This window comes from Crinia signifera, chromosome 1 (assembly GCF_055691185.1).
Source record: "Crinia signifera chromosome 1, ASM5569118v1, whole genome shotgun sequence".
In the NCBI taxonomy this organism is placed as follows: Eukaryota; Metazoa; Chordata; class Amphibia; order Anura; family Myobatrachidae; genus Crinia; species Crinia signifera.
This window is the reverse complement of record NC_139217.1, coordinates 369,741,137-369,813,225: the sequence shown is the minus strand read 5'-3', so window position 1 is coordinate 369,813,225 and position 72,089 is coordinate 369,741,137. Positions and strand designations below refer to the sequence as shown.

Genomic DNA, 72,089 nt, shown 5'->3' with positions numbered 1-72,089 from the left:
TTGCCCGCCAATATATTGCCGGGCGATATATATCGCCCCGTGTGTACACACCCTCAGAAAGCATACTGCAATTAGTTCAATACAAGATACTAGATTTCTTTTTATTGCTAACAAGCAGAATACGTAAACCAATACAATAAAACAATATTGCAAAGAAACTATCATTTATGATTGCACATATATTAATTTAATTTAATATGCTATACCATTTAATGACATATAATGTCATTTATTTAGGCCCCCAACCCCCCCACTATCCACGCCATCCCAAAGCGTTGCGTTGCCCGAAGTGTGGTGAGGGGACACGTATTACATGTAATATCATACGCGTCCCCTCACGGGGCTCGCTGAGCTTGCCACACTTCAGGCTATATAAACTCAACTCCACGCGTCCCGCCGCCCCTTGCGGGGCTCGCCGCGCTCACCACGCTTCGGAATGACGTCGATATTAGGGGGAATATTAATAAATGACACATGTCATTTAATGGTATACTACATTAAATGCCATTATAACAGTTAAAATTGCATTGCATCGCATGCCATACAATAATGGCATGCAATGCGATTTCACTACGTTTGAGTACATAGTAAAATCGGGCGCCGTGATAATACACAAGTACCCATTTTTTGGGATTATTATCAATATCATAAATTTTTTATCCCATTTTTACAATGCAACAACATTGGAATATTGGAGAAATAACGTAAATACCTATAAAAGTATATTACTATTGTTGGTACGTGTTGTGTTCTTTATATGCTATTCTATGTGTATGGATTTGGGTATTGTTTATTTTCTAAATACACAACTTTATGTAAATAAGTTTTGTGTTCATTTTTATGTATGTTATAACATTTTGATTCTTTTATTTTTCATTGTGTTAAACTACTGTAATATTTGAGAAATAAAATTTCTTGCCTCCCCGTCGGGGAATTGAACCCCGGTCTTCCGCGTGACAGGCGGGGATACTCACCACTATACTAACGAGGATCAGCTGTTTTACTTTGCTGCCACATCAGTGCAGGAGAGTGGGTCCACTATGTATATAGTAAGAGTTCTATTGATTTGCATGGGTAATATAAACAGTTGAAATCATTGCTAATTGCCTATAATTTCCACCTGTTGCCTATTCCTATTTTTAAATAGTATGCACAGAAAACTGTATCTTTTTTTTTCTAGAAGCAAGCTGTAATGTGCCCTGGGATCATCTTGGGTACTTGCCAAAGAAATGTAAGTTCAATTTCTAATAGCATTTTTTGGTACTTGTGTATTATCATGGGGGCATTTGTGTAGTGGGCTATTCAGGGTAGTGAAATCGCATCGCATGCCATTATTGTATGGCATGCAATGAGATATTGGTTATGGTTGCACATATATTAATTTAATTTAATATGCTATACCATTTAATGACATATAATGTCATTTATTTAGGCCCCCAACCCCCCCACTATCCACGCCATCCCAAAGCGTTGCGTTGCCCGAAGTGTGGTGAGGGGACACGTATTACATGTAATATCATACGCGTCCCCTCACGGGGCTCGCTGAGCTTGCCACACTTCAGGCTATATAAACTCAACTCCACGCGTCCCGCCGCCCCTTGCGGGGCTCGCCGCGCTCACCACGCTTCGGAATGACGTCGATATTAGGGGGAATATTAATAAATGACACATGTCATTTAATGGTATACTACATTAAATGCCATTATAACAGTTAAAATTGCATTGCATCGCATGCCATACAATAATGGCATGCAATGCGATTTCACTACGTTTGAGTACATAGTAAAATCGGGCGCCGTGATAATACACAAGTACCCATTTTTTGGGATTATTATCAATATCATAAATTTTTTATCCCATTTTTACAATGCAACAACATTGGAATATTGGAGAAATAACGTAAATACCTATAAAAGTATATTACTATTGTTGGTACGTGTTGTGTTCTTTATATGCTATTCTATGTGTATGGATTTGGGTATTGTTTATTTTCTAAATACACAACTTTATGTAAATAAGTTTTGTGTTCATTTTTATGTATGTTATAACATTTTGATTCTTTTATTTTTCATTGTGTTAAACTACTGTAATATTTGAGAAATAAAATTTCTTGCCTCCCCGTCGGGGAATTGAACCCCGGTCTTCCGCGTGACAGGCGGGGATACTCACCACTATACTAACGAGGATCAGCTGTTTTACTTTGCTGCCACATCAGTGCAGGAGAGTGGGTCCACTATGTATATAGTAAGAGTTCTATTGATTTGCATGGGTAATATAAACAGTTGAAATCATTGCTAATTGCCTATAATTTCCACCTGTTGCCTATTCCATTTGCACAACAGCATGCAAAGTTGATTGTCAATCAGTGTTGCTTCCTAAGTGGACTGTTTGATTTCACAAAAGTGTGATTGACTTGGAGTTACATTGTGTTGTTTAAGTGTTCCCTTTATTTTTCTGAGCAGTGTAGTATGCACAGAAAACTGTATCCTTTTTTTTCTAGAGGCAAGCCAATTTACAGTGGCCAATTTCAGTAAAATGGCACATTTTGTTACTTTTTCAAGGTTACCATCAATTTCCAAATTAGCTAATACATGTACCAGTCATTTCATAAAATTATATGGATTAGCAGGGAATTCTAACTTTGATAGTTGTACAAGTTATCTTCAAATCTTAAACCGTTTACACATGGCAGCGATAGGGGCTGATATCGTTGGGAATATGGTCGCTGGCAACCATATTGCCAGTGATGGGAGTGTGCCACGGCAATAAATCGCTGGGTGCGCGCTCCCGTTTTCAGCCCTGTTCTAATCGCTGGTCGCTGCGACCAGCTGATAACCTCTGTGGAACCAATGAAAAGGGGGCATTGAGCGATATTTTGCTCGCTGATATATTGCCCGCCAATATATTGCCGGGCGATATATATCGCCCCGTGTTTACACACCCTCAGAAAGCATACTGCAATTAGTTCAATACAAGATGCTAGATTTCTTTTTATTGCTAACAAGCAGAATACGTAAACCAATACAATAAAACAATATTGCAAAGAAACTATCATTGTAGGATAGATGTATTTTTAAATAGTATGCACAGAAAACTGTATCTTTTTTTTCTAGAAGCAAGCTGTAATGTGCCCTGGGATCATCTTGGGTACTTGCAAAAGAAATGTAAGTTCAATTTCTAATAGCATTTTTTGGTACTTGTGTATTATCACGGTGTCCACTTGGGCATTTGTGTAGTGGGCTATTCAGGGTAGTGAAATCGCATCGCATGCCATTATTGTATGGCATGCGATGAGATATCGGTTATGATTGCACATATATTAATTTCATTTAATATGCTATACCATTTAATGACATATAATGTAATTTACTTAGGCCCCCAACCCCCCCCCCCCACTATCCACGCCATCCCAAAGCGTTGCGTTGCCCGAAGTGTGATGAGGGGACACGTAATACATGTAATATCATACGCGTCCCCTCACGGGGCTCGCTGACCTTGCCACACTTCAGGCTATATAAACTCAACTCCACGCGTCCCGCCGCCCCTTGCGGGGCTCGACGCGCTCACCACGCTTCGGGATGACGTCGATATTAGGGGGAATATTAATAAATGACATATGTCATTTAATGGTATACTACATTAAATGCCATTATAACAGTTAAAATCGCATTGCATCGCATGCCATACAATAATGGCATGCATTGCGATTTCACTACGTTTGAGTACATAGTAAAATCGGGCGCCGTGATAATACACAAGTACCCATTTTTTTGGATTATTATCAATATCATACATTTTTTATCCCATTTTTACAATGCAACAACATTGGAATATTGGAGAAATAACGTAAATACCTATAAAAGTATATTACTATTGTTGGTACGTGTTGTGTTCTTTATATGCTATTCTATGTGTATGGATTTGGGTATTGTTTATTTTCTAAATACACAACTTTATGTAAATAAGTTTTGTGTTCATTTTTATGTATGTTATAACATTTTGATTCTTTTATTTTTCATTGTGTTAAACTACTGTAATATTGGAGAAATAAAATTTCTTGCCTCCCCGTCGGGGAATTGAACCCCGGTCTCCCACGTGACAGGCGGGGATACTCACCACTATACTAACGAGGATCAGCTGTTTCACTTTGCTGCCACATCAGTGCAGGAGAGTGGGTCTACTATGTATATAGTAAGAGTTCTATTGATTTGCATGGGTAATATAAACAGTTGAAATCATTGCTAATTGCCTATAATTTCCACCTGTTTTCTATTCCTTTTGCACAACAGCATGCAAAGTTGATTGTCAATCAGTGTTGCTTCCTAAGTGGACTGTTTGATTTCACAAAAGTGTGATTGACTTGGAGTTACATTGTGTTGTTTAAGTGTTCCCTTCATTAAACCTCACACAGTCAAATGCATTCATCCACGCTTCATCGCTTATCTAAAATAAAGACACGGACACCAAAGCTGGGCTTAAAAGGGACGGCTTATTTATTTAAAGCAGGGCGGCCTATTTTCAACTAACTAATTATTTACGTCCCTGCTCTAAACTAAGGTGGCGGGTAAGAACGGTGATTAGCAATTTATACTTCAAAACAACAAACTAAAGAAAATAATAAACGGTGAGGATAAGGGCCAACTGCCCCTTTCGCGAGGACCGGCCAACTGCCAGCGTCCCCGTCAGCTGTACTCCTCCACCTTCAAAATGCCACGGAGGGGGGCCACCCGGCCCTAAGGTCAGGGGTTGACCATCTGCCTTTGCCCCTGACCCTAATTCACATATCAAGGTGAAGCTAAACTCCACCCTTACACACCAAACATTGGGCCACCTGCCCTAACATACCAGCTTCACCTCCCAGCGGTCTGTCATTAACTGCAAGCTTACTGCTAAGGACAAAACGTGGACCCACCTGGATCGGTGATGTCCACGTCTTGCCATTCCCGCCAAGACACAGCTTAATACCGCTTCACCCAATTCACCGTTCTCCGGCCACCCCATAAGCCGCCATAACGCAAACTAGAAAACACCAACAATCTAACAACAGGGATGGGTGGGTGGGCAATTTCTTCAAGCAAAAGAGGCCGAAACTTCCAGAAGAATACCAGTTAACCTCTTCAGTCTCCTCCTAATCTCCAGTGACCAATGGCCTACTACCATGCAAATAGACCGCCCGCCCCTCTCAAGCAAGACCGTCACGCCCATCAGCCCCAGCTTGGCCAGCTAAGAATTCCTGCATCAACCTGGTGAGTTTATGCTGCATTTGGTCAGACCAAGCTTTCCTCTGCAGTCTTAAACCTCACACAGTCAAATGCATTCATCCACGCTTCATCGCTTATCTAAAATAAAGACACGGACACCAAAGCTGGGCTTAAAAGGGACGGCTTATTTATTTAAAGCAGGGCGGCCTATTTTCAACTAACTAATTATTTACGTCCCTGCTCTAAACTAAGGTGGCGGGTAAGAACGGTGATTAGCAATTTATACTTCAAAACAACAAACTAAAGAAAATAATAAACGGTGAGGATAAGGGCCAACTGCCCCTTTCGCGAGGACCGGCCAACTGCCAGCGTCCCCGTCAGCTGTACTCCTCCACCTTCAAAATGCCACGGAGGGGGGCCACCCGGCCCTAAGGTCAGGGGTTGACCATCTGCCTTTGCCCCTGACCCTAATTCACATATCAAGGTGAAGCTAAACTCCACCCTTACACACCAAACATTGGGCCACCTGCCCTAACATACCAGCTTCACCTCCCAGCGGTCTGTCATTAACTGCAAGCTTACTGCTAAGGACAAAACGTGGACCCACCTGGATCGGTGATGTCCACGTCTTGCCATTCCCGCCAAGACACAGCTTAATACCGCTTCACCCAATTCACCGTTCTCCGGCCACATCAGTTTGTCTACAAACTGACCCGCCACCATCCAACCTACACTACCCCTATCCTAACACTCCAACGCCCTCAAGGCATCAATGATGTCCTTAAAGAACAGGTCCATCCCCACTACCGAGAGATGAACTCCATCTGGTCGGTAAAGGGCTTCGCTCCTAAAAGAGATGGCTTCGTGTTTCACGACCACCCCCCCCTTGGAGACTATAGCCCGACCGACGACGGAGTTCACTCTCCTTCTGACTAGATCAATGGCACCGGGACTAACAGCATCCCTCCAAATCCGACGGGGAATTATCTCCGACCAAATAATCCTACAGAAACTCCACTCCTTCAACAGCGCCAATAACCCATTCTTTATCTGAAAGCGAATGTTCATCCCAGAGTCATGGGTCAGGTCATTCCCTCCCAGGTGCACCACTAAGAACAAGGGGTAACCGAAACTACCAACTGCCTCCTGCAATTTGCTGCGCAACGCAGCCCACCTCATCCCTCTGAAACCGAGCCACCGAATGAGTCGCGCCTCGGGGAAGCGCTCCACATCCGCGGCAACCTGCGAGATGGACAACCAATAAATATATGAGTGTCCAATAAACCAAATGCAATTGGGGTCCAACTTGCAGCCTGCAATCAAGATTTTAGAGACAAAGTTAGATATCTGGTCGTACATGGAAAATGGGAAATCCCGGGGGGAACCCTTAAGGTGACATTTTAGCCTAACCTTTAGAATTATCAAAATCAGGACTGGTGAAGAAGGGGGCCTATTTAAGCACTAATTTTATTATTGACAACCCGGCCCACTTTTTAAACTAACCTAACTCCGCAAGCGAGGGGGGTGCGGAGCCCTGGGGGGGGGGGGGGGGGGGTATTTGGGTCGCCCGGTTTGACTTGAGGCAAAAACGGCAAAACATCCACCGGCCGGCAGAAGCCGAGGTTACCACCGGTGGTAAAACAAAAATTCCTCAAGGCCCCCCAGACGCTAAGGCGCATCTGAGCGAGCGGCTACTCCTCAAAAGGGGCGCACTCGTCTATAGAGGCCTGATGTAACGTTTAAATGCACCAGACCTCCACCGACCAAGTGCCCGGATGCTACTGTGGGACAAGCCGTCCGCCGCGGCGACTGATGCCGCGCCGATGCGGAAGGAGTGCGTCCCAAAGTCGCCCGGAGAAAGACCCAGGTGCAGGATGCAACGCCGGAAGACCGACCGAAATTGAAACCTAGTAAGGGGCGAACCGTCAAAGTGCATCAACCATGCGCCCTGCGCAGCAGGTCTGGAGCCCAAATACGCCCTGGCAGCCGCCACCGGACAGGTCCGATGATCACTACCCTGACGGAGATGCACCCACTGGCCTCTGCCGGCTACGTCGGTCTTGGAACGTTGGATCCTGCACCAAATGCCGTCGCTGCGGACGTCGATGTGCCGAAACAGCATGGGTGAACTGGCCGTTCGGGAAGCCGACACCAGCTCCCCCACCCTGAAGGCACCGTGGAAAGCCATTGAAAAAGCCGTTCTGAACAGGAGAACCTCGTGGCCAGAGGAGCAAACCTCCCCTAATGACCCCAAAATTCGCCTCAACAGACTGCCGTCAATAGGCCTTCTCCTGTCTGGCAGAACTGGCCTTGTTCTGGCCCATCCCTTAAGCACCCTCGACAGGACAAAGGACTTGGTGATGTCCCTATGTCCATTGAGGCGCAGGAAGAATGAAATTCCGGAGAGGGTGCGACCGACGCAACTCCTAGACCTCCCCTCGGAATATAACTTCCAAACAAAGCTGAGGATCATTTTACGCCTGCTCTTACCTCCAGAGCCCTGCTCCAGCACGAAAGCGTTCCATCGCTCCCATGCCGACAGGTATGCTCTCAAGGTCCCTGGTGCAAGGGACCGCAGGGCCAGGTCCTCCACCCCTTCACAGGTACCTGCCACAGAAAAACCGGACATGGCTCACCCTCTAAGCAAGCTTCTGGCGCGAGCGTTCTGAATCTATGCCAGTCAAAACGGGACAGCGCGTCGGCTACTGAGTTGTCTACCCCGGGAACGTGCCTAGCAGTCAACTTAATATTGTTCTCCAGGCACGCTAACACTATCCGCGCCAGTATGCGCAAAACAGGCAGGGAGGTGGACTTCTGGCGATTAATCGCATGCACCACCCCCATGTTGTCACACCAAAAGTCCACCTCCCTATTCCGCAGTTCGCTGGACCATAGTTCTAAAGCCACCATTATTGGAAAAATCTCCAACAATAGTAAGTTCTTAACCAGCCCCGTAGAGGTCCATTGCTCCGGCCACGGCTCAGCGCACCATCGCCCATTAAAAAAGGCCCCAAAACCGCAGGCCCCCGCCGCGTCCGTGAACAATTCGAGAACCGAATTGGACACCGGTGGTGCTAACCAGATACAAATTCCATTAAAGCGATAAAGGAAAACGTCCCAGACCCGCAAGTCCTCCTTTAACTCCTCCGTCAAGCGTAAGAAGTGGTGAGGCCTGCGAATCCCGACCGTGGCCCTCTGAAGCTTCCTGCAAAAGGTTTTGCCCATGGGTATAACCCTGCACGCAAAGTTGAAGAGCCCCAAGAGTGACTGAGCCTGCCTCAAGGTTATTTTGACCGCCCCCAAAGCGCAAATAATTTCGCTATGCAACCGCTGAACCTTATCCGCGGGGAGCCTACACAGCCCCTCCTCTGAATCTATTTCAATCCCGAGGTAGGCTAACCTGGTTACGGGCCCCTCCGTTTTATCCGCCGCCACCGGAACCCCGAACTCCCTGAACAGGCGAAGCGCCGACTCCAGGAGCCCTGCGCACTCAGCGGAACCGGGGGGGCCCACAAACAGGAAATCATCGAGGTAGTGTGTTATGTACGGAGACCCAGTACACTCCCGCAGGCACCACTGCAGGAATGTACTAAAACGCTCAAAGTAGGCGCAGGATATGGAACAACCCATGGGCAAACATTTGTCGATATAAAATCCACCCTCCAGCCTAAAACCCATGTACTTAAAGGAAGATGGATCCAACGGCAACAGCCTAAAAGCGGACTCAACATCTAGCTTGCACATCAAGGCCCCTCTGCCAATCTCCATGACCATGGACAGCGCTTCCCCAAATAGGGCATATTGCACTGTACATAAATCCTCAGCGATTGCGTCATTCACCGAGGACCCTCGTGGGCAAGACAGATGCTGAATAAGCCTGAATTCTCCCGGGACTCTCTTAGGAACTACCCCCACGGGGGATAATATTAAGCCTGCCACAGGAGGATCACTGAAAGGACCTGCCATACGTCCCAGGGCCACCTCTGCGTTAATCTTACGCCTGATGACATCAGGGTGCTCCCTGGCTGACTTCAAATTACCCCTGGCACCAGCCGCCACTGTGCCTGAAACAGGTAAGGAAAAACCTTTTGTAAAACCTGACTGCAAAAATTCTGCCGATTGTCTATCGGGGTAACGAGCCAACCATGGGAGCATCCTGTCAAGCGTTACCGGCGTAGGGGCTTTACCCAACGGCAGGTGCCGCTGGACCGCGACTTTGCCTAGCCGAGTTGGGCCCCCCGGGGGTCCCCCCTGTTGGTGGTCTAGAACAGTCTTTGATGGGGTGCGTTCCCCCGCACCTAATGCACAAGTGTCGGAAACGACATTTCCCCCCCAACGTACACTGGCCATTGTTGAAGGAGAAACACTTACCGTGGCCAGGCTTAGTGGAGTTCCCTCTAACATTCCCGGGTCGACTACCCCCCTGTCTGAACCACCCCCTGTTCTCCGCTGCCCGCATTGGCGTTGCCGATTCGGTGACTTCGACGTATAATTCGACGTCCTTTTTCCCGAAATCGAACACCTCCTTGCCGTGCTGCTTACGACGAAATTCTTCGTCGTAAGTCCTCCAGGCAGTACCCATATAAGACGAGTAGAGTTTGTGAATTAAAAACTGATAACGCACCAAATTAACGTACTCGTCCGGATGGGTTTCCAGGTAACAGGCAGCGAATATCAGAATGCCCTTTACCCAGTTGCCGTAAGACCGAAGCGCCTCTTCGCTTGCTGTGCCTTTTTTACGTGCGGCCAGGAGCGCTCTCCTGTCTTTGCTAGTGAGCGCAAATATGTCGACGTAGCGGCCTTTTCTAATGCGGTCCCTAGCCCGGGGGCGTAGGCCCCTCTTAACCGCTGTGTTGGCACATTGCACCGTGTCGGATTCGACGGATACGTTGGACGAACCCGAACTAGGTGAACGATGTGGCCTACGTCTTCTCCGCTTAGCGTGACGCACCCCACCGTCCGAGGATGATTTTTCCTCGGACGATGTTGACGCCAAGGATGAATCAGAATCCCTATCCCTGCGCTTCCTCTTACGAGACTTCCTGGACTTACTATGCTTCCTGGACCTGGAACCAGAGGATGTGCTACCCGAACTATCCCCCTGAGTGCCAGTGTCTTCCCCACTGTCCCAATCAGGGTCACTTGTGGACTCACCTGAGCCGTGCTGCTGCGCTTCCACAGCTGCTCTCCCAGACCTCCGAGTCGATGTCCCTGCCGCATCCATGCCTGCAGTAGTCGCTGTTGAACCTGCTAACAGAGGTACATAAATATCTCCTTGTGACACAGATTCCTGCTCTGCCACCCTTACTCCGGGTAGGCTCTCCCTTGCATCCGTGGTCCCTCTTAAGGAGGGCCCAATGGCCCTGGCTATAGCGTCGGACACCGTTGCCAATGAGGCATCGACCGCTGAACCCCCATGCCCACCTGGACCGGTGGTTAACATGGGGGCGACCGCAGACACTACGGCAGCGCAGATTGACGACAGCGCCGAGGCATTAATGCTCACTGTGCCGTCTGCCGGCCTGATGCCCCTAACCACATCTGCGAAAGAACGATTGGGTTGCACTGCGGAGGAGAGCCTGGCCACCTCCCCTTCGATAGCTGCCCGCTCTCTGCTCAACCGCCTTAGTTCTCTCCGGCGGGCCCTTGCGTTAGCCATTCCACCCGCTCCCACTAACGGCGCCATGGACGTTAACTCCCCATTTACTGAGGAGGAGTCCGATCCACTGTCCTCAGTTACAATAGAGTCCCCTGAGGACACACTGCCCCCTAAAGATCCCTCACCTTGCTCTGCGAGGCCCAGCAAGGCTAGCTCCCTATCGGAGAGCCTCTGCCTTAATTGCCTCATAACCTGTGCATCATCTAGCTGGGCCCTGTGCTGGCCACCAGATGGCACTGCTGCCTGCTGTGCAGCATTATTGTGCCCCTGGTCTCCCCTGCAGGGGGCACTATGCTGCAATTCTCCCCTCCTACGGGCCTTATTGCGTCCGCCATTACCAGCCCTAGCTGGATTTCTATGGCGGCCGCTGACCCCCTTTTGGCCTATACTTTGATTTTTCGGCGGCCGACGGGGGCGGGATCCCATCCCCGCCGCCTCATCTGCGGCAACCGCCAACAACGTGGCTGCGGCCGTACCGGCCGCAGCAATCCTGTGCCCCCGCCGGGGAGCCGCGCAGCGAGCACGCGAGCTCACCCCGGCCGCCGCGTCACTACCCGCGCCCGTGTCATTGGCCGCAACGGGAGCATCCGTCGTGGCCGCTCGCGGCCTAGCCGCGCCAGCCGCCTGCGCACCGCCGGAGGATGGAGCTGCAGCTCTCGCCCTCCCCCGGCCTCCACGCGCTGCTGCGGCCGAGTCACCGCCCGGAGCGGAGGCGCCGGGCGGCGAGGCCACCGTACCCACAGATGCCGCCCGTGCCCTGGTCCTAGGGGCGCCCCCCGCTGCCCCACTCATGTGTTCTGGGCCACCCGCGGACCCCCTGATGCTCCGGCCCCCCGCTGAATGGCCTGCACCACGCTGGGCGGGCCCCCTCCTAGGTGAGGGGGACCCCCCACGTTGAACCCCCCGACTGGGGGCCCGTGCCCTGGTCCTAGGCTTGCTCTGCAGGCCCCCACCATCAGCATATCTGGCTGGGGTCCCTGCAGAGCGAGTGGGCCTATCCATAGCAAGTGTAGGACAAAGGGGGCTTAAAGTTAGAAAGAGACAGGGAAATATAGCTTAAAGAATGTGTAGAGGAAGAATAGGAAGAAATAGAGAGATAGGATAGAAATATTCCCTTTTTTATTTTAAATGAAATGATACAAATACCGCCTTTTCCTTGCAGATACCCAGAGTCTTCACTCTTCAATTTCTTCAAGCAAAAGAGGCCGAAACTTCCAGAAGAATACCAGTTAACCTCTTCAGTCTCCTCCTAATCTCCAGTGACCAATGGCCTACTACCATGCAAATAGACCGCCCGCCCCTCTCAAGCAAGACCGTCACGCCCATCAGCCCCAGCTTGGCCAGCTAAGAATTCCTGCATCAACCTGGTGAGTTTATGCTGCATTTGGTCAGACCAAGCTTTCCTCTGCAGTCTTTTTCTGAGCAGTGTAGTATGCACAGAAAACTGTATCCTTTTTTTCTAGAGGCAAGCTGCAATGTGCCCTGGGAACATCTTGGGTACTTGCCAAAGAAATGTAAATTCAATTTCTGATAGCATTTTTTTTGATTATTATCCAAATCATAACATTTTTATTCCATTTTTACAATGCAACAAAATTGGAATATTGGAGAAATAAAATAAATGCCTATAAAAGTTAAATACTATTGTTGGTACGTGTTGTGTTCCAAATATGTGCTTCCTACTATGTATATAGTAAGAGTTCTATTGATTTACATGAGTAATATAAACAATTTGTTGGTCTAAAGTTCACAAAATGTCAAATCCATGTCAATTCTTGTTCATCATGTACTACGTCAAAATCTTACAGAAATTGTTTAAACAATAATTTTCTCTGATGCACGGGCCGCTCATCTCTATCGCTATGGCCTCTATGCACAGAGCAATGTATAGTTATTTTCTAAGTGATCTAGTTAAATTTCTTAGAAAATGCCTTGAAATCGCCCCATGTGTAGGCCCCATTAGTTTACAGTGGCCAATTTCAGTAAAATGGCACATTTTGTTACTTTTTCAAGGTTACCATCAATTTCCAAATTAGCTAATACATGTACCAGTCATTTCATAAAATTATATGGATTAGCAGGGAATTCTAACTGTGATAGTTGTACAAGTTATCTTCAAATCTTAAGCCGTGTACACATGGCAGCGATAGGGGCTGATATCGCTGGGAATATGGTCGCTGGCAACCATATTGCCAATGATGGGAGTGTGCCCCGGCAAAAAATCGCTGGGTGCGCGCTCCCGTTTTCAGCCCTGTTCTAATCGCTGGTCGCTGCGACCAGCTGATTACCTCTGTGGAACCGATGAAAAGGGGGCATTGAGCGATATTTTGCTCGCTGATATATTGCCCGCCAATATATTGCCGGGCGATATATATCGCCCCGTGTGTACACACCCTCAGAAAGCATACTGCAATTAGTTCAATACAAGATGCTAGATTTCTTTTTATTGCTAACAAGCAGAATACGTAAACCAATACAATAAAACAATATTGCAAAGAAACTATCATTGTAGGATAGATGTATTTTTAAATAGTATGCACAGAAAACTGTATCTTTTTTTTTCTAGAAGCAAGCTGTAATGTGCCCTGGGATCATCTTGGGTACTTGCCAAAGAAATGTAAGTTCAATTTCTAATAGCATTTTTTGGTACTTGTGTATTATCATGGGGGCATTTGTGTAGTGGGCTATTCAGGGTAGTGAAATCGCATCGCATGCCATTATTGTATGGCATGCAATGAGATATTGGTTATGGTTGCACATATATTAATTTCATTTAATGTGCTATACCATTTAATGACATATAATGTCATTTATTTAGGCCCCAAACCCCCCCACTATCCACGCCATCCCAAAGCGTTGCGTTGCCCGAAGCGTGGTGAGGGGACACGTAATACATGTAACATAATACGCGTCCCCTCACGGGTCTCGCTGAGCTTGCCACGCTTCAGGCTATATAAACTCAACTCCACGCGTCCCGCCGCCCCTTGCGGGGCTCGCCGCGCTCACCACGCTTCGGGATGACGTCGATATTAGGGGGAATATTAATAAATGACATATGTCATTTAATGGTATACTACATTAAATGCCATTATAACAGTTAAAATCGCATTGCATCGCATGCCATACAATAATGGCATGCAATGCGATTTCACTACGTTTGAGAACATAGTAAAATCGGGCGCCGTGCTAATACACAAGTTCCCATTTTTTTGGATTATTATCAATATCATACATTTTTTATCCCATTTTTACAATGCAACAACATTGGAATATTGGAGAAATAACGTAAATACCTATAAAAGTATATTACTATTGTTGGTACGTGTTGTGTTCTTTATATGCTAATCTATGTGTATGGATTTGGGTATTGTTTATTTTCTAAATACACAACTTTATGTAAATAAGTTTTGTGTTCATTTTTATGTATGTTATAACATTTTGATTCTTTTATTTTTCATAGTGTTAAACTACTGTAATATTGGAGAAATAAAATTTCTTGCCTCCCCGTCGGGGAATTGAACCCCGGTCTCCCGCGTGACAGGCGGGGATACTCACCACTATACTAACGAGGATCAGCTGTTTCACTTTGCTGCCACATCAGTGCAGGAGAGTGGGTCTACTATGTATATAGTAAGAGTTCTATTGATTTGCATGGGTAATATAAACAGTTGAAATCATTGCTAATTGCCTATAATTTCCACCTGTTTTCTATTCCTTTTGCACAACAGCATGCAAAGTTGATTGTCAATCAGTGTTGCTTCCTAAGTGGACTGTTTGATTTCACAAAAGTGTGATTGACTTGGAGTTACATTGTGTTGTTTAAGTGTTCCCTTCATTTTTCTGAGCAGTGTAGTATGCACAGAAAACTGTATCCTTTTTTTCTAGAGGCAAGCTGCAATGTGCCCTGGGAACATCTTGGGTACTTGCCAAAGAAATGTAAATTCAATTTCTGATAGCATTTTTTTTGATTATTATCCAAATCATAACATTTTTATTCCATTTTTACAATGCAACAAAATTGGAATATTGGAGAAATAAAATAAATGCCTATAAAAGTTAAATACTATTGTTGGTACGTGTTGTGTTCCAAATATGTGCTTCCTACTATGTATATAGTAAGAGTTCTATTGATTTACATGAGTAATATAAACAATTTGTTGGTCTAAAGTTCACAAAATGTCAAATCCATGTCAATTCTTGTTCATCATGTACTACGTCAAAATCTTACAGAAATTGTTTAAACAATAATTTTCTCTGATGCACGGGCCGCTCATCTCTATCGCTATGGCCTCTATGCACAGAGCAATGTATAGTTATTTTCTAAGTGATCTAGTTAAATTTCTTAGAAAATGCCTTGAAATCGCCCCATGTGTAGGCCCCATTAGTTTACAGTGGCCAATTTCAGTAAAATGGCACATTTTGTTACTTTTTCAAGGTTACCATCAATTTCCAAATTAGCTAATACATGTACCAGTCATTTCATAAAATTATATGGATTAGCAGGGAATTCTAACTGTGATAGTTGTACAAGTTATCTTCAAATCTTAAGCCGTGTACACATGGCAGCGATAGGGGCTGATATCGCTGGGAATATGGTCGCTGGCAACCATATTGCCAATGATGGGAGTGTGCCCCGGCAAAAAATCGCTGGGTGCGCGCTCCCGTTTTCAGCCCTGTTCTAATCGCTGGTCGCTGCGACCAGCTGATTACCTCTGTGGAACCGATGAAAAGGGGGCATTGAGCGATATTTTGCTCGCTGATATATTGCCCGCCAATATATTGCCGGGCGATATATATCGCCCCGTGTGTACACACCCTCAGAAAGCATACTGCAATTAGTTCAATACAAGATGCTAGATTTCTTTTTATTGCTAACAAGCAGAATACGTAAACCAATACAATAAAACAATATTGCAAAGAAACTATCATTGTAGGATAGATGTATTTTTAAATAGTATGCACAGAAAACTGTATCTTTTTTTTTCTAGAAGCAAGCTGTAATGTGCCCTGGGATCATCTTGGGTACTTGCCAAAGAAATGTAAGTTCAATTTCTAATAGCATTTTTTGGTACTTGTGTATTATCATGGGGGCATTTGTGTAGTGGGCTATTCAGGGTAGTGAAATCGCATCGCATGCCATTATTGTATGGCATGCAATGAGATATTGGTTATGGTTGCACATATATTAATTTCATTTAATGTGCTATACCATTTAATGACATATAATGTCATTTATTTAGGCCCCAAACCCCCCCACTATCCACGCCATCCCAAAGCGTTGCGTTGCCCGAAGCGTGGTGAGGGGACACGTAATACATGTAACATAATACGCGTCCCCTCACGGGTCTCGCTGAGCTTGCCACGCTTCAGGCTATATAAACTCAACTCCACGCGTCCCGCCGCCCCTTGCGGGGCTCGCCGCGCTCACCACGCTTCGGGATGACGTCGATATTAGGGGGAATATTAATAAATGACATATGTCATTTAATGGTATACTACATTAAATGCCATTATAACAGTTAAAATCGCATTGCATCGCATGCCATACAATAATGGCATGCAATGCGATTTCACTACGTTTGAGTACATAGTAAAATCGGGCGCCGTGCTAATACACAAGTTCCCATTTTTTTGGATTATTATCAATATCATACATTTTTTATCCCATTTTTACAATGCAACAACATTGGAATATTGGAGAAATAACGTAAATACCTATAAAAGTATATTACTATTGTTGGTACGTGTTGTGTTCTTTATATGCTAATCTATGTGTATGGATTTGGGTATTGTTTATTTTCTAAATACACAACTTTATGTAAATAAGTTTTGTGTTCATTTTTATGTATGTTATAACATTTTGATTCTTTTATTTTTCATAGTGTTAAACTACTGTAATATTGGAGAAATAAAATTTCTTGCCTCCCCGTCGGGGAATTGAACCCCGGTCTCCCGCGTGACAGGCGGGGATACTCACCACTATACTAACGAGGATCAGCTGTTTCACTTTGCTGCCACATCAGTGCAGGAGAGTGGGTCTACTATGTATATAGTAAGAGTTCTATTGATTTGCATGGGTAATATAAACAGTTGAAATCATTGCTAATTGCCTATAATTTCCACGTGTTGCCTATTCCATTTGCACAACAGCATGCAAAGTTGATTGTCAATCAGTGTTGCTTCCTAAGTGGACTGTTTGATTTCACAAAAGTGTGATTGACTTGGAGTTACATTGTGTTGTTTAAGTGTTCCCTTCATTTTTCTGAGCAGTGTAGTATGCACAGAAAACTGTATCCTTTTTTTCTAGATGCAAGCTGCAATGTGCCCTGGGAACATCTTGGGTACTTGTCAAAGAAATGTAAATTCAATTTCTGATAGCATTTTTTTTGATTATTATCCAAATCATAACATTTTTATTCCATTTTTACAATGCAACAAAATTGGAATATTGGAGAAATAAAACAAATGCCTATAAAAGTTAAATACTATTGTTGGTACGTGTTGTGTTCCAAATATGTGCTTCCTACTATGTATATCAGGGGTCCTCAAACTACGGCCCGCGGGCCAGATGCGGCCCGCAGAGGACTTTCATGTGGCCCGCCTGCTTGCCGCTGCCCAGGCAATCAATCTGACTTGCCTGACTAGCCGGGACCGGGAGGATGGACGGGCAGGCTGGCTGGCGAATGGACGGACGGGCGGGGGCGTGGCCTGTGACATCGGGTGGAAGCAGCAGTGTCTGCTGGTCCGACCCGTCTCCCTGCTTCAGCTTCTCCTATGCGTGTGACGTCAACACGTCACACGCTGTGGCTGAGGAGAGTCGGGAGAGGAGCCGACGCGAAGCAAGCAGCGAGGGAGCAGTGGAGCAGTGCATATTACTTTGGGTAAGTAGAGGCCGTGACTGGTTGGGGGTATGTTGGGGGTGCTTGACCCCCCTTGTCCCCCTCCTGACTGTCAGAACCGGAGTTGCCCTTCCACCATCTCCCCTCTCTCTTCATGTGTCGGCGGAACCAGCATGTTCCTTCCCTCCTCCCCAGGCAGCTATGTTACCACATCACAGCGCTACCACTGCCCTGCCTGCTTACTACTGCAGACAAGGTCCGGTTCGCGGGGGGGGGGGGCTGGGGGGCTGGGGCTGTCCTGCTTTTACTGACGGCTCCGGAAGCATGACCTGACCTTCAACCTCTGTCCCTCCCAATAACGCCTCCTCCCATGTCCGTCCCGGCGTCGTCCGCACAGGCTGTCTCCCTGCTGCTTTATGTTCCTGCTATTAAGCACGGAACTCTTCCCCCTTACACTCCAGTTACTAGCCCTCCCCCTCTGCATTCTACATGCTGCTGCTGCACCAGCCAAGAGTGACTGAAAACAGCTTTAACCCTTTCACAGCTGACTTTTATACAGTAAGCTACAAGTGTGTGTGTGTGTGTTTAATTTTTACAGAGCTAGTGTGTGTATTTATATTTTATATTTTCTCTCTCTCTCTCAAACACACACACACACACACACACACTCATGCACTGTATATATTGTATATTTTAACTACTTGTTGCACCCAAACTTCCCAATCTCCCATCACTGTCACCCCCTGTGGTCTCTACCTCTCTCCCACCCAACAGCTGCTGTCGCCCCCCCACAACCCCTCACCCCCTGTGGTCTTTACCTCTCTCATAAATGGTCACTCCTGTGGTCTATACCTCTCTCCCACCACCGACCACTGTTGCCCCCGTGGTCTCTACCTCTCTCCCACCTAGTTGCAGCTGTCTCCCCACCCCCCCTGTGGTCTCTACATCTCACCCACACAGCCACTATTGTCGCCACCCCGTTGTTCTCAGCCCGACTGCAGTGTCTCACTCCCCTCCGTCTGCTATCCCCACTACCTGGCTGCTACATCTCTTCCACCCAGCAGCGGCTATGTATCTGTGTGTGATCATGAGTGTGTGTCAGTGTGCGTTTCTCAGTGTCTGTGTCTCTGCATCCATGTATCAACGTCTGTGTGTCGGCTTAATCTTTGCATCTGTCAGTGCAGGTGTGACAGCTTATGTGTGTCAGCTCCTACATGTTAATGTCAGCATATGTCTGCATGTCAGCGTCCATCTCTCTGTGTTAACATCATTGTATAAGGATCTGTCAGTGTGTCAGCATAATTGTGTCAACATCATTGTGTTAGCATCTGTGTGTGTGTGTCAGTTTGTCAGCTTCGTTGTGTCAATGTCAGCAGGTTAACGTGTCAGCATTTGTGTGTGTCATTGGCTGTCTGCTTGTCAGCATCTTTGTTCAAGTGTGACAGCGGCTGTTTGTGTGTGAGTGTCCACATACGTCTACATGTGTGAGTCATCGTTTGTGTGTCAGAAAACATCTGTCAGCATACATGAGTTTGTAAGCAGCTGTCTGCATGTCACCATTTGTGTGTGTATGTGTCAGCAGCTGTCTGTTTGTCATCATTCCTACCCAGTCTTCCTCACTGCCCGTCATTTTAAGGCCATGCCCCCTAAGGGTCCCACTAGTATTTTTCTTCTTTTTATTTCTTTGTTTTGTGTTTGAGGATTTGGAAAACCCCCTTTCCTCCCTGTGGTTCCTGTATGACAGACAGGCAGCAGTGGCAGGCACTTTAGTTTCAGTACCACTGCCCCTTTCCTTCCTGTGGACATTATTAGTAAGGGGCACTACTAGTGTGGGCATTATGTGTATAAGCAGCACTACTACTGTGAGCATTATGTGTATAAGTGACACTAGGCATTATATATATATATATATATATATATATATATATATATATATATATATGGAGCACTACTAGACATTGTTTATAAGCGTCACTACAGTTAACATTGTGTATAAATTTCACTACAGTGTGGTGTAATGGGGTACTACTGTGTGTTATAAAGTGAATAAGAGGCACTACTGTATGACAATGTGAATAAGAAACATTACTGAAAGACATAATGTGGATAAGAGGGGCTACTGTGTGTCACTTTTCTGATATACACCTTCTGTCCTTTCATTAATTATGGTAGAGAGGGCGCAAATTTATAGTTTGCAGGTAGGCGCCAAACACCCTAGCACCGGCCCTGCTGAGCCCTGTTCTGTGCCTGGCTGTAGTGTGCGGCACTGGTGCACATGGGTTCCTTCAATCACTGCACTGGACTTTCTGCCAGCCGCTGCGGAGCAGAGACAAAAATGTTGTGCATCCTGACCCCTAAATCCTGACTCCAGCAGTAGCGCTGCCCGCTCACCTCCCCCTTCCCCCTTAATCCTGTGTTCACCTTGGTGACTGTCTGACATAAAACAGGCATAGGGTATTTATAGCTCTGCTTCCTATATTATATTTGTGAATTAGGTGCAGTACTGTACCACAGAATGTGTATAAAGGGCATTGCTGTGTGCTTCATTTGAATAAGGAGCAATACTGTGTGGTGTAATGGACACTACAGTGTGGTGTAACGTCAATAAAAGGCACTACTGTGTGGCTTAACAATAAAGGACACATGCATGATGGAATGTGAATATGGGGACTATGTGTGGTTTGATGTAAATCGGGTTGCACTGCTTTATGGTGTAATTTGGGGTGCAGGACCTGTAATGGCAGCTCTGCAGAGAGCAGGGCTCCTGGCAAAGGATCATTATTGGTCTGATCTCTGATCATTTCCTGCAGCCTCCATGTGTACTGGTTTCCCAGCAGCGCAGATATATCAGGATTTGAGTGATGTATAATAATTATTTAATACAGGGGTGCATGTGATGGGTCAGTGACATGATTGTAGGAGGAGTAGAGAGGCACAGACAGTTCTCTATGGGCCCATTTATATTAAATTGCTTGTTTGCTGGGAATGATTCTACTGCTCTCCCCCTCCTGACATATCAGTGGCAACGCTGGCAGTGGTGGCCAACCTTCCGCTAGCTTTTTTTGTGGATTATTTATGGTGCCCATACATGATACATTTTGTACAGTGAGAGGCAATGCACATACATCACAGGGTACAAAATATATGTGCAGCATGTACTCCCCCGGAAGCCCCAATGTACGATTTGTCACTGAAGCTCATTCTGCACATACAATATATCGCGCAGTTATATACATATATGCACAGCCTTGCCTGCGATTATGATAAATTACAAGGGGAAGTTGGGCATTGCAGTCTGTATGTCTCTGTGTGGGCAAAGTTATTGCTGGTATATTGTTTTTGTAGTGCTGTATATATATACTGGCAGTTTACTAATAGCAATTTGGAATCCCTAGGTCCCTAGGAAATAATGATGTCAAGAAAAAGAAAAATTGACTCGGAGTGTAGGATATTCAAAGAACAGTGGACTTATGATTACTTTTTCATTCAGCACAAGGAAAAAGCTGTATGTCTGATATGCCAGAATATAGTGTCTGTGTTCAAAGAATATAATTTGCGTCGACACTATGAAACTCAACATAAAGATAAATGGTACTTATGTATTATCTGGGCTCCCATGTTAAATGCACCCCATTTTTTCATACCCCTACTATCCAATTATGCATGGAGTTGATTTTATATAGTGTGGCGAGCGCAGCGAGCCACCGTGCCCGAAGCGTGGCGAGCGCAGCGAGCCCCGCGAGGGGACGCGGTCTCATAAGAAAAACGGGAGCCCAGATATTACATAAGTACCAGATAAATATGATTGTTTGGTTGGCGAAGTGAGAAAAGATAAAATCTTAAAACTGAAAAATACATTGACAACTCAGCAAAATATTTTTGTGAAGCAGAAGCAGCTAAATATTTCTTCACTGCGAGCGAGTTTTCAAGTTGCCAAGCTAATAGCACGCACCGGCAGACCATTCGTGGAGGGAGAATTTGTTAAAGAATGCCTTCTTTCTGTTGCCAAAGAGATGTGTCCAGAGAAGGCCGATTTATTTAGTACAGTGAGTCTTTCAGGACCTACAATTACACGGAGGATTGAAGAAATGGGAGACAATCTGCATCAGCATTTGCAAAACTCCACAAAAAAAATGTCATATTTTTCCTTGGCACTCGACGAAAGCAATGACGTTCGTGATTCTGCACAACTTCTAATTTTTATTCGTGGAACGAACGATTATTTTGAAGTCATAGAAGAGCTTGCTGCACTGCAAAGCATCAAAGGAACAACTACAGGAGAGGATATCTATGAAAAGGTTTGCCAAACTATGGCCCTTATTCTGGTTGGTGCGGTCGAGCCGCATATGCGGCTCCGACCGCACCAGACGAATCCCCGCCCACCCTACGGATCGCCACGGCCGTCCGTACACGGACGGCTGGCGATCCGCATAAAAATGGTGGAGGCTACGCCTCCACCATGGTGGGAGCTGCCCCCTGCATTCGATGGTCGTCGACCATCGAAGGCAGGTCCGCACGCCGCGGCAGCTCCCGCAAGCTGAGACCACACGGACAATCGTCCGTGTGGTAGCTTGTATGGGGGCTGAAAGCTGACATCCGGCGACGTCAGCTTTCCGCCCCCATGAGTTGCGTCATGCCCTCATTAGCATGCGTACGCCCCGCGTTTGCATGGGAACGCCCATGAAACGCGGGGCGTATACATAGGGAAATGAGGGCATGAAGCCCCTCACTCCCCTATACGCCCCCTTTGCGGCGTAGTAACGTTATGTGCGGCGAATTCGCCTGCACATGCGCAGATTGACCTCTGCGCATGTGCAGACGGAAAACATCGGCGGTACGGCCGCACGCGGGCCGTACCGCGCGAATCAGAATAAGGGCCTATGAATGGTTTGGAGCTGGACTGGGCTAAACTAGCCAGCGTGACAACTGATGGTGCTCCTAGCATGGTGGGGTCTAAGAAAGGAGTAATTGGTCGCATTAACCAAGAGATGGACAAACAGAACCATTCTCATCCAATAGCCATACACTGCCTCATCCACCAACAAGCGCTGTGTAGTAAATCACTAAAGTGGGACTCTGTTATGAAAATTGTGGTATCTTGTGTTAACTTCATTAGAGCTAATGCACTAAATCACAGACAATTTCAGGAACTTCTGTCTGAGCTAAATGCTGAGTATGAAGATGTTCTATATCACACAGAAATCCGTTGGCTGAGTCGAGGGAGAGTTTTGAAACGTTTCTATGACTTACTTCCACAGATTACAACTTTTCTGCTGTCAAAAAACAAAGAAGTACCAGAGCTCAATGATGCAGAATGGAAATGGCACCTTGCCTTTCTGACAGATGTAACAGAGCTACTCAACAATTTCAATATTCAACTTCAAGGAAAGGAGAAGCTCATCTGTGATATGCAATCACATGTCAAAGCATTTGAAGTAAAATTAGGCCTCCTCATCAAACAAGTGAAGGAGGAAAACTTCTGCCATCTCCCCACAACTCAAAATCTGTTAGCGGAAAAAACGCCGATTGCATTCCCAAACAAAACATGTGTGGATTCACTGAAAAAATTGCAAAAGGAGTTCCAATTTAGATTTAAAGAGCTTCATCTCCATGAACAGGACATACAGCTTTTCCGTAACCCAATTTCTATTGACATTGAAAATGTTGATCCAATTTACCAAATGGAACTGGCTGAACTGCAGAATTGTGACTCTCTGAAAGACGCATTCAAGTCAAGCAGCCTTCTGAATTTCTATGCATCTCTCCCCTCTGAGACATATCCGAATCTCAGGAACCATGCACTCAAAATGGCAACCATCTTTGGCAGCACTTATGTCTGTGAACAGACTTTTTCTAGAAAGAAACATTTGAAATCTCCAACCAGATCAAGACTAACGGATGAACACTTGCATCAGTTGTTGCGACTAGCAGTGACAAATATGGAACCAGACATTGACCATCTCATTAGCCAAAAACAGGCCCATAGTTCCCATTGAAATACTAGTTTGTTGATTTAATTTTATTTCATTTTAAATGTTGTATTTGTTTCTGTTTTGTTTCTTCACTTCATAATAAAAAATATATGCAGTGTGCATAGGAATTTGTTCATAGTTTTTGTTTTTACTATTGTCCGGCCCTCCAATGGTCTGAGGTACAGTGAACTGGCCCCCGATTTAAAAAGTTTGAGGACCCCTGATGTATATAGTAAGAGTTCTATTGATTTACATGAGTAATATAAACAATTTGTTGGTCTAAAGTTCACAAAATGTCAAATCCATGTCAATTCTTGTGCATCATGTACTACGTCAAAATCTTACAGAAATTGTTTAAACAATCATTTTCTCTGATGCACGGGTCGCTCATCTCTATCGCTATGGCCTCTATGCACAGAGCAATGTATAGTTATTTTCTAAGTGATCTAGTTAAATTTCTTAGAAAATGCCTTGAAATCGCCCCATGTGTAGGCCCCATTAGTTTACAGTGGCCAATTTCAGTAAAATGGCACATTTTGTTACTTTTTCAAGGTTACCATCAATTTCCAAATTAGCTAATACATGTACCAGTCATTTCATAAAATTATATGGATTAGCAGGGAATTCTAACTTTGATAGTTGTACAAGTTATCTTCAAATCTTAAGCCGTGTACACATGGCAGCGATAGGGGCTGATATCGCTGGGAATATGGTGGCTGGCAACCATATTGCCAGTGATGGGAGTGTGCCCCGGCAATAAATCGCTGGGTGCGCGCTTCTGTTTTAAGCCCTGTTCTAATCGCTGGTCGCTGCGACCAGCTGATTACCTCTGTGGAACTGATGAAAAGGGGGCATTGAGCGATATATTGCTGGCTAATATATTGCCCGCCAATGTACTGCCGGGCGATATATATCGCCCTGTGTGTACACACCCTCAGAAAGCATACTGCAATTAGTTCAATACAAGATGCTAGATTTCTTTTTATTGCTAACAAGCAGAATACGTAAACCAATACAATAAAACAATATTGCAAAGAAACTATCATTGTAGGATAGATGTATTTTTAAATAGTATGCACAGAAAACTGTAATTTTTTTTTCTAGAAGCAAGCTGTAATGTGCCCTGGGATCATCTTGGGTACTTGCCAAAGAAATGTAAGTTCAATTTCTAATAGCATTTTTTGGTACTTGTGTATTATCATGGGGGCATTTGTGTAGTGGGCTATTCAGGGTAGTAAAATCACATCGCATGCCATTATTGTATGGCATGCAATGAGATATTGGTTATGGTTGCACATATATTAATTTGATTTAATGTGCTATACCATTTAATGACATATAATGTCATTTATTTAGGCCCCAAACCCCCCCCCCCCACTATCCACGCCATCCCAAAGCGTTGCGTTGCCCGAAGCGTGGTGAGGGGACACGTAATACATGTAACATAATACGCGTCCCCTCACGGGTCTCGCTGAGCTTGCCACGCTTCAGGCTATATAAACTCAACTCCACGCGTCCCGCCGCCCCTTGCGGGGCTCGCCGCGCTCACCACGCTTCGGGATGACGTCGATATTAGGGGGAATATTAATAAATGACATATGTCATTTAATGGTATACTACATTAAATGCCATTATAACAGTTAAAATCGCATTGCATCGCATGCCATACAATAATGGCATGCAATGCGATTTCACTACGTTTGAGTACTTAGTAAAATCGGGCGCCGTGATAATACACAAGTACCCATTTTTTTGGATTATTATCAATATCATACATTTTTTATCCCATTTTTACAATGCAACAACATTGGAATATTTGAGAAATAACGTAAATACCTATAAAAGTATATTACTATTGTTGGTACGTGTTGTGTTCTTTATATGCTAATCTATGTGTATGGATTTGGGTATTGTTTATTTTCTAAATACACAACTTTATGTAACTAAGTTTTGTGTTCATTTTTATGTATGTTATAACATTTTGATTCTTTTATTTTTCATAGTGTTAAACTACTGTAATATTGGAGAAATAAAATTTCTTGCCTCCCCGTCGGGGAATTGAACCCCGGTCTCCCGCGTGACAGGCGGGGATACTCACCACTATACTAACGAGGATCAGCTGTTTCACTTTGCTGCCACATCAGTGCAGGAGAGTGGGTCTACTATGTATATAGTAAGAGTTCTATTGATTTGCATGGGTAATATAAACAGTTGAAATCATTGCTAATTGCCTATAATTTCCACGTGTTGCCTATTCCTTTTGCACAACAGCATGCAAAGTTGATTGTCAATCAGTGTTGCTTCCTAAGTGGACTGTTTGATTTCACAAAAGTGTGATTGACTTGGAGTTACATTGTGTTGTTTAAGTGTTCCCTTCATTTTTCTGAGCAGTGTAGTATGCACAGAAAACTGTATCCTTTTTTTCTAGATGCAAGCTGCAATGTGCCCTGGGAACATCTTGGGTACTTGCCAAAGAAATGTAAATTCAATTTCTGATAGCATTTTTTTTGATTATTATCCAAATCATAACATTTTTATTCCATTTTTACAATGCAACAAAATTGGAATATTGGAGAAATAAAACAAATGCCTATAAAAGTTAAATACTATTGTTGGTACGTGTTGTGTTCCAAATATGTGCTTCCTACTATGTATATAGTAAGAGTTCTATTGATTTACATGAGTAATATAAACAATTTGTTGGTCTAAAGTTCACAAAATGTCAAATCCATGTCAATTCTTGTGCATCATGTACTACGTCAAAATCGTACAGAAATTGTTTAAACAATAATTTTCTCTGATGCACGGGCCGCTCATCTCTATCGCTATGGCCTCTATGCACAGAGCAATGTATAGTTATTTTCTAAGTGATCTAGTTAAATTTCTTAGAAAATGCCTTGAAATCGCCCCATGTGTAGGCCCCATTAGTTTACAGTGGCCAATTTCAGTAAAATGGCACATTTTGTTACTTTTTCAAGGTTACCATCAATTTCCAAATTAGCTAATACATGTACCAGTCATTTCATAAAATTATATGGATTAGCAGGGAATTCTAACTTTGATAGTTGTACAAGTTATCTTCAAATCTTAAGCCGTGTACACATGGCAGCGATAGGGGCTGATATCGCTGGGAATATGGTGGCTGGCAACCATATTGCCAGTGATGGGAGTGTGCCCCGGCAATAAATCGCTGGGTGCGCGCTCCTGTTTTAAGCCCTGTTCTAATCGCTGGTCGCTGCGACCAGCTGATTACCTCTGTGGAACCAATGAAAAGGGGGCATTGAGCGATATATTGCTGGCTAATATATTGCCCGCCAATGTACTGCCGGGCGATATATATCGCCCTGTGTGTACACACCCTCAGAAAGCATACTGCAATTAGTTCAATACAAGATGCTAGATTTCTTTTTATTGCTAACAAGCAGAATACGTAAACCAATACAATAAAACAATATTGCAAAGAAACTATCATTGTAGGATAGATGTATTTTTAAATAGTATGCACAGAAAACTGTATTTTTTTTTTCTAGAAGCAAGCTGTAATGTGCCCTGGGATCATCTTGGGTACTTGCCAAAGAAATGTAAGTTCAATTTCTAATAGCATTTTTTGGTACTTGTGTATTATCACGGGGGCATTTGTGTAGTGGGCTATTCAGGGTAGTGAAATCGCATCGCATGCCATTATTGTATGGCATGCGATGAGATATTGGCTATGGTGGCACATATATTAATTTCATTTAATGTGCTATACCATTTAATGACATATAATGTCATTTATTTAGGCCCCAAACCCCCCCCCCACTATCCACGCCATCCCAAAGCGTTGCGTTGCCCGAAGCGTGGTGAGGGGACACGTAATACATGTAACATAATAAGCGTCCCCTCACGGGTCTCGCTGAGCTTGCCATGCTTCAGGCTATATAAACTCAACTCCACGCGTCCCGCCGCCCCTTGCGGGGCTCGCCGCGCTCACCACGCTTCGGGATGACGTCGATATTAGGGGGAATATTAATAAATGACATATGTCATTTAATGGTATACTACATTAAATGCCATTATAACAGTTAAAATCGCATTGCATCGCATGCCATACAATAATGGCATGCAATGCGATTTCACTACGTTTGAGTACATAGTAAAATCGGGCGCCGTGATAATACACAAGTACCCATTTTTTTGGATTATTATCAATATCATACATTTTTTATCCCATTTTTACAATGCAACAACATTGGAATATTTGAGAAATAACGTAAATACCTATAAAAGTATATTACTATTGTTGGTACGTGTTGTGTTCTTTATATGCTAATCTATGTGTATGGATTTGGGTATTGTTTATTTTCTAAATACACAACTTTATGTAACTAAGTTTTGTGTTCATTTTTATGTATGTTATAACATTTTGATTCTTTTATTTTTCATAGTGTTAAACTACTGTAATATTGGAGAAATAAAATTTCTTGCCTCCCCGTCGGGGAATTGAACCCCGGTCTCCCGCGTGACAGGCGGGGATACTCACCACTATACTAACGAGGATCAGCTGTTTCACTTTGCTGCCACATCAGTGCAGGAGAGTGGGTCTACTATGTATATAGTAAGAGTTCTATTGATTTGCATGGGTAATATAAACAGTTGAAATCATTGCTAATTGCCTATAATTTCCACGTGTTGCCTATTCCATTTGCACAACAGCATGCAAAGTTGATTGTCAATCAGTGTTGCTTCCTAAGTGGACTGTTTGATTTCACAAAAGTGTGATTGACTTGGAGTTACATTGTGTTGTTTAAGTGTTCCCTTCATTTTTCTGAGCAGTGTAGTATGCACAGAAAACTGTATCCTTTTTTTCTAGAGGCAAGCTGCAATGTGCCCTGGGAACATCTTGGGTACTTGCCAAAGAAATGTAAATTCAATTTCTGATAGCATTTTTTTTGATTATTATCCAGATCATAACATTTTTATTCCATTTTTACAATGCAACAAAATTGGAATATTGGAGAAATTAAATAAATGCCTATAAAAGTTAAATACTATTGTTGGTACGTGTTGTGTTCCAAATATGTGCTTCCTACTATGTATATAGTAAGAGTTCTATTGATTTACATGAGTAATATAAACAATTTGTTGGTCTAAAGTTCACAAAATGTCAAATCCATGTCAATTCTTGTGCATCATGTACTACGTCAAAATCTTACAGAAATTGTTTAAACAATCATTTTCTCTGATGCACGGGTCGCTCATCTCTATCGCTATGGCCTCTATGCACAGAGCAATGTATAGTTATTTTCTAAGTGATCTAGTTAAATTTCTTAGAAAATGCCTTGAAATCGCCCCATGTGTAGGCCCCATTAGTTTACAGTGGCCAATTTCAGTAAAATGGCACATTTTGTTACTTTTTCAAGGTTACCATCAATTTCCAAATTAGCTAATACATGTACCAGTCATTTCATAAAATTATATGGATTAGCAGGGAATTCTAACTTTGATAGTTGTACAAGTTATCTTCAAATCTTAAGCCGTGTACACATGGCAGCGATAGGGGCTGATATCGCTGGGAATATGGTGGCTGGCAACCATATTGCCAGTGATGGGAGTGTGCCCCGGCAATAAATCGCTGGGTGCGCGCTCCTGTTTTAAGCCCTGTTCTAATCGCTGGTCGCTGCGACCAGCTGATTACCTCTGTGGAACTGATGAAAAGGGGGCATTGAGCGATATATTGCTGGCTAATATATTGCCCGCCAATGTACTGCCGGGCGATATATATCGCCCTGTGTGTACACACCCTCAGAAAGCATACTGCAATTAGTTCAATACAAGATGCTAGATTTCTTTTTATTGCTAACAAGCAGAATACGTAAACCAATACAATAAAACAATATTGCAAAGAAACTATCATTGTAGGATAGATGTATTTTTAAATAGTATGCACAGAAAACTGTAATTTTTTTTTCTAGAAGCAAGCTGTAATGTGCCCTGGGATCATCTTGGGTACTTGCCAAAGAAATGTAAGTTCAATTTCTAATAGCATTTTTTGGTACTTGTGTATTATCATGGGGGCATTTGTGTAGTGGGCTATTCAGGGTAGTGAAATCACATCGCATGCCATTATTGTATGGCATGCAATGAGATATTGGTTATGGTTGCACATATATTAATTTGATTTAATGTGCTATACCATTTAATGACATATAATGTCATTTATTTAGGCCCCAAACCCCCCCCCCCCCCACTATCCACGCCATCCCAAAGCGTTGCGTTGCCCGAAGCGTGGTGAGGGGACACGTAATACATGTAACATAATACGCGTCCCCTCACGGGTCTCGCTGAGCTTGCCACGCTTCAGGCTATATAAACTCAACTCCACGCGTCCCGCCGCCCCTTGCGGGGCTCGCCGCGCTCACCACGCTTCGGGATGACGTCGATATTAGGGGGAATATTAATAAATGACATATGTCATTTAATGGTATACTACATTAAATGCCATTATAACAGTTAAAATCGCATTGCATCGCATGCCATACAATAATGGCATGCAATGCGATTTCACTACGTTTGAGTACTTAGTAAAATCGGGCGCCGTGATAATACACAAGTACCCATTTTTTTGGATTATTATCAATATCATACATTTTTTATCCCATTTTTACAATGCAACAACATTGGAATATTTGAGAAATAACGTAAATACCTATAAAAGTATATTACTATTGTTGGTACGTGTTGTGTTCTTTATATGCTAATCTATGTGTATGGATTTGGGTATTGTTTATTTTCTAAATACACAACTTTATGTAACTAAGTTTTGTGTTCATTTTTATGTATGTTATAACATTTTGATTCTTTTATTTTTCATAGTGTTAAACTACTGTAATATTGGAGAAATAAAATTTCTTGCCTCCCCGTCGGGGAATTGAACCCCGGTCTCCCGCGTGACAGGCGGCGATACTCACCACTATACTAACGAGGATCAGCTGTTTCACTTTGCTGCCACATCAGTGCAGGAGAGTGGGTCTACTATGTATATAGTAAGAGTTCTATTGATTTGCATGGGTAATATAAACAGTTGAAATCATTGCTAATTGCCTATAATTTCCACGTGTTGCCTATTCCTTTTGCACAACAGCATGCAAAGTTGATTGTCAATCAGTGTTGCTTCCTAAGTGGACTGTTTGATTTCACAAAAGTGTGATTGACTTGGAGTTACATTGTGTTGTTTAAGTGTTCCCTTCATTTTTCTGAGCAGTGTAGTATGCACAGAAAACTGTATCCTTTTTTTCTAGATGCAAGCTGCAATGTGCCCTGGGAACATCTTGGGTACTTGCCAAAGAAATGTAAATTCAATTTCTGATAGCATTTTTTTTGATTATTATCCAAATCATAACATTTTTATTCCATTTTTACAATGCAACAAAATTGGAATATTGGAGAAATAAAACAAATGCCTATAAAAGTTAAATACTATTGTTGGTACGTGTTGTGTTCCAAATATGTGCTTCCTACTATGTATATAGTAAGAGTTCTATTGATTTACATGAGTAATATAAACAATTTGTTGGTCTAAAGTTCACAAAATGTCAAATCCATGTCAATTCTTGTGCATCATGTACTACGTCAAAATCGTACAGAAATTGTTTAAACAATAATTTTCTCTGATGCACGGGCCGCTCATCTCTATCGCTATGGCCTCTATGCACAGAGCAATGTATAGTTATTTTCTAAGTGATCTAGTTAAATTTCTTAGAAAATGCCTTGAAATCGCCCCATGTGTAGGCCCCATTAGTTTACAGTGGCCAATTTCAGTAAAATGGCACATTTTGTTACTTTTTCAAGGTTACCATCAATTTCCAAATTAGCTAATACATGTACCAGTCATTTCATAAAATTATATGGATTAGCAGGGAATTCTAACTTTGATAGTTGTACAAGTTATCTTCAAATCTTAAGCCGTGTACACATGGCAGCGATAGGGGCTGATATCGCTGGGAATATGGTGGCTGGCAACCATATTGCCAGTGATGGGAGTGTGCCCCGGCAATAAATCGCTGGGTGCGCGCTCCTGTTTTAAGCCCTGTTCTAATCGCTGGTCGCTGCGACCAGCTGATTACCTCTGTGGAACCAATGAAAAGGGGGCATTGAGCGATATATTGCTGGCTAATATATTGCCCGCCAATGTACTGCCGGGCGATATATATCGCCCTGTGTGTACACACCCTCAGAAAGCATACTGCAATTAGTTCAATACAAGATGCTAGATTTCTTTTTATTGCTAACAAGCAGAATACGTAAACCAATACAATAAAACAATATTGCAAAGAAACTATCATTGTAGGATAGATGTATTTTTAAATAGTATGCACAGAAAACTGTATTTTTTTTTTCTAGAAGCAAGCTGTAATGTGCCCTGGGATCATCTTGGGTACTTGCCAAAGAAATGTAAGTTCAATTTCTAATAGCATTTTTTGGTACTTGTGTATTATCACGGGGGCATTTGTGTAGTGGGCTATTCAGGGTAGTGAAATCGCATCGCATGCCATTATTGTATGGCATGCGATGAGATATTGGCTATGGTGGCACATATATTAATTTCATTTAATGTGCTATACCATTTAATGACATATAATGTCATTTATTTAGGCCCCAAACCCCCCCCCCCACTATCCACGCCATCCCAAAGCGTTGCGTTGCCCGAAGCGTGGTGAGGGGACACGTAATACATGTAACATAATAAGCGTCCCCTCACGGGTCTCGCTGAGCTTGCCATGCTTCAGGCTATATAAACTCAACTCCACGCGTCCCGCCGCCCCTTGCGGGGCTCGCCGCGCTCACCACGCTTCGGGATGACGTCGATATTAGGGGGAATATTAATAAATGACATATGTCATTTAATGGTATACTACATTAAATGCCATTATAACAGTTAAAATCGCATTGCATCGCATGCCATACAATAATGGCATGCAATGCGATTTCACTACGTTTGAGTACATAGTAAAATCGGGCGCCGTGATAATACACAAGTACCCATTTTTTTGGATTATTATCAATATCATACATTTTTTATCCCATTTTTACAATGCAACAACATTGGAATATTTGAGAAATAACGTAAATACCTATAAAAGTATATTACTATTGTTGGTACGTGTTGTGTTCTTTATATGCTAATCTATGTGTATGGATTTGGGTATTGTTTATTTTCTAAATACACAACTTTATGTAACTAAGTTTTGTGTTCATTTTTATGTATGTTATAACATTTTGATTCTTTTATTTTTCATAGTGTTAAACTACTGTAATATTGGAGAAATAAAATTTCTTGCCTCCCCGTCGGGGAATTGAACCCCGGTCTCCCGCGTGACAGGCGGGGATACTCACCACTATACTAACGAGGATCAGCTGTTTCACTTTGCTGCCACATCAGTGCAGGAGAGTGGGTCTACTATGTATATAGTAAGAGTTCTATTGATTTGCATGGGTAATATAAACAGTTGAAATCATTGCTAATTGCCTATAATTTCCACGTGTTGCCTATTCCATTTGCACAACAGCATGCAAAGTTGATTGTCAATCAGTGTTGCTTCCTAAGTGGACTGTTTGATTTCACAAAAGTGTGATTGACTTGGAGTTACATTGTGTTGTTTAAGTGTTCCCTTCATTTTTCTGAGCAGTGTAGTATGCACAGAAAACTGTATCCTTTTTTTCTAGAGGCAAGCTGCAATGTGCCCTGGGAACATCTTGGGTACTTGCCAAAGAAATGTAAATTCAATTTCTGATAGCATTTTTTTTGATTATTATCCAAATCATAACATTTTTATTCCATTTTTACAATGCAACAAAATTGGAATATTGGAGAAATTAAATAAATGCCTATAAAAGTTAAATACTATTGTTGGTACGTGTTGTGTTCCAAATATGTGCTTCCTACTATGTATATAGTAAGAGTTCTATTGATTTACATGAGTAATATAAACAATTTGTTGGTCTAAAGTTCACAAAATGTCAAATCCATGTCAATTCTTGTGCATCATGTACTACGTCAAAATCTTACAGAAATTGTTTAAACAATCATTTTCTCTGATGCACGGGTCGCTCATCTCTATCGCTATGGCCTCTATGCACAGAGCAATGTATAGTTATTTTCTAAGTGATCAAGTTAAATTTCTTAGAAAATGCCTTGAAATCGCCCCATGTGTAGGCCCCATTAGTTTACAGTGGCCAATTTCAGTAAAATGGCACATTTTGTTACTTTTTTCAAGGTTACCATCAATTTCCAAATTAGCTAATACATGTACCAGTCATTTCATAAAATTATATGGATTAGCAGGGAATTCTAACTTTGATAGTTGTACAAGTTATCTTCAAATCTTAAGCCGTGTACACATGGCAGCGATAGGGGCTGATATCGCTGGGAATATGGTGGCTGGCAACCATATTGCCAGTGATGGGAGTGTGCCCCGGCAATAAATCGCTGGGTGCGCGCTCCTGTTTTAAGCCCTGTTCTAATCGCTGGTCGCTGCGACCAGCTGATTACCTCTGTGGAACCGATGAAAAGGGGGCATTGAGCGATATATTGCTGGCTAATATATTGCCCGCCAATGTACTGCCGGGCGATATATATTGCCCTGTGTGTACACACCCTCAGAAAGCATACTGCAATTAGTTCAATACAAGATGCTAGATTTCTTTTTATTGCTAACAAGCAGAATACGTAAACCAATACAATAAAACAATATTGCAAAGAAACTATCATTGTAGGATAGATGTATTTTTAAATAGTATGCACAGAAAACTGTAATTTTTTTTTCTAGAAGCAAGCTGTAATGTGCCCTGGGATCATCTTGGGTACTTGCCAAAGAAATGTAAGTTCAATTTCTAATAGCATTTTTTGGTACTTGTGTATTATCATGGAGGCATTTGTGTAGTGGGCTATTCAGGGTAGTGAAATCGCATCGCATGCCATTATTGTATGGCATGCAATGAGATATTGGTTATGGTTGCACATATATTAATTTGATTTAATGTGCTATACCATTTAATGACATATAATGTCATTTATTTAGGCCCCAAACCCCCCCCCCCACTATCCACGCCATCCCAAAGCGTTGCGTTGCCCGAAGCGTGGTGAGGGGACACGTAATACATGTAACATAATACGCGTCCCCTCACGGGTCTCGCTGAGCTTGCCACGCTTCAGGCTATATAAACTCAACTCCACGCGTCCCGCCGCCCCTTGCGGGGCTCGCCGCGCTCACCACGCTTCGGGATGACGTCGATATTAGGGGGAATATTAATAAATGACATATGTCATTTAATGGTATACTACATTAAATGCCATTATAACAGTTAAAATCGCATTGCATCGCATGCCATACAATAATGGCATGCAATGCGATTTCACTACGTTTGAGTACATAGTAAAATCGGGCGCCGTGCTAATACACAAGTACCCATTTTTTGGGATTATTATCAATATCATACATTTTTTATCCCATTTTTACAATGCAACAACATTGGAATATTGGAGAAATAACGTAAATACCTATAAAAGTATATTACTATTGTTGGTACGTGTTGTGTTCTTTATATGCTAATCTATGTGTATGGATTTGGGTATTGTTTATTTTCTAAATACACAACTTTATGTAAATAAGTTTTGTGTTCATTTTTATGTATGTTATAACATTTTGATTCTTTTATTTTTCATAGTGTTAAACTACTGTAATATTGGAGAAATAAAATTTCTTGCCTCCCCGTCGGGGAATTGAACCCCGGTCTCCCGCGTGACAGGCGGGGTTACTCACCACTATACTAACGAGGATCAGCTGTTTCACTTTGCTGCCACATCAGTGCAGGAGAGTGGGTCTACTATGTATTTAGTAAGAGTTCTATTGATTTGCATGGGTAATATAAACAGTTGAAATCATTGCTAATTGCCTATAATTTCCACGTGTTGCCTATTCCATTTGCACAACAGCATGCAAAGTTGATTGTCAATCAGTGTTGCTTCCTAAGTGGACTGTTTGATTTCACAAAAGTGTGATTGACTTGGAATTACATTGTGTTGTTTAAGTGTTCCCTTCATTTTTCTGAGCAGTGTAGTATGCACAGAAAACTGTATCCTTTTTTTCTAGATGCAAGCTGCAATGTGCCCTGGGAACATCTTGGGTACTTGCCAAAGAAATGTAAATTCAATTTCTGATAGCATTTTTTTTTGATTATTATCCAAATCATAACATTTTTATTCCATTTTTACAATGCAACAAAATTGGAATATTGGAGAAATAAAATAAATGCCTATAAAAGTTAAATACTATTGTTGGTACGTGTTGTGTTCCAAATATGTGCTTCCTACTATGTATATAGTAAGAGTTCTATTGATTTACATGAGTAATATAAACAATTTGTTGGTCTAAAGTTCACAAAATGTCAAATCCATGTCAATTCTTGTGCATCATGTACTACGTCAAAATCTTACAGAAATTGTTTAAACAATCATTTTCTCTGATGCACGGGTCGCTCATCTCTATCGCTATGGCCTCTATGCACAGAGCAATGTATAGTTATTTTCTAAGTGATCTAGTTAAATTTCTTAGAAAATGCCTTGAAATCGCCCCATGTGTAGGCCCCATTAGTTTACAATGGCCAATTTCAGTAAAATGGCACATTTTGTTACTTTTTCAAGGTTACCATCAATTTCCAAATTAGCTAATACATGTACCAGTCATTTCATAAAATTATATGGATTAGCAGGGAATTCTAACTTTGATAGTTGTGAGTTTGTGTGCGGGGAGGGGCCTGGCTTAGTATGGTGTAGGCAGCACGCCAACACTGCTCCCACTAATGATCCGTTTTTATCCATTCTGAGTTGCCCAAACTAGGATGCACATTCATAAAAGTGCATAAAAAGTGGTGAATATTAACCCGACCTGAACAAATACTCTGTGGCCAAATATTTCTTCGTTTTATGGCCGTAAAAGAACCATTGGCAGAAATCCGGAAGTGCTGGTGCCGGTCCGTAGCGTGGAAGAGGCTGCTGGGTTCGATTGGTCATACTTGCTGGAGACGCGGCTGACGGAGAATCCAGCCAGAGCGCCCAGCGTGTGACGTTCACTTGGTGTCGGCTAAGACCCAGGGGCTGCCAGACTGTGGGGAGCTGAGCCGAAGGTGCCGGAGGGACTTCCAGAGGCCGCTGGGCACAGAAAAGCCAGGGAAACAACAGTGCCTGTAGATCTGTAGTGCTGGGCTCGATTGGTTACACCTGCGGGAGACGCGGCTGACGGAGAATCCAGTCGGAGCGCCCGGTTTGTGATGCTCATTTGGTGCCGGGAGATTAGCGTTGCCAAGACCTGGGTCCGCTCGGTGGCAGAGATCAGACCCAGGGGCTGCTGAGTTTGTGGGGAGCTGAGCCGGGGGTTCCGGAGGGACTCCCAGAGACTGTGGGGCACAGAAAAGCCTGGGGAACAGTGTCTGCATCGTAATTTCCTGATATCGGGTCTGCTCAGTGGCAGAGACCAGACCCCAGAAACTGCAGCACCCCGGGAAGAAGGCCCCAATCGGGTAAAAATAAAAGAAAAGAACCACACGAAAGAAGACTGGTGAGTGAGGGGAGAGCGGGGATACGCAGAGACACTGCAGTGTGATCTCTATCAGGGGCTGGGTGTGTTCGGTGGCAGAGAACAGGCCCAGGAACACTGAAATTAATAAACTGAGGAGATTGAGGAGAAGCTCTCCGGTGGTGATAAAAGTCATATGCTGTCACTTAAATTAATAGGACATATAAAGTCCGTTTGGTACATAGTACTAACAGTTTTGATCTGTCTCCCCTGGTATATATATATATATATCCAGAAAAATAATGGGAAAGACTGGAAATACATCGGCTGCAGCACAGCGGCTGGAGAGATATGCAAGAAATGCCCAGTCCCCTGCTCCCCCTCAGCTACAAGAACTGACACCATCCTCTCCCAAGGCCACAATAGGGGAAAAAAGTAGTGATGATGTGACACAGTCGACCCAGCAAATTCTCCAGGCCATTGGTACATCTGAACATAGGGTTACAGAAAAGATAGGCCATGTACAGGCAGAGATATCATTGATTAGACATGATATGCAAAAACTTTCTGAAAGAGTTAAAAATGTGGAGCAGCGTGTATCTGATGTGGAGGACATTGTAAATCCGTTAAAATTAACAGTATCAGAGCTCACAACACAGATGACAGCTGTTAAAGCTAAACTTTCCGACATGGAAGGGCGGCTAAGGAGAAATAATGTTCGGTTCGTGGGTATACCAGAAAGAGCAGAAGGCACATGTCCAGAGAAATTCATAGAAGAATGGCTTGTGAAGCTATTTGGCAGAGATAAATTTAGTGCCCATTTTTCAGTGGAACGTGCCCATAGACTTCCAAATAAAGAACCGCCACCAGGGGCACCAGCCCGTACTTTTATTGCCCGTTTTTTACATTTTGGGGATAGAGACTCAGTCTTAAGACAGGCACGAATTCAAGGGCCCATGATGTATGAGACCAACAGTGTAGCAGCTTTCCCGGACTTTGCAACTGATATACAAAAATCAAGGGCACAATTTGCACAAGTCAAGAAAAAACTTCGTGAAAGACACATTCAATATTCTATGCTCTACCCAGCGCGGTTGCGTGTGATTTATGAGAATACCACTTTTTTTTTCTCTACACCTAATGAGGCTGAGATCTGGGTGGAGAAAAAACCACAGTAAATGTATTAGTGCAGAATGCATCCTTCTTTCTATTTTTTTTTTTTTCTCCTCTTTCTGAAACTCTGTGAATAATTTCATATGCTGTTTAAAGGATGTTAATTTGACGTCTAGAGGAATATAGACTCAGAATATAGAGAATGTTTATGTTGGTGTAGATTGATGGAGGTACTATAATTATATACATGTATATGCTGCCAAAAGGAGAGGAAAAGAGGAGAAAAGGGGGAAAAAGAGAAAAAATATATAAATTCAGAATATAGAGGATGCATATGATAATTTAGGTCGATTGAGGTATTGTTATAAAAGAGTCAATATCCTTGTATCCTAAGTTGGGCAATATAAAAAAAAAATGTGGGGGATTAGTACTAGGAAATAGCTATTGGGACTCTACATAGATTTCTGATACTCCCTTCTTTTTTTTTTTTTTTTTTAGTTAGGGGATAAGTTCATGGGGGAAGGTATAGGCATGTCTACGTTCTTTGATAGGTATGCAGGGTGGGGGTGGGAGGGGATAGGGGATGTGTATGGTATATGTATGTATGGTATTTGGTTTTTTAGGTTTTTTATTTTTTCTCTTGAAGAATTAAAGTATTGCTACTATAAAAAGAAAAATGGATATAAGATGAAAAGTATGCTTAAAATACTGACATATACACGGAGATTATATCTTCCTTATTCTTTCCTCTCAGTATTAAAAGAATATCAGAATAGAAAGGGTGAGAATATTTTGAATTTTTTCTCTTGGCTCGGACGTAAAAAGAAGAAAGGAGAATCCCTTTATCCTTTATTTATTTTTTTTCCTGTGTATGTATGACGGATAAAATAAGAGGTACACGCATACTAGCGTGGAATACACGAGGGTTAAATGATAAAGTGAAAAGAGCGCTGGTATTAGCACAAGTAAAAGCCTATAAAGCAGACATAATATGCCTATCAGAAACTCATCTAACTGGTGGGAAAGTGTTGGCTTTGAAAAAAGCGTGGGTAGGTTGGATGTACCATTCCACCTTCTCACAGAATTCTAGAGGGGTATCAGTACTAATAAAAAAGTCAGTTAGATTCCAATTGGAACATAGTCAGATAGATGAGTATGGGCGCTATGTATTTCTTAGAGCATATGTTAACTCTGTTTTAATGAATATTCTCGCTGTATACATACCACCACCATATAACAACGAAATATTAAAGCAGGTAGTAACATTTATGGCACTCTCACCAGATAGCCCTACGATATGTATTGGGGATTATAACAATGTGATGGATTCTATTATGGATAGATGGAGGGTAGTACCTCATAGTAATCCCTTAACATCATCTCCATCTTCTTTTTCGAATTTGGTGTTAGAAATGGGCCTAATAGATGTGTGGAGATTTCGATTTCCAACGGAGACACAATACTCCTGTTTCTCCTCCACGCATAGTACATTCTCGCGTATAGATTTGGCACTTATTTCCCAAGATCTTTTACCAATGGTAACATCAATTGGGTACCTATCTAGAAGAATCTCTGACCATTCTCCCCTAATGCTGATATTAGATACATTAATTCCACAAGGGGAAAGATATTGGAAACTCAACCCATTCTGGATAACATTAATGGGTGAAGGTACAGATTTAACTAGGGAATGGGCGGAATTTCAGATAAATAACAATACATGTTCCTTAAATTTAGTTAAACATGATACATTTAAAGCGTACATAAGGGGCTCTTTAATAAAAAAGATAACGGATATAAAAAAGAACGGTAATAAACAAGAGAAACAGCTGGAACAACGGTGTAACCAGTTGGAAATAAAATACCTGACCTCTAGATCCCCAGTAGATTACAAGTTGTGGGAAAGTGCTAGACAGGAATGGACCAGTTATATACTTGATAAATCTAAGAGAAGATTGTTATTTTCCAGACATAGTATGTACTCACAAGCAGATATGGGCGGAGGGTACTTAGCATTCCTATCAAGGGAGGAAAAAAATAGTGCCACCATTTCGAAGATACAAGATAAGGAGGGGAATTTGAAGTATGCAAGCTCGGAAATCGCGGAGGTTTTTCTTTCATATTACAAACTCTTATATTCATCAAAAACTATATATATGAATGAGCATCTAGATGAATATCTTGACTCAATACAGGTAGCAGGATTGTCGCAAGATGCGGTTGAGTATTTAGATTCCCCTCTGACTCTGGAAGAGGTGGAATTAGCTATACAGTCCTTCCCTAATAAAAAGGCACCAGGATCAGACGGAATACCAATAGAACTTTATAAAAAATTTGATGGTGATTTTGCCCCATATCTGTTGAATATATTTAATAGTTCGATAGAGAGTGGTGTATTACCACCATCAATGTCAGAAGCTGTTATAATTGTAATTTTGAAGCCAGGAAAGGATCCTACTATGACAGACTCATATAGGCCTATTTCGTTATTATCCTCAGATATTAAGATTTTGGCCAAAATATTGTCCACTAGGCTTAATTCTGTAATTACATCCATAGTACATAGGGACCAAACTGGTTTTATGCCAGGCAGAAATACAACCTGTAATCTCCGAAGATTATTCTGCCATCTGCAGATGGGGAAGAAAGCTGGGTCGGAGGCCGTGGTTGTGTCGTTAGATGCAGCCAAGGCCTTCGACTCAGTTGAATGGGGATATCTGTGGAGAGTTTTAGAAAAATTTTCTTTTGGTCCACGGTATATACAGTGGATTAAATTATTATACTCAGCTCCCTCAGCGCGTATCTCAGTTAATGGGTTCATAACAAAACCTTTTTTGTTGGAGAGAGGGACACGCCAGGGATGTCCAATATCGCCGGCATTATTTGCTCTTGCGATTGAGCCATTGGCTATTCTTATGAGGACATCGTCAGATGTGGTAGGCTGTAGAATCGGTAATACAACAGACACAATTGCATTATATGCAGACGATATATTACTGTTTCTTCAGGAAATAAGTAGATCAATACCAGCCATGTTGCAAATAGTTAGTGAATTCGGAAAATTCTCCGGGATTTGTATAAATTGGACTAAATCCAATATTATGCCAATATCCGGTGCCCTTCCCCGGGATGTTGACCCTCGATGTCCACTACAATGGACGTTGAGATTTAGATATCTCGGTGTATGGGTTACACCTGATCCAGCAGAATATGTGGCACAAAATATAGTACCTATCACGGATGAATTTAAACGGAAAGCACATTTATGGAAAAAACTTCCCCTAACGGTAATAGGACGTATTAATTTAATCAAAATGATAATACAGCCCAAATATTTATATCTATTACAGCACTCCCCCGTATACATACAAAAAAAAGTATTCACTACAATAGATAGTATTATATCGTCTTTTATTTGGGGCAATGGTACACCAAGAATAGCTCTAAAAGCTTAAAAAAAAAAAAAAAAGGAGGGCGGGGTTGGACTTCCCAATATACAAGTATACTATTTGGCCACACAATTAGTACATATATCGGAATGGATACAAGGAAAAGGTGGGGATACTTTTTCAGAGTTTTATTATGTACATAGAATGCAACCAATAGAGCCCATACAATTCTTGCTATCTGATAATTCAATCTCAGCACTACCCCCGTTGATGAAACAGAATAGGCTGGTATGGAGACAGGCACATAACATATGTGATTGGAAAGAAATTGATGAAGACCAATCACTGTGGTATAATGTAACATTTAAAGAATTAATTTCTCTCTCAAAAGACAATATCTGGAGAAAAGTAGGAATAAGTACAATAAAACAGCTATATGAAGATGGGGTATTTAAAACATTTGAACAGTTGATAAGAGAATTTAACATCTCAAATACAATGTTTTATAGATACTTACAATTGAGACATGGAATAAGCACTCAATTTGGGGAATTAACCTTAGAAATCTATAGATCACCTATAAAGATATTTTTATATAAGCTGGGAAAGAATAAACAAATATCAAAGGTATACGCTATGTTGAATAATCACATAAATCCGCAAATCTTTGGTCAATTAAAAAATAAATGGGAACAAAATTTGGGAAATTTAACAGAGGAACAGTGGGTTCAGATATTGGGATCAACGGAGTTGACAACTCCATGCATAAGATATCAGCAAATACATCTATATATTATGCACAGAGTATATCATACACCAGCATCCTTATTTAGGGCACATCTACGTTCTAATACAGTATGTCCCAAATGTGGGGCAGAGGGAGCTGATTTTTGGCATCTAATATGGAGTTGTCCGCGGATATTAAAATTCTGGAAATATGTATGGAAGGATATGTTAAAGACTGAACCTACTCTTCCAGAAATATCACCACAAATATGTTTATTTGGCCTAGATCTTAGAGAGACGCATTCCTTTATAGTATATCAATATGTCTTATGTCTCACTACACTGGCTAAGGTTTTGATTGCAAGAAAGTGGTTAGCAACAGAAGTGCCTAATATTGGACATTGGAGAGCGCTGGTGAATGAGACCTCTGGACATGAGAAATTCATGTATCAAACCAGAGGATCAATGGTTACCTATCATAAGAAGTGGGATAGATGGAATATATTAATCCTAGATACTGGATAAAGAAAATTGGAAATAGAATAAAATTTAACAGTAGGAACGGATCACTAACATAATGACAAATAAAAATAATAAGGGGATGAGCTAAGGAGGAAGGATTCAAAATAATATGCTGGGAGGAGGGGAGAGGGAAGAAAGATGGGAAAGTAGCAATAATATAACTCAAAGAACAAGGTTATATATCATGGAAATGTTGTTGTAGGTTTTTTTGTTTGTTTGTTTTTTTTTTTTTTTGGTTGGGGTATGTGTCTATATCCATTGGAGGTAAATGGATCCTGTGGGCATATATATCATGACATTGGAATGGAGAGTGAAGGAAGTAGAGGAGGAGAGGGAGGGAAAGTGGATGGGAGAAAGGGAAATGTGGAATGTGAAAATGTAAATAGCGGGAGATGCTAAATATGGGAAGGAGATAGAAAGGAAAGGAAGGCATGGGGATATGTATGGCTAATCTTAGGCTTATCACTGATACACGATATATAGGATTATTACAAATATTACACACAATAAAAACAACACTAAAGCACAAATACACGAAACACGAATATAACATAATAATTTAAAAGAATTTAATAGGCACACTACACAAAAATATAGCATACAAGGATTGAACAATAAAGACATAACAATATAAATATAAAATATAATATACACTATAAAAAAAAAAAAAAAAAAAAAACACACACTAAAGTCACTGTAAAATATAAAACACAACCAAAGGGCAGTACAACATACTCCCATGCTAGAATATATAAGAGATTAATAAAAATGAGTAAAAGAACCCGACCTAATATGACAGCATCTCTCGTTATATGAGGAAAATATGTAAGGATATTGTTGATATTAAATGGAAATATATGAAATCAAATGTAAATATGTATGCATTGAATATCACTGTTATGATTATGAAAAGGAAGTGAAAACTATTCTCTCAGGTCTATTGAGATTGTAAATGTCATGGAAAATATGTCCAAATGTAAATGTAATTATGTGAAAGAAGTACGAAAGAAATGGAAAAAAAAAAAAGAAATACTAACTTTGATAGTTGTACAAGTTATCTTCAAATCTTAAGCCGTGTACACATGGCAGCGATAGGGGCTGATATCGCTGGGAATATGGTGGCTGGCAACCATATTGCCAGTGATGGGAGTGTGCCCCGGCAATAAATCGCTGGGTGCGCGCTCCTGTTTTAAGCCCTGTTCTAATCGCTGGTCGCTGCGACCAGCTGATTACCTCTGTGGAACCGATGAAAAGGGGGCATTGAGCGATATATTGCTGGCTAATATATTGCCCGCCAATGTACTGCCGGGCGATATATATCGCCCTGTGTGTACACACCCTCAGAAAGCATACTGCAATTAGTTCAATACAAGATGCTAGATTTCTTTTTATTGCTAACAAGCAGAATACGTAAACCAATACAATAAAACAATATTGCAAAGAAACTATCATTGTAGGATAGATGTATTTTTAAATAGTATGCACAGAAAACTGTATTTTTTTTTCTAGAAGCAAGCTGTAATGTGCCCTGGGATCATCTTGGGTACTTGCCAAAGAAATGTAAGTTCAATTTCTAATAGCATTTTTTGGTACTTGTGTATTATCACGGGGGCATTTGTGTAGTGGGCTATTCAGGGTAGTGAAATCGCATCGCATGCCATTATTGTATGGCATGCGATGAGATATTGGTTATGGTTGCACATATATTAATTTCATTTAATGTGCTATACCATTTAATGACATATAATGTCATTTATTTAGGCCCCAAACCCCCCCTCTATCCACGCCATCCCAAAGCGTTGCGTTGCCCGAAGCGTGGTGAGGGGACACGTAATACATGTAACATAATACGCGTCCCCTCACGGGTCTCGCTGAGCTTGCCACGCTTCAGGCTATATAAACTCAACTCCACGCGTCCCGCTGCCCCTTGCGGGGCTCGCCGCGCTCACCACGCTTCGGGATGACGTCGATATTAGGGGGAATATTAATAAATGACATATGTCATTTAATGGTATACTACATTAAATGCCATTATAACAGTTAAAATCGCATTGCATCGCATGCCATACAATAATGGCATGCAATGCGATTTCCCTACGTTTGAGTACATAGTAAAATCGGGCGCCGTGATAATACACAAGTACCCATTTTTTTGGATTATTATCAATATCATACATTATTTATCCCATTTTTACAATGCAACAACATTGGAATATTGGAGAAATAACGTAAATACCTATAAAAGTATATTACTATTGTTGGTACGTGTTGTGTTCTTTATATGCTAATCTATGTGTATGGATTTGGGTATTGTTTATTTTCTAAATACACAACTTTATGTAAATAAGTTTTGTGTTCATTTTTATGTATGTTATAACATTTTGATTCTTTTATTTTTCATTGTGTTAAACTACTGTAATATTGGAGAAATAAAATTTCTTGCCTCCCCGTCGGGGAATTGAACCCCGGTCTCCCGCGTGACAGGCGGGGATACTCACCACTATACTAACGAGGATCAGCTGTTTTACTACACTGCCAAATCAGTACAGGAGAGTGGGTCTACTATGTATATAGTAAGAGTTCTATTGATTTGCATGGGTAATCTAAACAGTTGAAATCATTGCTAATTGCCTATAATTTCCACCTGTTGCCTATTCCATTTGCACAACAGCATGCAAAGTTGATTGTCAATCAGTGTTGCTTCCTAAGTGGACTGTTTGATTTCACAAAAGTGTGATTGACTTGGAGTTACATTGTGTTGTTTAAGTGTTCCCTTTATTTTTCTGAGCAGTGTAGTATGCACAGAAAACTGTATCCTTTTTTTCTAGAGGCAAGCTGCAATGTGCCCTGGGAACATCTTGGGTACTTGCCAAAGAAATGTAAATTCAATTTCTGATAGCTTTTTTTTTTTGATTATTATCCATATCATAACATTTTTATTCCATTTTTACAATGCAACAAAATTGGAATATTGGAGAAATAAAACAAATGCCTATAAAAGTTAAATACTATTGTTGGTACGTGTTGTGTTCCAAATATGTGCTTCCTACTATGTATATAGTAAGAGTTCTATTGATTTACATGAGTAATATAAACAATTTGTTGGTCTAAAGTTCACAAAATGTCAAATCCATGTCAATTCTTGTGCATCATGTACTACGTCAAAATCTTACAGAAATTGTTTAAACAATAATTTTCTCTGATGCACGGGCCGCTCATCTCTATCGCTATGGCCTCTATGCACAGAGCAATGTATAGTTATTTTCTAAGTGATCTAGTTAAATTTCTTAGAAAATGCCTTGAAATCGCCCCATGTGTAGGCCCCATTAGTTTACAGTGGCCAATTTCAATAAAATGGCACATTTTGTTACTTTTTCAAGGTTACCATCAATTTCCAAATTAGCTAATACATGTACCAGTCATTTCATAAAATTATATGGATTAGCAGGGAATTCTAACTTTGATAGTTGTACAAGTTATCTTCAAATCTTAAGCCGTGTACACATGGCAGCGATAGGGGCTGATATCGCTGGGAATATGGTGGCTGGCAACCATATTGCCAGTGATGGGAGTGTGCCCCGGCAATAAATCGCTGGGTGCGCGCTCCTGTTTTAAGCCCTGTTCTAATCGCTGGTCGCTGCGACCAGCTGATTACCTCTGTGGAACCAATGAAAAGGGGGCATTGAGCGATATATATTGCTGGCTAATATATTGCCCGCCAATGTACTGCCGGGCGATATATATCGCCCTGTGTGTACACACCCTCAGAAAGCATACTGCAATTAGTTCAATACAAGATGCTAGATTTCTTTTTATTGCTAACAAGCAGAATACGTAAACCAATACAATAAAACAATATTGCAAAGAAACTATCATTGTAGGATAGATGTATTTTTAAATAGTATGCACAGAAAACTGTATTTTTTTTTCTAGAAGCAAGCTGTAATGTGCCCTGGGATCATCTTGGGTACTTGCCAAAGAAATGTAAGTTCAATTTCTAATAGCATTTTTTGGTACTTGTGTATTATCACGGGGGCATTTGTGTAGTGGGCTATTCAGGCCCGTGATTACGTCAGAATCTGCACAGGGTGCTCATCACATGATAAAATTCACTTATCGATTTATTTACTAATCCTTCCCCTTTTCATATTTACTCCCAATTATCCATTCGGGAGAGACACCACCTTCTACGGAGCAACAGAACTTCGAATAAAGAAAACGCTACGGGCATATACCCGCACCTACCTACGTGAGTGCGGTACGCATATCCGTCTTCTGTTGTAACCATTGGTTTATCCTTCTATAAAGATACCTTTATGTGTGTATCTTACTCTGTTTTGGGGTGAGTAAGGTACGATAGTCACACCTCTGTTATATCAGAATTCACACGGGGTGTTTTTCATACTATAAGAATCATCCACTAATCCCTCCTTTTTATTTTCACTTCTACATCTTGAACGGAGAACAAACAAAAATAAACCTCGACAGAGAAAACAGAGAAGAATCACAAAGAAACCGCTACGGGCCTTTACATCACCTTACTTACCGTGAGTAGGGGTACGCCTACACTTATATCCTCTTCATTGTTGTTCCCATAAATTTGGGGTAGAGACTTTTCTAATCAGTGATTCCCCTCTTCTTTTATGTACTATTGAGAATATCCTTGAAAAATAAGAAAAATTCCTGGAAAAAAGATCTCCAAACTTACTTGATTCAAGTGTTGCGCCAAGGACTTGGAAATCCCATCTTGTTGTATTTGTGGTAATTTATGGTTATTGGGTGATAACCAGGGAAAGTACATCTCACAGGCAGCAGCGCGCCATCACAGGTCATATCCTAAACTCCATTTTTTGTATTGTATTGTTGTGTCACCTACCTTAGGAGGACCAGTGAGGGCTGCCATATATCATGTTCCAATTTAGGGAACAACGTTGTTCTAACTTTGAAAAAATGTTTGAAGATAACTCTGATGAGATAGAACTAATTGATGAAGACCTAGAGGGTATCATGGATAAATTAGAGTCTATGTTACTAAAGGAAAGCAAAATACTATGGGAGGTTATCACGTTGGAGAAATATCTATCCCAAAAATTAATTCCCAAAGGCTTAAAAATTAATAAAACCTCAACCTTCTCCACTGCAAGAGAAGAGTTCAAGAAACAATGGGAGATAATCATAAATGAGTGTTCCTTTTCACTCATGACTTTGATTATCAAAGAAAGGAGGAGAGAGTTAGAAAAAGTGGAGGAAGAAATTAAAATGTATAAATCACTAGCCCTCCCTTATGCTAAAAACGAAGACTTTAAAGTGTTGGAACAAACTATTACCTCTAATGTTAGGAGAGCAGAAAGAGCCATAATACAAAGAAAAGTAAAGAAATTCAAACGGGACAAAGAAGAAATTAATGAGAGTCCAGAAGAGTCTAATAAAACTAAAATTAAAATTCCAACAAAAAACACTTCTAATGAGGCTAAACAACACACACAGGGACAAAGAAGGAATTACACTAGGAAAAATTACACTCATGAGCCATATAGACACAGGACAAACTATACAGAGAGAAGTAATTTTAATGGAAGATCCCGTGAAAATGAGACTGAATATCCTAGATATAACAGGACCCGTTCACCCTATCGGAAATACAACATGTATGACCGTAGGGAGACAAACCACACACCCCATTGGAATAAATACAATTCTAATAACACCGACAGATACCTTAAAAAGGAAACTAAAAGGACACCCGAATGGAGAATCCCTCCAAAAACCTTCAGGGGTGATAACAGTGATAGACAAAGAAATAACTCTATGAACTTCAAAACACAAAACAGATACAGTCCATTAATACAGGAGGACTCATTCACAGAGAATCTTGACCCATGTTACTCTCCTTTTTTAGAGATGAGTCACACCTCATCCCCAAACCGATAAAACATCGATCCCAATATAGAGGTAAGAGGGGAGGTAAAATAAAATTACAATCCACCACAAGGAAATCAAAGCCATATAAAAACAAAAAGGAAAAAAGGATTAAAACTTCCATACTAGCCTCCAACAATGAGGAAAATGACAATAACCCCATTTTAATGGCCACCAAAATTTTTAATTTAAGTTCCCATGATCTATCCCAAGAGGAGATAACCCTCCTACAAAAAGGGTTAAAATATGCTCCCACAAATCATGTTAATAATTTTGATTTATATATCGATTTACAGAGATTTTCAAGGAAACTAGCTCTTAAAAAATTCTATCATAAAAATGATGAAATTGAACAACTTCCAGAAAATGAGAACATCATACCTAAATTTAAACCCAAATCAATTTTTTTCCCGCAACACTGCAAAGGTCCATATGTGGAGATATTCTCGACCTTAGTTTTAGAGGATATTAAATCCATAAAAATTGACAAAAGTATATCAAACCTCTCTGTAAAAGAAAAGCTGGCTATGAAAAGTTTAAAAGAAAATAAAAAAATCATAGTTAAACCAGCTGATAAGGGGGGGGGGGGGATCGTCATTCTAGACATAGAAAAATATGAAGCTGAAATTTTAAGACAATTACAAGATAAACAAACATACAAAAAATTAAGAGGAGACCCCACGTCCAGTACTATCCAAAAACTAGAAAGTCTCATCAATATAGCTTTGGATAAAAACATTATCTCCTCAGGAGAAGCAAAATTCCTCCTGAACGACAAACCCACCACCCCAGTCATCTATGTACTACCTAAAGTGCACAAAAGTCTTATAGACCCACCCGGAAGACCTATAATCTCCGGGGTGGAGTCAATTACCAGCAATTTGTCTATGTTTGTGGATCATCACCTTCAACCCCTTGTCTCCCTAAATAAATCCCATCTTAAAGATACAGGGGACTTCCTTAAACTCATTGATTCCATCACATGGAAAGATAATCTCCTCCTTGTGACAGCGGATGTAGGCTCTTTGTACACCATCATAGAGCATGACAAAGGTGTACAAAGTTCCAAACAGTTTCTTGCTCTATCAGATAAACCACAGGGTCTTCAAGACTTTATCCTGGATAGTATAGCATTTATTCTGCAAAACAATTTTTTCCTTTTTAACGATGTTTTTATATGCAGCGTACAGGGACTGCAATGGGCACCAGATTCGCCCCAAGCTATGCCAACCTGTTTATGGGGGCATGGGAGCTGAATACCATCTGGGCTAATAACCCGTTTGGGGCGAATCTGGTGTCCTACGCAAGATACATCGATGATATTTTTTTCGTTTGGGAGGGAGACAGGGAGTCTTTAAAAACCTTTTGCGATCTTCTCAATAACAACAACCTCAATATAAAACTATCTTTTGAAATTGAGGAAAAGAGTATCAACTTTCTCGATGTCACCGTATATGTGGAGGATGGAACGTTAAAACACAAAAATTTCCGGAAACCAACTGACTCCGGCACGTACATCCCCACTTCGAGTTGCCATCATAGCCAATGGCTTAATTCAATCCCAAAGGGACAATTTCAACGTTTGCGAAGAAATTGTTCCGATGACAAAATATTTTTTGAACAGGCAATAGATATGAAAACGAAGTTTAAGGCCTGCGGCTACGAAGAAACTAAACTAGATGGAGAAATTGAGTCCCTTAAGAAGAAGGAAATCATACAACATAGGAACTCAAACAAGGAAAAAAATAAGGATAATTCCTTTGCACTAGCTTTCGTATCCACATACACGGAAGAACACAAAAAAGTAGAGAAGATCCTCAAAAAACACTGGAAGGTTTTATTGTGCGACCCAATACTGAAAAATATTATACCAGAGGTTCCTAAGTACATCTACCGTAAAGCCCCAAACATTAGAACAAACCTGGTCAGAAGTAACTACACTTCTAAACCCCACATGTCCAGAATAACCACAAAAGGTTTTTTTAGATGTGGTAGTTGTATGGGATGCAGAAATATTAAGAGTAAAGGCACTAATAAAATAACCACATATGAGATTAATGGATTTAAAATGGATATTAAGGACTTTATCACGTGCAATGTGAAAAATGTAATTTATACCATACAATGTAGTTGCAACAAGCACTATATAGGCCGCACTACAAGAGCCCTAAAAACTAGACTCGGAGAACACATTAGGAACATCAAAAAGGGTCTAGAAGGCCATGCCCTATCATCACATTTTAAAAATGTACATAACTGTTCCCCGGCAGAAATAACATCTTTCTGTGGCCTGAAAGTGGTTAACAAAAACATCAGGCATAATGATAATACCCCATCTCTGGCTAAGGCGGAGATGAATCTTATCTTTAATTGCAAAACTTTACTACCAGGAGGTCTTAACAGCGACTTCGAGCTGAAGTGGTTCCTATAAACATCACTCCAGCTTGATTATCACTGTTATGTACATTTTGAATCTTCATTATATTATGGTCATAAATAACACATATCATGCTGTGATATACCATCCATTGGTTTTTTGAACCCCTATCTGCTACAGAATGTTGTGGCCATAAATTTTCATGCTATACTCACACTGCTCATATACAAATGATTCATTAATTTGCCATCCGGCTCACATTTAATATATATAGTGCCGGACCACAGGCCATATGAATGAAATCAATTACCCTGTCATATGTTGTTCACCCTGTTGTTATAATGTTGTGACCATTAGCACATCAGTGATGCTCACACTGTTTATGTACAGACGAAGCATAACCATAACATACATAGGGTTTGACCACAGGTCACATATATTTTTAAGATACTAACAAATGGGGTATTGCCTGTAGTAATTATGTCACTCTTATCCCGTTATAGAGTCACGCGTCACCATGACAACGACCACGCTCCTGGACCGACTGCTTACAAACCAGCATGACGTGCGGGTCAGAATCCAGGAAGTAGACGCGCAAACTTAAACACCAGATTGATCCAGGCTTCCGTAAGCTTGCGTTCCAGCAGCCGGAAGTAAGGATTACACATACGCGATCAGTGGAGTGCGGCATTACAAGCTGCACAGCTATCAAGCGGTAATCAAACAGCTCCGCTTCAACTTGGTATACATCCCACATATCCCCCAAGCCATCAGCATTTGTTATACAGCCATAAAAAGAGACTTCCGGGAACGAGTGGACGGTTGTCATGGTGACCGTGTATACTGGGCCTTGATCATACGGGTCACGCTGGATTGTTTTGGCACGTTTAAATAAATAACCATACAGATGAAATATGTAAGATATGTATATAGCGATTTATTGCTTTCACTATGCCATTTACTATGTTTTTTCAGTTTTATATGCAAAAGGAAGTTAATTGTGTAACCTCACTTCCTGTTTGCTATGATAGGCTGCTCTAGGTATAAAAGATGGTCACTCACTCTCTGCAGACATGTCTTGAAAAAGGTGCTTTGGGCACCGAAACGCGTCGACCAGTCCTGAGGAGAGTGAGCAGCCATCATACTTTCCATTTCGTATGTATTTTAAACCTCGTATTTTTATCGGTACATTTTATTTTCATTTTTTTTTTTTTTTTTCAATTTTTGTATTTTTCTACTATCATGCTGGATATCTTGTGAATACTTGTGGACATTTTTCTGGACTCTTGTATAATCCGACCATTGTTGGGATGGAGGATTCTTGTATTTTTTACTTTTTTATTATGGAATAAAGGACTTACAATTTTTAACAAATTTTGGTCATATTTGGGAGAGAAAAACATCCCCACTGTTTTCCACCCTGAGGATAAAAGAAACCATTATAGGTGGTGAAAAAACTTACATCATTGTAAGTTTGGGTACGCAAATTTTGGATCAGTCTATGTTGGGGTACACACTGTCATATACTTGAATATATCACGTGGTGAAGCTGTATCCCCTTTTATAAAAAGAATCTTCTAAAAAGAATCTTCTCCTTGGTGTTTTACCTACACACTCCATTGTGAGTCACGAATTCTACACAAAGAAAACGCTACGGGTACATACCCCGCACCAGCTTACGTGAGTGCGGTACGCATATCCGTCTTCTATTGTAGCCATTGGTCAATAAATTTCTTCACAAAAGAAACCTTTATATGTGTATCTTGCTCTGTCTTGTGGTGAGTAAGGTACGATAGTCACATACTGCCCATATCTGAGATTGCACAGGGTGTTCACCACATGATAAGACTCATCTATTGATTTATTTACTGACCCTTCCCCTTTTTTCATATTTCCACCCCCAATCATTTATTCGGGAGAATATACCACGCTTCACGGATCAACATAACCCTACATAAAGAAAACGCTACGGGTACATACCCCGCACCAACTTACGTGAGTGCGGTACGCATATCCGTCTTCTATTATAGCCATTGGTTAAGAATTTATTCACAAAGAAACCTTTGTATGTGTATCTTATTCTACCTTGGGGTGAGTAAGGTACGATAGCCACATATTGCTTACGTCAGAATCTGCACAGGGTGCTCATCACATGATAAAATTCACTTATCGATTTATTTACTAATCCTTCCCCTTTTCATATTTACTCCCAATTATCCATTCGGGAGAGACACCACCTTCTACGGAGAAACAGAACTTCGAATAAAGAAAACGCTACGGGCATATACCCCGCACCTACCTACGTGAGTGCGGTACGCATATCCGTCTTCTGTTGTAACCATTGGTTTATCCTTCTATAAAGATACCTTTATGTGTGTATCTTACTCTGTTTTGGGGTGAGTAAGGTACGATAGTCACACCTCTGTTATATCAGAATTCACACGGGGTGTTTTTCATACTATAAGAATCATCCACTAATCCCTCCTTTTTTGTTCCCATAAATTTGGGGTAGAGACTTTTCTAATCAGTGATTCCCCTCTTCTTTTATGTACTATTGAGAATATCCTTGAAAAATAAGAAAAATTCCTGGAAAAAAGATCTCCAAACTTACTTGATTCAAGTGTTGCGCCAAGGACTTGGAAATCCCATCTTGTTGTATTTGTGGTAATTTATGGTTATTGGGTGATAACCAGGGAAAGTACATCTCACAGGCAGCAGCGCGCCATCACAGGTCATATCCTAAACTCCATTTTTTGTATTGTGTTGTTTAAGTGTTCCCTTCATTTTTCTGAGCAGTGTAGTATGCACAGAAAACTGTATCCTTTTTTTCTAGAGGCAAGCTGCAATGTGCCCTGGGAACATCTTGGGTACTTGCCAAAGAAATGTAAATTCAATTTCTGATAGCATTTTTTTTTATTATTATCCAAATGATAACATTTTTATTCCATTTTTACAATGCAACAAAATTGGAATATTGGAGAAATGAAATAAATGCCTATAAAAGTGAAATACTATTGTTGGTACGTGTTGTGTTCCAAATATGTGCTTCCTACTATGTATATAGTAAGAGTTCTATTGATTTACATGAGTAATATAAACAATTTGTTGGTCTAAAGTTCACAAAATGTCAAATCCATGTCAATTCTTGTGCATCATGTACTACGTCAAAATCTTACAGAAATTGTTTAAACAATCATTTTCTCTGATGCACGGGTCGCTCATCTCTATCGCTATGGCCTCTATGCACAGAGCAATGTATAGTTATTTTCTAAGTGATCTAGTTAAATTTCTTAGAAAATGCCTTGAAATCGTCCCATGTGTAGGCCCCATTAGTTTACAGTGGCCAATTTCAGTAAAATGGCACATTTTGTTACTTTTTTCAAGGTTACCATCAATTTCCAAATTAGCTAATACATGTACCAGTCATTTCATAAAATTATATGGATTAGCAGGGAATTCTAACTTTGATAGTTGTACAAGTTATCTTCAAATCTTAAGCCGTGTACACATGGCAGCGATAGGGGCTGATATCGCTGGGAATATGGTGGCTGGCAACCATATTGCCAGTGATGGGAGTGTGCCCCGGCAATAAATCGCTGGGTGCGCGCTCCTGTTTTAAGCCCTGTTCTAATCGCTGGTCGCTGCGACCAGCTGATTACCTCTGTGGAACCGATGAAAAGGGGGCATTGAGCGATATATTGCTGGCTAATATATTGCCCGCCAATGTACTGCCGGGCGATATATATCGCCCTGTGTGTACACACCCTCAGAAAGCATACTGCAATTAGTTCAATACAAGATGCTAGATTTCTTTTTATTGCTAACAAGCAGAATACGTAAACCAATACAATAAAACAATATTGCAAAGAAACTATCATTGTAGGATAGATGTATTTTTAAATAGTATGCACAGAAAACTGTAATTTTTTTTTCTAGAAGCAAGCTGTAATGTGCCCTGGGATCATCTTGGGTACTTGCCAAAGAAATGTAAGTTCAATTTCTAATAGCATTTTTTGGTACTTGTGTATTATCATGGGGGCATTTGTGTAGTGGGCTATTCAGGGTAGTGAAATCGCATCGCATGCCATTATTGTATGGCATGCGATGAGATATTGGTTATGGTTGCACATATATTAATTTCATTTAATGTGCTATACCATTTAATGACATATAATGTCATTTATTTAGGCCCCAAACCCCCCCACTATCCACGCCATCCCAAAGCGTTGCGTTGCCCGAAGCGTGGTGAGGGGACACGTAATACATGTAACATAATATGCGTCCCCTCACGGGTCTCGCTGAGCTTGCCACGCTTCAGGCTATATAAACTCAACTCCACGCGTCCCGCCGCCCCTTGCGGGGCTCGCCGCGCTCACCACGCTTCGGGATGACGTCGATATTAGGGGGAATATTAATAAATGACATATGTCATTTAATGGTATACTACATTAAATGCCATTATAACAGTTTAAATCGCATTGCATCGCATGCCATGCAATAATGGCATGCAATGCGATTTCACTACGTTTGAGTACATAGTAAAATCGGGCGCCGTGCTAATACACAAGTACCCATTTTTTTGGATTATTATCAATATCATACATTTTTTATCCCATTTTTACAATGCAACAACATTGGAATATTGGAGAAATAACGTAAATACATATAAAAGTATATTACTATTGTTGGTACGTGTTGTGTTCTTTATATGCTAATCTATGTGTATGGATTTGGGTATTGTTTATTTTCTAAATACACAACTTTATGTAAATAAGTTTTGTGTTCATTTTTATGTATGTTATAACATTTTGATTCTTTTATTTTTCATAGTGTTAAACTACTGTAATATTGGAGAAATAAAATTTCTTGCCTCCCCGTCGGGGAATTGAACCCCGGTCTCCCGCGTGACAGGCGGGGATACTCACCACTATACTAACGAGGATCAGCTGTTTCACTTTGCTGCCACATCAGTGCAGGAGAGTGGGTCTACTATGTATATAGTAAGAGTTCTATTGATTTGCATGGGTAATATAAACAGTTGAAATCATTGCTAATTGCCTATAATTTCCACATGTTGCCTATTCCATTTGCACAACAGCATGCAAAGTTGATTGTCAATCAGTGTTGCTTCCTAAGTGGACTGTTTGATTTCACAAAAGTGTGATTGACTTGGAGTTACATTGTGTTGTTTAAGTGTTCCCTTTATTTTTCTGAGCAGTGTAGTATGCACAGAAAACTGTATCCTTTTTTTCTAGATGCAAGCTGCAATGTGCCCTGGGAACATCTTGGGTACTTGCCAAAGAAATGTAAATTCAATTTCTGATAGCATTTTTTTTGATTATTATCCAAATCATAACATTTTTATTCCATTTTTACAATGCAACAAAATTGGAATATTGGAGAAATAAAATAAATGCCTATAAAAGTTAAATACTATTGTTGGTACGTGTTGTGTTCCAAATATGTGCTTCCTACTATGTATATAGTAAGAGTTCTATTGATTTACATGAGTAATATAAACAATTTGTTGGTCTAAAGTTCACAAAATGTCAAATCCATGTCAATTCTTGTGCATCATGTACTACGTCAAAATCTTACAGAAATTGTTTAAACAATCATTTTCTCTGATGCACGGGTCGCTCATCTCTATCGCTATGGCCTCTATGCACAGAGCAATGTATAGTTATTTTCTAAGTGATCTAGTTAAATTTCTTAGAAAATGCCTTGAAATCGTCCCATGTGTAGGCCCCATTAGTTTACAGTGGCCAATTTCAGTAAAATGGCACATTTTGTTACTTTTTTCAAGGTTACCATCAATTTCCAAATGAGCTAATACATGTACCAGTCATTTCATAAAATTATATGGATTAGCAGGGAATTCTAACTTTGATAGTTGTACAAGTTATCTTCAAATCTTAAGCCGTGTACACATGGCAGCGATAGGGGCTGATATCGCTGGGAATATGGTGGCTGGCAACCATATTGCCAGTGATGGGAGTGTGCCCCGGCAATAAATCGCTGGGTGCGCGCTCCTGTTTTAAGCCCTGTTCTAATCGCTGGTCGCTGCGACCAGCTGATTACCTCTGTGGAACCGATGAAAAGGGGGCATTGAGCGATATATTGCTGGCTAATATATTGCCCGCCAATGTACTGCCGGGCGATATATATCGCCCTGTGTGTACACACCCTCAGAAAGCATACTGCAATTAGTTCAATACAAGATGCTAGATTTCTTTTTATTGCTAACAAGCAGAATACGTAAACCAATACAATAAAACAATATTGCAAAGAAACTATCATTGTAGGATAGATGTATTTTTAAATAGTATGCACAGAAAACTGTAATTTTTTTTTCTAGAAGAAAGCTGTAATGTGCCCTGGGATCATCTTGGGTACTTGCCAAAGAAATGTAAGTTCAATTTCTAATAGCATTTTTTGGTACTTGTGTATTATCATGGGGGCATTTGTGTAGTGGGCTATTCAGGGTAGTGAAATCGCATCGCATGCCATTATTGTATGGCATGCGATGAGATATTGGTTATGGTTGCACATATATTAATTTCATTTAATGTGCTATACCATTTAATGACATATAATGTCATTTATTTAGGCCCCAAACCCCCCCACTATCCACGCCATCCCAAAGCGTTGCGTTGCCCGAAGCGTGGTGAGGGGACACGTAATACATGTAACATAATACGCGTCCCCTCACGGGTCTCGCTGAGCTTGCCATGCTTCAGGCTATATAAACTCAACTCCACGCATCCCGCCGCCCCTTGCGGGGCTCGCCGCGCTCACCACGCTTCGGGATGACGTCGATATTAGGGGGAATATTAATAAATGACATATGTCATTTAATGGTATACTACATTAAATGCCATTATAACAGTTAAAATCGCATTGCATCGCATGCCATACAATAATGGCATGCAATGCGATTTCACTACGTTTGAGTACATAGTAAAATCGGGCGCCGTGCTAATACACAAGTACCCATTTTTTTGGATTATTATCAATATCATACATTTTTTATCCCATTTTTACAATGCAACAACATTGGAATATTGGAGAAATAACGTAAATACCTATAAAAGTATATTACTATTGTTGGTACGTGTTGTGTTCTTTATATGCTAATCTATGTGTATGGATTTGGGTATTGTTTATTTTCTAAATACACAACTTTATGTAAATAAGTTTTGTGTTCATTTTTATGTATGTTATAACATTTTGATTCTTTTATTTTTCATAGTGTTAAACTACTGTAATATTGGAGAAATAAAATTTCTTGCCTCCCCGTCGGGGAATTGAACCCCGGTCTCCCGCGTGACAGGCGGGGATACTCACCACTATACTAACGAGGATCAGCTGTTTCACTTTGCTGCCACATCAGTGCAGGAGAGTGGGTCTACTATGTATATAGTAAGAGTTCTATTGATTTGCATGGGTAATATAAACAGTTGAAATCATTGCTAATTGCCTATAATTTCCACGTGTTGCCTATTCCATTTGCACAACAGCATGCAAAGTTGATTGTCAATCAGTGTTGCTTCCTAAGTGGACTGTTTGATTTCACAAAAGTGTGATTGACTTGGAGTTACATTGTGTTGTTTAATACCCTTTTCACATTGCAAAAACCTGCTTTAAACCCGTTTTTCTAAACGTGTCTTAAAACTGGTCAAAAGCCAGTTAAACCCCTTTCATATTGCATGATGTAAAGGTATATTGCAGTTTAAATACCGTTTTGTACCTTTCAGATTCAACCCGTTTCACCCATAGAAAGCCATACAATGTCATTTTAAATGTTTTTTTTCTTGCTTGTGGGCGGGGATCAAGTGTGGTTATCATTTATAGCAAATACCGTTTCTGAGCTGTTCACACTGCAGGCGAAACGGTTCCGAACCGTGTAGGATCCTGCTTTTAACACGTGTCAAAATGCCGGTTTTCTGTAACCGGTAAATTGACAATGTAGCTTTCACATTGCAGCTGGAAACGTTTTAAAGCACTAAAAAAACGGCAATATACCGTGTTGCAGTTGCAATGTGAAAGGGGTATTAGTGTTCCCTTCATTTTTCTGAGCAGTGTAGTATGCACAGAAAACTGTATCCTTTTTTTCTAGATGCAAGCTGCAATGTGCCCTGGGAACATCTTGGGTACTTGCCAAAGAAATGTAAATTCAATTTCTGATAGCATTTTTTTTGATTATTATCCAAATCATAACATTTTTATTCCATTTTTACAATGCAACAAAATTGGAATATTGGAGAAATAAAATAAATGCCTATAAAAGTTAAATACTATTGTTGGTACGTGTTGTGTTCCAAATATGTGCTTCCTACTATGTATATAGTAAGAGTTCTATTGATTTACATGAGTAATATAAACAATTTGTTGGTCTAAAGTTCACAAAATGTCAAATCCATGTCAATTCTTGTGCATCATGTACTACGTCAAAATCTTACAGAAATTGTTTAAACAATCATTTTCTCTGATGCACGGGTCGCTCATCTCTATCGCTATGGCCTCTATGCACAGAGCAATGTATAGTTATTTTCTAAGTGATCTAGTTAAATTTCTTAGAAAATGCCTTGAAATCGCCCCATGTGTAGGCCCCATTAGTTTACAGTGGCCAATTTCAGTAAAATGGCACATTTTGTTACTTTTTTCAAGGTTACCATCAATTTCCAAATGAGCTAATACATGTACCAGTCATTTCATAAAATTATATGGATTAGCAGGGAATTCTAACTTTGATAGTTGTACAAGTTATCTTCAAATCTTAAGCCGTGTACACATGGCAGCGATAGGGGCTGATATCGCTGGGAATATGGTGGCTGGCAACCATATTGCCAGTGATGGGAGTGTGCCCCGGCAATAAATCGCTGGGTGCGCGCTCCTGTTTTAAGCCCTGTTCTAATCGCTGGTCGCTGCGACCAGCTGATTACCTCTGTGGAACCGATGAAAAGGGGGCATTGAGCGATATATTGCTGGCTAATATATTGCCCGCCAATGTACTGCCGGGCGATATATATCGCCCTGTGTGTACACACCCTCAGAAAGCATACTGCAATTAGTTCAATACAAGATGCTAGATTTCTTTTTATTGCTAACAAGCAGAATACGTAAACCAATACAATAAAACAATATTGCAAAGAAACTATCATTGTAGGATAGATGGATTTTTAAATAGTATGCACAGAAAACTGTAATTTTTTTTTCTAGAAGCAAGCTGTAATGTGCCCTGGGATCATCTTGGGTACTTGCCAAAGAAATGTAAGTTCAATTTCTAATAGCATTTTTTGGTACTTGTGTATTATCATGGGGGCATTTGTGTAGTGGGCTATTCAGGGTAGTGAAATCGCATCGCATGCCATTATTGTATGGCATGCGATGAGATATTGGTTATGGTTGCACATATATTAATTTCATTTAATGTGCTATACCATTTAATGACATATAATGTCATTTATTTAGGCCCCAAACCCCCCCCCCACTATCCACGCCATCCCAAAGCGTTGCGTTGCCCGAAGCGTGGTGAGGGGACACGTAATACATGTAACATAATACGCGTCCCCTCACGGGTCTCGCTGAGCTTGCCACGCTTCAGGCTATATAAACTCAACTCCACGCGTCCCGCCGCCCCTTGCGGGGCTCGCCGCGCTCACCACGCTTCGGGATGACGTCGATATTAGGGGGAATATTAATAAATGACATATGTCATTTAATGGTATACTACATTAAATGCCATTATAACAGTTAAAATCGCATTGCATCGCATGCCATACAATAATGGCATGCAATGCGATTTCACTACGTTTGAGTACATAGTAAAATCGGGCGCCGTGCTAATACACAAGTACCCATTTTTTTGGATTATTATCAATATCATACATTTTTTATCCCATTTTTACAATGCAACAACATTGGAATATTGGAGAAATAACGTAAATACCTATAAAAGTATATTACTATTGTTGGTACGTGTTGTGTTCTTTATATGCTAATCTATGTGTATGGATTTGGGTATTGTTTATTTTCTAAATACACAACTTTATGTAAATAAGTTTTGTGTTCATTTTTATGTATGTTATAACATTTTGATTCTTTTATTTTTCATAGTGTTAAACTACTGTAATATTGGAGAAATAAAATTTCTTGCCTCCCCGTCGGGGAATTGAACCCCGGTCTCCCGCGTGACAGGTGGGGATACTCACCACTATACTAACGAGGATCAGCTGTTTCACTTTGCTGCCACATCAGTGCAGGAGAGTGGGTCTACTATGTATATAGTAAGAGTTCTATTGATTTGCATGGGTAATATAAACAGTTGAAATCATTGCTAATTGCCTATAATTTCCACGTGTTGCCTATTCCATTTGCACAACAGCATGCAAAGTTGATTGTCAATCAGTGTTGCTTCCTAAGTGGACTGTTTGATTTCACAAAAGTGTGATTGACTTGGAGTTACATTGTGTTGTTTAAGTGTTCCCTTCATTTTTCTGAGCAGTGTAGTATGCACAGAAAACTGTATCCTTTTTTTCTAGATGCAAGCTGCAATGTGCCCTGGGAACATCTTGGGTACTTGTCAAAGAAATGTAAATTCAATTTCTGATAGCATTTTTTTTGATTATTATCCAAATCATAACATTTTTATTCCATTTTTACAATGCAACAAAATTGGAATATTGGAGAAATAAAATAAATGCCTATAAAAGTTAAATACTATTGTTGGTACGTGTTGTGTTCCAAATATGTGCTTCCTACTATGTATTTAGTAAGAGTTCTATTGATTTACATGAGTAATATAAACAATTTGTTGGTCTAAAGTTCACAAAATGTCAAATCCATGTCAATTCTTGTGCATCATGTACTTCGTCAAAATCTTACAGAAATTGTTTAAACAATCATTTTCTCTGATGCACGGGTCGCTCATCTCTATCGCTATGGCCTCTATGCACAGAGCAATGTATAGTTATTTTCTAAGTGATCTAGTTAAATTTCTTAGAAAATGCCTTGAAATCGCCCCATGTGTAGGCCCCATTAGTTTACAGTGGCCAATTTCAGTAAAATGGCACATTTTGTTACTTTTTCAAGGTTACCATCAATTTCCAAATTAGCTAATACATGTACCAGTCATTTCATAAAATTATATGGATTAGCAGGGAATTCTAACTTTGATAGTTGTACAAGTTATCTTCAAATCTTAAGCCGTGTACACATGGCAGCGATAGGGGCTGATATCGCTGGGAATATGGTGGCTGGCAACCATATTGCCAGTGATGGGAGTGTGCCCCGGCAATAAATCGCTGGGTGCGCGCTCCTGTTTTAAGCCCTGTTCTAATCGCTGGTCGCTGCGACCAGCTGATTACCTCTGTGGAACCGATGAAAAGGGGGCATTGAGCGATATATTGCTGGCTAATATATTGCCCGCCAATGTACTGCCGGGCGATATATATCGCCCTGTGTGTACACACCCTCAGAAAGCATACTGCAATTAGTTCAATACAAGATGCTAGATTTCTTTTTATTGCTAACAAGCAGAATACGTAAACCAATACAATAAAACAATATTGCAAAGAAACTATCATTGTAGGATAGATGTATTTTTAAATAGTATGCACAGAAAACTGTATTTTTTTTTTCTAGAAGCAAGCTGTAATGTGCCCTGGGATCATCTTGGGTACTTGCCAAAGAAATGTAAGTTCAATTTCTAATAGCATTTTTTGGTACTTGTGTATTATCACGGGGGCATTTGTGTAGTGGGCTATTCAGGGTAGTGAAATCGCATCGCATGCCATTATTGTATGGCATGCGATGAGATATTGGTTATGGTTGCACATATATTAATTTCATTTAATGTGCTATACCATTTAATGACATATAATGTCATTTATTTAGGCCCCAAACCCCCCCCCCTCTATCCACGCCATCCCAAAGCGTTGCGTTGCCCGAAGCGTGGTGAGGGGACACGTAATACATGTAACATAATACGCGTCCCCTCACGGGTCTCGCTGAGCTTGCCACGCTTCAGGCTATATAAACTCAACTCCACGCGTCCCGCCGCCCCTTGCGGGGCTCGCCGCGCTCACCACGCTTCGGGATGACGTCGATATTAGGGGGAATATTAATAAATGACATATGTCATTTAATGGTATACTACATTAAATGCCATTATAACAGTTAAAATCGCATTGCATCGCATGCCATACAATAATGGCATGCAATGCGATTTCCCTACGTTTGAGTACATAGTAAAATCGGGCGCCGTGATAATACACAAGTACCCATTTTTTTGGATTATTATCAATATCATACATTTTTTATCCCATTTTTACAATGCAACAACATTGGAATATTGGAGAAATAACGTAAATACCTATAAAAGTATATTACTATTGTTGGTACGTGTTGTGTTCTTTATATGCTAATCTATGTGTATGGATTTGGGTATTGTTTATTTTCTAAATACACAACTTTATGTAAATAAGTTTTGTGTTCATTTTTATGTATGTTATAACATTTTGATTCTTTTATTTTTCATTGTGTTAAACTACTGTAATATTGGAGAAATAAAATTTCTTGCCTCCCCGTCGGGGAATTGAACCCCGGTCTCCCGCGTGACAGGCGGGGATACTCACCACTATACTAACGAGGATCAGCTGTTTCACTTTGCTGCCACATCAGTGCAGGAGAGTGGGTCTACTATGTATATAGTAAGAGTTCTATTGATTTGCATGGGTAATATAAACAGTTAAAATCATTGCTAATTGCCTATAATTTCCACGTGTTGCCTATTCCATTTGCACAACAGCATGCAAAGTTGATTGTCAATCAGTGTTGCTTCCTAAGTGGACTGTTTGATTTCACAAAAGTGTGATTGACTTGGAGTTACATTGTGTTGTTTAAGTGTTCCCTTTATTTTTCTGAGCAGTGTAGTATGCACAGAAAACTGTATCCTTTTTTTTCTAGAGGCAAGCTGCAATGTGCCCTGGGAACATCTTGGGTACTTGCCAAAGAAATGTAAATTCAATTTCTGATAGCTTTTTTTTTTTTGATTATTATCCATATCATAACATTTTTATTCCATTTTTACAATGCAACAAAATTGGAATATTGGAGAAATAAAACAAATGCCTATAAAAGTTAAATACTATTGTTGGTACGTGTTGTGTTCCAAATATGTGCTTCCTACTATGTATATAGTAAGAGTTCTATTGATTTACATGAGTAATATAAACAATTTGTTGGTCTAAAGTTCACAAAATGTCAAATCCATGTCAATTCTTGTGCATCATGTACTACGTCAAAATCTTACAGAAATTGTTTAAACAATAATTTTCTCTGATGCACGGGCCGCTCATCTCTATCGCTATGGCCTCTATGCACAGAGCAATGTATAGTTATTTTCTAAGTGATCTAGTTAAATTTCTTAGAAAATGCCTTGAAATCGCCCCATGTGTAGGCCCCATTAGTTTACAGTGGCCAATTTCAGTAAAATGGCACATTTTGTTACTTTTTCAAGGTTACCATCAATTTCCAAATTAGCTAATACATGTACCAGTCATTTCATAAAATTATATGGATTAGCAGGGAATTCTAACTTTGATAGTTGTACAAGTTATCTTCAAATCTTAAGCCGTGTACACATGGCAGCGATAGGGGCTGATATCGCTGGGAATATGGTGGCTGGCAACCATATTGCCAGTGATGGGAGTGTGCCCTGGCAATAAATCGCTGGGTGCGCGCTCCTGTTTTAAGCCCTGTTCTAATCGCTGGTCGCTGCGACCAGCTGATTACCTCTGTGGAACCGATGAAAAGGGGGCATTGAGCGATATATTGCTGGCTAATATATTGCCCGCCAATGTACTGCCGGGCGATATATATCGCCCTGTGTGTACACACCCTCAGAAAGCATACTGCAATTAGTTCAATACAAGATGCTAGATTTCTTTTTATTGCTAACAAGCAGAATACGTAAACCAATACAATAAAACAATATTGCAAAGAAACTATCATTGTAGGATAGATGTATTTTTAAATAGTATGCACAGAAAACTGTATTTTTTTTTTCTAGAAGCAAGCTGTAATGTGCCCTGGGATCATCTTGGGTACTTGCCAAAGAAATGTAAGTTCAATTTCTAATAGCATTTTTTGGTACTTGTGTATTATCACGGGGGCATTTGTGTAGTGGGCTATTCAGGGTAGTGAAATCGCATCGCATGCCATTATTGTATGGCATGCGATGAGATATTGGTTATGGTTGCACATATATTAATTTCATTTAATGTGCTATACCATTTAATGACATATAATGTCATTTATTTAGGCCCCAAACCCCCCCCCCTCTATCCACGCCATCCCAAAGCGTTGCGTTGCCCGAAGCGTGGTGAGGGGACACGTAATACATGTAACATAATACGCGTCCCCTCACGGGTCTCGCTGAGCTTGCCACGCTTCAGGCTATATAAACTCAACTCCACGCGTCCCGCCGCCCCTTGCGGGGCTCGCCGCGCTCACCACGCTTCGGGATGACGTCGATATTAGGGGGAATATTAATAAATGACATATGTCATTTAATGGTATACTACATTAAATGCCATTATAACAGTTAAAATCGCATTGCATCGCATGCCATACAATAATGGCATGCAATGCGATTTCCCTACGTTTGAGTACATAGTAAAATCGGGCGCCGTGATAATACACAAGTACCCATTTTTTTGGATTATTATCAATATCATACATTTTTTATCCCATTTTTACAATGCAACAACATTGGAATATTGGAGAAATAACGTAAATACCTATAAAAGTATATTACTATTGTTGGTACGTGTTGTGTTCTTTATATGCTAATCTATGTGTATGGATTTGGGTATTGTTTATTTTCTAAATACACAACTTTATGTAAATAAGTTTTGTGTTCATTTTTATGTATGTTATAACATTTTGATTCTTTTATTTTTCATTGTGTTAAACTACTGTAATATTGGAGAAATAAAATTTCTTGCCTCCCCGTCGGGGAATTGAACCCCGGTCTCCCGCGTGACAGGCGGGGATACTCACCACTATACTAACGAGGATCAGCTGTTTCACTTTGCTGCCACATCAGTGCAGGAGAGTGGGTCTACTATGTATATAGTAAGAGTTCTATTGATTTGCATGGGTAATATAAACAGTTAAAATCATTGCTAATTGCCTATAATTTCCACGTGTTGCCTATTCCATTTGCACAACAGCATGCAAAGTTGATTGTCAATCAGTGTTGCTTCCTAAGTGGACTGTTTGATTTCACAAAAGTGTGATTGACTTGGAGTTACATTGTGTTGTTTAAGTGTTCCCTTTATTTTTCTGAGCAGTGTAGTATGCACAGAAAACTGTATCCTTTTTTTTCTAGAGGCAAGCTGCAATGTGCCCTGGGAACATCTTGGGTACTTGCCAAAGAAATGTAAATTCAATTTCTGATAGCTTTTTTTTTTTTGATTATTATCCATATCATAACATTTTTATTCCATTTTTACAATGCAACAAAATTGGAATATTGGAGAAATAAAACAAATGCCTATAAAAGTTAAATACTATTGTTGGTACGTGTTGTGTTCCAAATATGTGCTTCCTACTATGTATATAGTAAGAGTTCTATTGATTTACATGAGTAATATAAACAATTTGTTGGTCTAAAGTTCACAAAATGTCAAATCCATGTCAATTCTTGTGCATCATGTACTACGTCAAAATCTTACAGAAATTGTTTAAACAATAATTTTCTCTGATGCACGGGCCGCTCATCTCTATCGCTATGGCCTCTATGCACAGAGCAATGTATAGTTATTTTCTAAGTGATCTAGTTAAATTTCTTAGAAAATGCCTTGAAATCGCCCCATGTGTAGGCCCCATTAGTTTACAGTGGCCAATTTCAGTAAAATGGCACATTTTGTTACTTTTTCAAGGTTACCATCAATTTCCAAATTAGCTAATACATGTACCAGTCATTTCATAAAATTATATGGATTAGCAGGGAATTCTAACTTTGATAGTTGTACAAGTTATCTTCAAATCTTAAGCCGTGTACACATGGCAGCGATAGGGGCTGATATCGCTGGGAATATGGTGGCTGGCAACCATATTGCCAGTGATGGGAGTGTGCCCCGGCAATAAATCGCTGGGTGCGCGCTCCTGTTTTAAGCCCTGTTCTAATCGCTGGTCGCTGCGACCAGCTGATTACCTCTGTGGAACCGATGAAAAGGGGGCATTGAGCGATATATTGCTGGCTAATATATTGCCCGCCAATGTACTGCCGGGCGATATATATCGCCCTGTGTGTACACACCCTCAGAAAGCATACTGCAATTAGTTCAATACAAGATGCTAGATTTCTTTTTATTGCTAACAAGCAGAATACGTAAACCAATACAATAAAACAATATTGCAAAGAAACTATCATTGTAGGATAGATGTATTTTTAAATAGTATGCACAGAAAACTGTATTTTTTTTTTCTAGAAGCAAGCTGTAATGTGCCCTGGGATCATCTTGGGTACTTGCCAAAGAAATGTAAGTTCAATTTCTAATAGCATTTTTTGGTACTTGTGTATTATCACGGGGGCATTTGTGTAGTGGGCTATTCAGGGTAGTGAAATCGCATCGCATGCCATTATTGTATGGCATGCGATGAGATATTGGTTATGGTTGCACATATATTAATTTCATTTAATGTGCTATACCATTTAATGACATATAATGTCATTTATTTAGGCCCCAAACCCCCCCCCTCTATCCACGCCATCCCAAAGCGTTGCGTTGCCCGAAGCGTGGTGAGGGGACACGTAATACATGTAACATAATACGCGTCCCCTCACGGGTCTCGCTGAGCTTGCCACGCTTCAGGCTATATAAACTCAACTCCACGCGTCCCGCCGCCCCTTGCGGGGCTCGCCGCGCTCACCACGCTTCGGGATGACGTCGATATTAGGGGGAATATTAATAAATGACATATGTCATTTAATGGTATACTACATTAAATGCCATTATAACAGTTAAAATCGCATTGCATCGCATGCCATACAATAATGGCATGCAATGCGATTTCCCTACGTTTGAGTACATAGTAAAATCGGGCGCCGTGATAATACACAAGTACCCATTTTTTTGGATTATTATCAATATCATACATTTTTTATCCCATTTTTACAATGCAACAACATTGGAATATTGGAGAAATAACGTAAATACCTATAAAAGTATATTACTATTGTTGGTACGTGTTGTGTTCTTTATATGCTAATCTATGTGTATGGATTTGGGTATTGTTTATTTTCTAAATACACAACTTTATGTAAATAAGTTTTGTGTTCATTTTTATGTATGTTATAACATTTTGATTCTTTTATTTTTCATTGTGTTAAACTACTGTAATATTGGAGAAATAAAATTTCTTGCCTCCCCGTCGGGGAATTGAACCCCGGTCTCCCGCGTGACAGGCGGGGATACTCACCACTATACTAACGAGGATCAGCTGTTTCACTTTGCTGCCACATCAGTGCAGGAGAGTGGGTCTACTATGTATATAGTAAGAGTTCTATTGATTTGCATGGGTAATATAAACAGTTAAAATCATTGCTAATTGCCTATAATTTCCACGTGTTGCCTATTCCATTTGCACAACAGCATGCAAAGTTGATTGTCAATCAGTGTTGCTTCCTAAGTGGACTGTTTGATTTCACAAAAGTGTGATTGACTTGGAGTTACATTGTGTTGTTTAAGTGTTCCCTTTATTTTTCTGAGCAGTGTAGTATGCACAGAAAACTGTATCCTTTTTTTTCTAGAGGCAAGCTGCAATGTGCCCTGGGAACATCTTGGGTACTTGCCAAAGAAATGTAAATTCAATTTCTGATAGCTTTTTTTTTTTTGATTATTATCCATATCATAACATTTTTATTCCATTTTTACAATGCAACAAAATTGGAATATTGGAGAAATAAAACAAATGCCTATAAAAGTTAAATACTATTGTTGGTACGTGTTGTGTTCCAAATATGTGCTTCCTACTATGTATATAGTAAGAGTTCTATTGATTTACATGAGTAATATAAACAATTTGTTGGTCTAAAGTTCACAAAATGTCAAATCCATGTCAATTCTTGTGCATCATGTACTACGTCAAAATTTTACAGAAATTGTTTAAACAATAATTTTCTCTGATGCACGGGCCGCTCATCTCTATCGCTATGGCCTCTATGCACAGAGCAATGTATAGTTATTTTCTAAGTGATCTAGTTAAATTTCTTAGAAAATGCCTTGAAATCGCCCCATGTGTAGGCCCCATTAGTTTACAGTGGCCAATTTCAGTAAAATGGCACATTTTGTTACTTTTTCAAGGTTACCATCAATTTCCAAATTAGTTAATACATGTACCAGTCATTTCATAAAATTATATGGATTAGCAGGGAATTCTAACTTTGATAGTTGTACAAGTTATCTTCAAATCTGAAGCCGTGTACACAAGGCAGCGATAGGGGCTGATATCGCTGGGAATATGGTAGCTGGCAACCATATTGCCAGTGATGGGAGTGTGCCCCGGCAATAAATCGCTGGGTGCGCGCTCCCGTTTTCAGCCCTGTTCTAATCGCTGGTCGCTGCGACCAGCTGATTACCTCTGTGGAACCGATGAAAAGGGGGCATTGAGCGATATTTTGCTCGCTGATATATTGCCCGCTAATATATTGCCGGGCGATATATATCGCCCCGTGTGTACACACCCTCAGAAAGCATACTGCAATTAGTTCAATACAAGATGCTAGATTTCTTTTTATTGCTAACAAGCAGAATACGTAAACCAATACAATAAAACAATATTGCAAAGAAACTATCATTGTAGGATAGATGGATTTTTAAATAGTATGCACAGAAAACTGTAATTTTTTTTTCTAGAAGCAAGCTGTAATGTGCCCTGGGATCATCTTGGGTACTTGCCAAAGAAATGTAAGTTCAATTTCTAATAGCATTTTTTGGTACTTGTGTATTATCATGGGGGCATTTGTGTAGTGGGCTATTCAGGGTAGTGAAATCGCATCGCATGCCATTATTGTATGGCATGCGATGAGATATTGGTTATGGTTGCACATATATTAATTTCATTTAATGTGCTATACCATTTAATGACATATAATGTCATTTATTTAGGCCCCAAACCCCCCCCCCACTATCCACGCCATCCCAAAGCGTTGCGTTGCCCGAAGCGTGGTGAGGGGACACGTAATACATGTAACATAATACGCGTCCCCTCACGGGTCTCGCTGAGCTTGCCACGCTTCAGGCTATATAAACTCAACTCCACGCGTCCCGCCGCCCCTTGCGGGGCTCGCCGCGCTCACCACGCTTCGGGATGACGTCGATATTAGGGGGAATATTAATAAATGACATATGTCATTTAATGGTATACTACATTAAATGCCATTATAACAGTTAAAATCGCATTGCATCGCATGCCATACAATAATGGCATGCAATGCGATTTCACTACGTTTGAGTACATAGTAAAATCGGGCGCCGTGCTAATACACAAGTACCCATTTTTTTGGATTATTATCAATATCATACATTTTTTATCCCATTTTTACAATGCAACAACATTGGAATATTGGAGAAATAACGTAAATACCTATAAAAGTATATTACTATTGTTGGTACGTGTTGTGTTCTTTATATGCTAATCTATGTGTATGGATTTGGGTATTGTTTTTTTTCTAAATACACAACTTTATGTAAATAAGTTTTGTGTTCATTTTTATGTATGTTATAACATTTTGATTCTTTTATTTTTCATAGTGTTAAACTACTGTAATATTGGAGAAATAAAATTTCTTGCCTCCCTGTCGGGGAATTGAACCCCGGTCTCCCGCGTGACAGGCGGGGATACTCACCACTATACTAACGAGGATCAGCTGTTTCACTTTGCTGCCACATCAGTGCAGGAGAGTGGGTCTACTATGTATATAGTAAGAGTTCTATTGATTTGCATGGGTAATATAAACAGTTGAAATCATTGCTAATTGCCTATAATTTCCACGTGTTGCCTATTCCATTTGCACAACAGCATGCAAAGTTGATTGTCAATCAGTGTTGCTTCCTAAGTGGACTGTTTGATTTCACAAAAGTGTGATTGACTTGGAGTTACATTGTGTTGTTTAAGTGTTCCCTTCATTTTTCTGAGCAGTGTAGTATGCACAGAAAACTGTATCCTTTTTTTCTAGATGCAAGCTGCAATGTGCCCTGGGAACATCTTGGGTACTTGTCAAAGAAATGTAAATTCAATTTCTGATAGCATTTTTTTTGATTATTATCCAAATCATAACATTTTTATTCCATTTTTACAATGCAACAAAATTGGAATATTGGAGAAATAAAATAAATGCCTATAAAAGTTAAATACTATTGTTGGTACGTGTTGTGTTCCAAATATGTGCTTCCTACTATGTATTTAGTAAGAGTTCTATTGATTTACATGAGTAATATAAACAATTTGTTGGTCTAAAGTTCACAAAATGTCAAATCCATGTCAATTCTTGTGCATCATGTACTTCGTCAAAATCTTACAGAAATTGTTTAAACAATCATTTTCTCTGATGCACGGGTCGCTCATCTCTATCGCTATGGCCTCTATGCACAGAGCAATGTATAGTTATTTTCTAAGTGATCTAGTTAAATTTCTTAGAAAATGCCTTGAAATCGCCCCATGTGTAGGCCCCATTAGTTTACAGTGGCCAATTTCAGTAAAATGGCACATTTTGTTACTTTTTCAAGGTTACCATCAATTTCCAA

The 72,089-nt window shown here is 40.6% G+C and overlaps 1 protein-coding gene and 18 non-coding genes across 19 annotated transcripts; 1 reads left to right on the top strand and 18 right to left on the bottom strand.

Annotated features, from left to right (window-relative positions):
• Positions 1 to 919: 919 nt before the first annotated feature.
• On the bottom strand, positions 920 to 991 carry TRNAD-GUC (transfer RNA aspartic acid (anticodon GUC)). The gene has a single exon. It is a non-coding gene; the product is annotated as a tRNA-Asp (tRNA).
• A 1,123-nt stretch (positions 992 to 2,114) lies between these two features.
• TRNAD-GUC (transfer RNA aspartic acid (anticodon GUC)) lies at positions 2,115 to 2,186 on the bottom strand. The gene has a single exon. It is a non-coding gene; the product is annotated as a tRNA-Asp (tRNA).
• A 1,875-nt stretch (positions 2,187 to 4,061) lies between these two features.
• TRNAD-GUC (transfer RNA aspartic acid (anticodon GUC)) lies at positions 4,062 to 4,133 on the bottom strand. The gene has a single exon. It is a non-coding gene; the product is annotated as a tRNA-Asp (tRNA).
• Positions 4,134 to 14,360: 10,227 nt separating this feature from the next.
• Positions 14,361 to 14,432, bottom strand: TRNAD-GUC (transfer RNA aspartic acid (anticodon GUC)). Its single transcript has one exon. It is a non-coding gene; the product is annotated as a tRNA-Asp (tRNA).
• A 2,350-nt stretch (positions 14,433 to 16,782) lies between these two features.
• TRNAD-GUC (transfer RNA aspartic acid (anticodon GUC)) lies at positions 16,783 to 16,854 on the bottom strand. Its single transcript has one exon. It is a non-coding gene; the product is annotated as a tRNA-Asp (tRNA).
• A 5,725-nt stretch (positions 16,855 to 22,579) lies between these two features.
• LOC146007955 (general transcription factor II-I repeat domain-containing protein 2-like) lies at positions 22,580 to 23,695 on the top strand. Its single transcript, XM_083146768.1, has one exon. It carries the CDS (start codon positions 22,580 to 22,582, stop codon positions 23,693 to 23,695), a length of 1,116 nt encoding a protein of 371 aa, XP_083002894.1.
• A 2,019-nt stretch (positions 23,696 to 25,714) lies between these two features.
• On the bottom strand, positions 25,715 to 25,786 carry TRNAD-GUC (transfer RNA aspartic acid (anticodon GUC)). The gene has a single exon. It is a non-coding gene; the product is annotated as a tRNA-Asp (tRNA).
• A 2,352-nt stretch (positions 25,787 to 28,138) lies between these two features.
• TRNAD-GUC (transfer RNA aspartic acid (anticodon GUC)) lies at positions 28,139 to 28,210 on the bottom strand. The gene has a single exon. It is a non-coding gene; the product is annotated as a tRNA-Asp (tRNA).
• Positions 28,211 to 30,566: 2,356 nt separating this feature from the next.
• On the bottom strand, positions 30,567 to 30,638 carry TRNAD-GUC (transfer RNA aspartic acid (anticodon GUC)). Its single transcript has one exon. It is a non-coding gene; the product is annotated as a tRNA-Asp (tRNA).
• Positions 30,639 to 32,991: 2,353 nt separating this feature from the next.
• TRNAD-GUC (transfer RNA aspartic acid (anticodon GUC)) lies at positions 32,992 to 33,063 on the bottom strand. The gene has a single exon. It is a non-coding gene; the product is annotated as a tRNA-Asp (tRNA).
• Positions 33,064 to 35,417: 2,354 nt separating this feature from the next.
• On the bottom strand, positions 35,418 to 35,489 carry TRNAD-GUC (transfer RNA aspartic acid (anticodon GUC)). The gene has a single exon. It is a non-coding gene; the product is annotated as a tRNA-Asp (tRNA).
• A 9,928-nt stretch (positions 35,490 to 45,417) lies between these two features.
• On the bottom strand, positions 45,418 to 45,489 carry TRNAD-GUC (transfer RNA aspartic acid (anticodon GUC)). The gene has a single exon. It is a non-coding gene; the product is annotated as a tRNA-Asp (tRNA).
• A 10,651-nt stretch (positions 45,490 to 56,140) lies between these two features.
• TRNAD-GUC (transfer RNA aspartic acid (anticodon GUC)) lies at positions 56,141 to 56,212 on the bottom strand. Its single transcript has one exon. It is a non-coding gene; the product is annotated as a tRNA-Asp (tRNA).
• Positions 56,213 to 58,562: 2,350 nt separating this feature from the next.
• TRNAD-GUC (transfer RNA aspartic acid (anticodon GUC)) lies at positions 58,563 to 58,634 on the bottom strand. The gene has a single exon. It is a non-coding gene; the product is annotated as a tRNA-Asp (tRNA).
• Positions 58,635 to 61,429: 2,795 nt separating this feature from the next.
• On the bottom strand, positions 61,430 to 61,501 carry TRNAD-GUC (transfer RNA aspartic acid (anticodon GUC)). The gene has a single exon. It is a non-coding gene; the product is annotated as a tRNA-Asp (tRNA).
• Positions 61,502 to 63,853: 2,352 nt separating this feature from the next.
• Positions 63,854 to 63,925, bottom strand: TRNAD-GUC (transfer RNA aspartic acid (anticodon GUC)). Its single transcript has one exon. It is a non-coding gene; the product is annotated as a tRNA-Asp (tRNA).
• A 2,356-nt stretch (positions 63,926 to 66,281) lies between these two features.
• Positions 66,282 to 66,353, bottom strand: TRNAD-GUC (transfer RNA aspartic acid (anticodon GUC)). Its single transcript has one exon. It is a non-coding gene; the product is annotated as a tRNA-Asp (tRNA).
• Positions 66,354 to 68,708: 2,355 nt separating this feature from the next.
• On the bottom strand, positions 68,709 to 68,780 carry TRNAD-GUC (transfer RNA aspartic acid (anticodon GUC)). Its single transcript has one exon. It is a non-coding gene; the product is annotated as a tRNA-Asp (tRNA).
• Positions 68,781 to 71,136: 2,356 nt separating this feature from the next.
• Positions 71,137 to 71,208, bottom strand: TRNAD-GUC (transfer RNA aspartic acid (anticodon GUC)). Its single transcript has one exon. It is a non-coding gene; the product is annotated as a tRNA-Asp (tRNA).
• Positions 71,209 to 72,089: the final 881 nt, after the last annotated feature.

What these genes read in the sequence shown, in the direction of transcription:
- LOC146007955 (XM_083146768.1), top strand. Translation starts at nt 22,580, where the DNA reads ATGAATGGTTTGGAGCTGGACTGGGCTAAACTAGCCAGCGTGACAACT.